General features: G+C 41.5%; 4 protein-coding genes across 12 annotated transcripts in view; all 4 read right to left on the reverse strand.

Annotated features, from left to right (window-relative positions):
* slc25a37 (solute carrier family 25 member 37) overlaps nt 1–7,574 on the reverse strand; it is a 10,863-nt gene extending 3,289 nt beyond the window's left edge. Inside the window, exons 1-4 of one of the 2 annotated variants that reach the window (XM_020489928.2) lie at nt 7,013–7,574; nt 957–1,185; nt 666–722; nt 1–500 (exon numbers count right to left, since the gene is read on the reverse strand). The exon at nt 1–500 is cut by the window's left edge and continues 3,289 nt beyond it. In XM_020489928.2, coding sequence (XP_020345517.1) covers nt 1–500; nt 666–722; nt 957–1,185; nt 7,013–7,207 — 981 coding nt within the window. In that variant the 5' untranslated portion in view covers nt 7,208–7,574. The other variant, XM_031830106.1, reaches the window with a different exon arrangement.
* Nucleotides 7,575–19,659: 12,085 nt separating this feature from the next.
* entpd4 (ectonucleoside triphosphate diphosphohydrolase 4) lies at nt 19,660–28,828 on the reverse strand. Of its 6 annotated transcripts, none has more exons than XM_031830109.1 (13): nt 27,945–28,080; nt 27,588–27,701; nt 27,225–27,419; nt 26,874–26,919; nt 26,354–26,504; nt 26,141–26,244; nt 25,742–25,801; nt 25,453–25,583; nt 23,739–23,905; nt 23,297–23,621; nt 23,064–23,149; nt 22,798–22,959; nt 19,660–22,660 (listed from the first exon to the last, which is right to left on the reverse strand). In XM_031830109.1, exons 3-13 carry the CDS (start codon nt 27,405–27,407, stop codon nt 22,426–22,428), a joined length of 1,650 nt encoding a protein of 549 aa, XP_031685969.1. In that variant the 5' UTR covers nt 27,408–27,419; nt 27,588–27,701; nt 27,945–28,080; the 3' UTR covers nt 19,660–22,425. The 6 variants fall into 6 exon arrangements, with proteins under 6 accessions (XP_031685969.1, XP_031685968.1, XP_031685967.1 ...); XM_031830108.1 differs by lacking the exon at nt 27,945–28,080 and adding an exon at nt 28,088–28,828 and having other exon boundaries at nt 19,666–22,660; nt 25,429–25,583; nt 26,874–27,079; XM_031830107.1 differs by having other exon boundaries at nt 19,666–22,660; nt 25,429–25,583; nt 26,874–27,079; nt 27,945–28,093.
* A 4,891-nt stretch (nt 28,829–33,719) lies between these two features.
* chmp7 (charged multivesicular body protein 7) lies at nt 33,720–41,003 on the reverse strand. Of its 3 annotated transcripts, none has more exons than XM_031830111.1 (11): nt 37,008–41,003; nt 36,550–36,835; nt 36,268–36,439; nt 35,989–36,174; nt 35,710–35,843; nt 35,567–35,615; nt 35,354–35,473; nt 35,115–35,213; nt 34,957–35,014; nt 34,606–34,842; nt 33,720–34,518 (listed from the first exon to the last, which is right to left on the reverse strand). In XM_031830111.1, the coding sequence occupies exons 2-11, from the start codon at nt 36,831–36,833 to the stop codon at nt 34,463–34,465; spliced, it is 1,395 nt and encodes a 464-aa protein (XP_031685971.1). In that variant the 5' UTR covers nt 36,834–36,835; nt 37,008–41,003; the 3' UTR covers nt 33,720–34,462. The 3 variants fall into 3 exon arrangements, with proteins under 3 accessions (XP_031685971.1, XP_020345516.1, XP_031685972.1); XM_020489927.2 differs by having other exon boundaries at nt 37,004–37,068; XM_031830112.1 differs by lacking the exon at nt 37,008–41,003 and adding an exon at nt 36,970–36,987.
* A 2,566-nt stretch (nt 41,004–43,569) lies between these two features.
* lgi3 (leucine-rich repeat LGI family, member 3) lies at nt 43,570–54,156 on the reverse strand. The gene is made up of 9 exons (XM_020489922.2): nt 53,455–54,156; nt 52,138–52,209; nt 50,772–50,843; nt 48,919–48,990; nt 48,742–48,813; nt 48,337–48,506; nt 48,076–48,240; nt 47,793–47,883; nt 43,570–47,481 (listed from the first exon to the last, which is right to left on the reverse strand). The coding sequence occupies exons 1-9, from the start codon at nt 53,661–53,663 to the stop codon at nt 46,752–46,754; spliced, it is 1,653 nt and encodes a 550-aa protein (XP_020345511.1). The 5' UTR covers nt 53,664–54,156; the 3' UTR covers nt 43,570–46,751.
* Between the last annotated feature and the right edge of the window lie 17,411 nt (nt 54,157–71,567).

Genomic DNA, 71,567 nt, shown 5'->3' on the forward strand with positions numbered 1-71,567 from the left:
CATCTGCTGCTTGGTCAGGACATACTTAAAGAACTCATAGACTGACCAGGCGATGGCAGTGGAGGGCATCTGGTATATGACCCGGGCCTGGATCCCTTTGAAGAAGGCAGCCGTGCCACCGAGGCGATACACTGTCCTGAAGGCGTTGGCCATGCCTGTGAGGTGACCACTGATGTGTATGGAGCTGAGCGCTACATTCTCCTGTGTGTTGAGCAGGGTCTTACACACGTCCAGCGGGGTGGTTATGGCTGCAGATACGGCCCCTGCCGCAGCCCCAGACAACACGTGGCTGCCGGGGTGGTACTGTCTGTGGGGGTTGAGCCGCTCCTGCATCAGCTCATATGTCATGAAGTGGACAGCCTGGAAGGGAATGTTCATGGCCAGCTGTGTGCTGTAGCTGCGGTAGAAGGCTGCGAGCCCCTCAGTGCGCTGTATAGTCCCAACGCAGTCCAACAGGTTCCGGTAGGGAGAGTTGTACATCTGCATCCGCTGTTTCACCACTAAGACACCATGAAGGACAGCACCACCACACAGACAGGGGAACAAAGAGAAGGGGGTTAATATACTGTATAACCCTCCCCCCTCCAGCTAGAACGGTTTGTTACCATCTTGATTTCTAATTGAAAAAGTCACAAAAAACCCAAAGCCCCCTTTCAAAGCCTTACCTTCAGCTGGGTTCATGACTGCGTCATGCAGCACAGTGGCCACACAGCCTGCCAGTCCTAGATGGAACAAAGACAGTCAAAGTCAGGCATGTTACCACCCATCAACATACAATACCTCACGTAATAATACATCAGTTCTCACCAAGCCAATTGTTTATAATGTTAGTTTATCAAAACTGCCAGCACAACTACCAAAACAATTAACTTCTTCCTGTGCCATGTTCCCTGACCTTCCAGTGGTCAGTATGTAATGAGAGTTAGAATTCCAAGGGAAACAGAACTGTACTGCACCATTGGCTATGTGGCTGTTTCCTCCATTCTGAATGACCTCGCTGAGTGTGCGCTTGACATGTTCGTAGCAGGCAAAGTAGAGGGCGTGGGCAGGGCCGGCCCCCAGCATTGTGATGTTGAGGCCCCTCAGGGGTCTGAGGAGACCCTCCGTCCGGACGATCCTTCTTAGGGCCTCATACACGCTGCTGTACTGAGCCTTAGGGTCTGGCTGCAAACTTTGCATCCTGGTCTAGAGAAAGAAGAGGGATATTTTAAGTGAGAGACCCTAGCTTCTCATGAAGTAGTCTGTACAACCTGCTAAACTACAGACTGTAGTCAAACCTACACACTCACCTGGGCTGTCTGTTTCTGAGGTAATTGTTTCTCCTGTGATGTGATGTCTCACCATGTTTTTGATATCTGTTCTTGGCAGAACTCATGTCCTTTCTGAGTGATGTGTGTCTGTCCCAGGCCTAGGGTGGGGGGCTGTGTCAGTTCTTTGTTAAACCCTGACACGCCAAGTTATTTGGAAAGCACAAACAATGTTTTTATTTAGCCCAAAATGTAGTGCAGACCAAAAGACATGCCATTTTTATCTTTCTTAGCTTATTTCCTTGTTTCCTTCCACCCCCCCAACAATAAAATATCAATTACATTTCCTTCAGATACATCTGGAGGCTTGAGGGATTCATAAAACTTTGAGTTTAAGTTTGTCAAACTGAACAAAAACTCTACACTTATCACATACATTGTTGAGCTCTACCTCAAGGAGACAATGATTTCTGTATGTGCCTTCAAGACTGCTTCTGTAGTCATCTTTTACTTATAGGTGACATTACTCATTTCTCTCAACGCATCTTTGAAAGGGTGAATCCAATGTCTTATCTGTAGTCTATACAAAACATTAACACCTGCTCGTTCAATGAAAGACTGACCAGGTGAATCCAGATGAAAGCTATGATCCCTTATTGATGTCACTTGTTAAGTCCACTTCAATCTGTGTAGATGAAGGGGAGGAGACTAGTTGAAGAAGGATTTTTAAGCCTTGAAACATGGATTGTGCATGTTTGCCATTCAGAGGGCGAATGGGCAAGACAAAATATTTAAGTGCCTTTGAACAGAGTATGGTAGTAGGTGTCAAGCACACCAGTTTGTGTCAAGAACTGCAATGCTGCTGGGTTTTTCCACGCTCAACAGTTTCCCGTTTGAATCAAGAATGGTCCATCACCCAAAGGACATCCAGCCAACTTGACAACTGTGGGAAGCATTGGAGTCAACATGGGCCAGCATCCCTGTGGAACGCTTTCGACACCTTGTAGAGTCATGCCCCGACAAATTGAGGCTGTTCAGAGGGCAAAGGGGGCGCAACTCAATATTAGGAAGGTGTTATATATATATAGTACTGTTATTACTTAGGCAAAATGTATGGAATAATGTATACCCACCATAATAAGGCACACCAACTAGCCAGAGACAAGATTAGACAATTTAATTGGAAACAACGACCTTCCTTCATTTATCAAACACGCGTACGTGCAGATTTGCTCAAACAATTCCGAACTAGGACTTTGATCCTACTCCAACTCCAAGCAGCTTTGGTCCTCAACTGTTCAGGTTTTTGTATTAACTTTTTTTCCACATCTGATCGACGCCTGGGAGAACAGAGAGATATTGTCACAAGGGGACAAATGAGTTAGCCTAGTGAGAGTACTTTTGTAAACAAAAAAGGCTCTACTCGGGAAAAACTGGATCACAATTTAACAATGTAGGCCTAATCCTTGAGTGAGTTAGGATTCAGCCTTTAGTTACCAGCAGCAAGCCTACTGCATGTCTGTAGCTTACCTCCCCATTATGTTATTATCTCAGCCTCCACAGCCAAGTAATTCCATCTACTTAGCAGCTTTGCTCTAGAGAAACCACCACACAGGACAGCTTCACAGGATTATCTCTGCATGATATCAGTTAGGGTGCATGATGTACTGTATTACAGACAAATATACCATTTTGAAGGTCTATACATTTATATTTAATACTATTTACTTTAATAATATAATCACATTCCTGCAGTAGTGCTACAGTAGTTGAGCTCTAAAGGGGAGAAGAAAAAAACAATACACAAGCAGTTGATGTGTGGAGAATGAGATACACCTGCAGACGGAAGGTGGGAAGGGGGCTCAAAGCTGTAATACTGATACATGTTGGACCTCTGCCCAGGTTCTGGCCACCCCCTGTCAGATCCTACTTTAAGTGATAAGAGTCCCCCTTAAGCACCACTGAAGCAAAATGTTTCTAAAAATAAATTGAGCAAAGAGGTGAAGAAAGAGTACAGAATGAGACTGCTGTCAAACATCTTACTATTTTTTTTATACTCTATGCTCATTAAGTACTTCTGGCCTCAGCCTTACAGAGAGAGCGACTGCCTGCCTCAGTCTGTAATCATTAGGCAACTTGACAAAACAGAGCTAGCTTTATCCCAGTGACGATACAATGCCTCTGGCCATTCAAATGGCTACTCTTTCTGGCTGTGCCATGCCGTGCCAAAGAACCAGGAAACAAACCTATTGATTGAATATTAGACAAACTTGTAGACCTTACTTCATTTGGTTTATTTCCTCACCTTGTCCGACAATTAAGTAATGTAAAATCTCCAACAACGTAATAATTAGGAGAAATAAATCTGCTGCATGGCACACAATGAGTCATTTGTTTGCATTCTACTGCCACTGATCTCAGTTTACTACCAGGAAATGCATTCCTGATGGGCTTAAAGGCACAGAGCATTCAAAGATGTGATTTTCCTGTGTTTTATATACATTTCCACACTGAGGTTGGAATAATACTGAAATTGTGAAAATGACAACGGCCTTTTAGTGTAAGAGCGGTTTGAAAAGGCTACTGGAAATTTCAACCTGCTTTGGTGGGATGGTGTTTTGGTCTGCCTGACAATATAAGTTAATAGACCAATAAAAAAGTGGGTTCCAAGCCTCTCTGCCAATAACAGCTACTTCAGGTTACATATCCCTCCCATTAGTCTCGTCCAATGAGGCACCTCACTCAGTCCTAGATCAATTTCTCAAGCAAGAATTTCTCTTCACCAAGAAGCGATGTGGTTTTAACATTTTAATTGAAAACAAATCGCAGTAAGGTACTTTTGTTTTTACTAGAAATGATTTGATATTGAGATTTAAAACAGCTACATTGGACCTTTAAGAACTACTTCATGAGAGGAAGCAGTACATTTCTCAAAATAAGACGTTTTGGTGATGACACAGTAATAAAACTATTAGTAAATGTATGCTACCAGGATCTAGGGCTAGGCTAACTCTGTGAAGCCATTATAACACAAGTATACCCCAACTCCCATACAGCCACCTGATCAACTCAAATAGTTTCAGTAACTGTATTTCTTACAGAAGATTTTGGTTCAAAAACTATTTCAGTTTTAACATTAATGGCACCCTTCCAACTGGCGAGGAGGAAGGGGACCCATTGGGTACTGGAGTGGAAAAATCGCACCAGCTCATCCTGCTTGTTTTGGGCTGGAGAGAAAAGCAGGGCTGGCAACAGCAAAATTCATTAAGGTTCTATGGCCAGCATAAGAAGTACTGTTTTCCACCCCACTCTTCCATGACAATGAATGGAGGTTGTAGTGTAGACATGGGGCAGGGAATCTCTGTTTCTGTGTGCCACCACTGCTTTAACTCTTCAGCGGGGAGGGGCTCAGCAGTAGCAAGCTAACTTCAGAAGCCTGAGAAACCTCACACACTGTAGGGGTTAAAGTCACCCTACTGTGATAGAACTGGGAGACCAGATCCTACTGGTGGCTGTGGACGTCAGTGTGTTCTGTGTTTCTTTTAAACGAAAAGTAATGATTAAATCTGTGTGCATGGCATGAGTGTAAATGCATTTCAGGAGTTAATCCCATGGCTTCCAGAGGCTGTAAGGCAGTTTGCTAATCAGCTGTATAAGAGAAAGACGGTGCACACACCCTTTTTCTGACTGATTCCAAATGCTTACGCCCATTGGGACATGAAGATAACACTTCTAGTAGTAGCACAGAGGGACATATAGTTAATAGAAGTAGGCCTATAGTATATCTACTTAACTCTAAACCATTCCTCCATAAAAAAAATAAGTTCATAGCAGGGTCATCCACAAAATGAGTGCCTTTTGCATCCATTTCATACGTTAAGTATAAATTGTGCACCAATATTTAATTTTAAGGGGAATAAGACTTGCTAAAGTGCCAAAATGCAGCATTTTGACATGTCCCTCCGTGCATCCTCTGACTTCTAGGAAGATTAACGCACTTCAACATTATTGTAAAGCCCTCGTTAATATTGTTGCTTTGACAGTGATTTCTGAATATTACTTTTAAGGTAAAAAAAACAACAACCTGTACTCTATTTGAAGGTCAATCCTGTTATGTGAACTGAACACATTTTAACATGGTGAAACTATTCCTTTTGAAAAATGAAATTCTAAAAGAAACATTGAATAGCCAAATAATATTGTAAAAGCAGGTGAGCTGCTTCTACTCTTTTACTATATTTTCTGGTGTTTTGTGGTGGAACACTGAGCGGGTCGAGCATAACACATCAACCCTATTACCCATAGACAGGCTACAAATGTTTTAACCGTGTAAAATGTTTTGTGAAGCTTGCATTCAATTGCCCCTCCCTGTTTCACACAAGCTTCCATTCCCCCGTCACAAGGGGATTTTCTACCCTATCACGGTCAACCCTGTCACTTTATTTTGCACTTAAGTCTTATTTTTTTGTCTCGAGGGAAAAACATTTTTTTAATTGAACATGTGCTCTTCATGACAGAATGTTAAAATTAGGTGAAATATAACTTTTTCTCACCAAGTTAGTGCTCAAAGGCACCTAATTGGTGGAACAACCCAGCAGCGGAGTTAATGAAACACTGTGGCTAGGTTTGGCTGTGTTGACTAGATGTGTAAAGTCTGGCTCTAAAACCTTACGTTGTAAGATGGGCAGCATGAAAGGTCCAACTACAGATTCTTGCAGTTACAGAGGAGGAAGTGGCAACAATGGCTTGTGTAACCCTGTTGAAGAGACACAGGCTAATTTGGCTCCATATCCGATCATCTCATTCTGATGGTCTGACTGATTAAAAATGTTAGACCATGTAGCCTATGCCTTTTTTTGCCACAAGCTTTATTCTCTGTAGGTAGTCAGTGTTCTCTACTGATTTGTCAAGTCAAACATGTTTCAAATGTACATGCAATGTACTTAAATAAAAATGTATGAATGAACTTCATGAAATTATCTGGGAAATAACTACTGGTATGCAATGAGGGGGCATAGCGGGGTACAGAGTTCAAAGCCAATTACTCATTACTTGTATGTCCTCTTATACTATAGGTTACCTAGAAGCCTATAAACTTTGACTAGTCCAGAAATTAATTATTTGGTTTAGTATATTTTACAATAACCACTAGCTACAGTTGACCACAATGTCACCTAAATTTGAGCACCGTTGACAGCTCTAACCTGGCACACAGCCATGTGACCTTCACCTGTTTGCCTCAATTGTCTGACAACCAGTTCAATAAGTTCAGATGTGGGTAAGATAAAGAATTGTATAGAACAAATGGGCACTGAGTGTGTAATGTCAGATAGCTATGTCTACATGTCCATGCTTCACTCTGAACTTGAAGGTTGTTGGATTTAAAAGTTTTAGCAAACAAGCTAGCTAACTTAGCTGGTTAGCAGCTGTAACTAAGTGTGCGGTTAAATACTGGAAACGTTCAATTGCATGATGTTTCATTAACAGGGTGAGTACTTTCAGGAAGACAGGGAGAATTTCACATATGCGAGCGAGTGTCTTGCTATGCTAAGGCATGTCTCATAACGCGTAAGTTGGCTGGCTAGTAGCTGGCTAATTAGCGCTAGCGTCTAGCTAGCTAGCCAACTACCTAGCGTTCACACATTTAAACTGGTAAGGTTATTTCCTCCCCTGCGTGCTGATGAGTTGGAAAGCAGAAATGCATAATGATACGAATGAAAAGTGTTACTGAGCCCATCACTTGGTTGATGGGCTAGCAAGCCTACCTTGACAGAGTCCACGGGGTACATCACCGTGTGCTCCAGGATTCCAGCCACGGCTCCTGCTGTCATGTGGATTGTCAATGAGGCATGCGCTGGCAAACTCTCGTAGTCACCGTCGCCTTCCGAAGGCTCCCCATCTTTACCCTTAATCTCCGACATGTCCAAGTTTGCCACCACCGGGTCAGCGCGCAACTCCATGCGGGGGAGACTGATCAAAAGGAGATCTTTACAAACAAGCACTGACTCGGCGGCATGGACAACCACAACATTATCAACCAGTTCCAGCGCCTAGATGACGTCAGAAGAATACACGATAGCTATCTAGTTTGAGCAATGAACATCCAGAAAATCGAAAATGAGGCGGAACCAACAGCCGGAATTGTCCAATGAAAAGTAGCCCACGAGTGCTAGCCTGTTTGCAGAATTGACAGCGCTTTTCAATGAGGGGGTTCGATTAATCTCGTCCGGGCGCTCGTGTTGCACCGGCAGAAATTTGTTCGCATTCGATTTGGAACCGGGCTACCTCCCAGACGTGAGTCAGGTACCACGCTCTGTCAAACAGAGAAGTCTGCTCAAAACAAAAATGACGTAGTTGAACACGTGGGATTAGTAGGATTCTGGGTTTTCCCATGCAAATGTGATTGCTTTATAAAAAAACGATTTATCTGCCTTCCCAGTGAAACTTATTACAATTGTTTTATGGAAAAGTTGTATGTTTCTGAAAGATGCATCATGCTGCTGCTTTGTTGACAACATGACCGAGCCCTGCCAATTACTGTTCATTTTGAGAAAGGTGCTCCTCCCTCCTTTCACCCAATGAAGTGATGGGCCATTGACCGGTTCAACCCTGGGCAGCTTAAATAACTCCCTCATTAGCCATAATATGGACAAAGGGGTCACAAAGGTAATTGATTCCTGTCTATTTCAAAAGTAATACATGTTTACCCTTATTAAAACAACCTAAATTGCCAATATAATACAGCATGTGGCATGAGGAATCACTCAAAATATCATCAACATGAGCTGAGTGCTGCTAGCATGGAGAAGCCTACAAGGAGTGGAAACAGGCTAGGCTGATGCACATTAAAACTCCTACTATGTATGTCATGATGATAGTGATGTAGCCTTTTTCCAAGCCTTTTTTTTCTATGAGCTTTATTTGTCAATGGTAGTCCTACTTATGATGTTAAATGCATATGGAACTGCATACTGTGTGCCATATTGCATAAGGTAAACTGAATTAAGAAAGTAAAACAGATTTATCCCGCTCTGGTTTGTTCGATTTTTTTGAAATAATTTGTTTTGGTTGTTTGTGGTGCTATTCAATACCAGTGTTTGGTAGTAAAGGTATATTTTGACTGGGCTGGGCCATAGTGCTGTTATCCCATCAAATAGTGAAGTAGGGTGTATTCCTCACCGAGGGTGGGTGCCTAGGGGTGGGTGTGTAGATTAGCAGGGTTGTGGTCCCCTTATCACACACCATCTGTTCAGTACATGGTAGTAGAGCAATCTGAAACAGACAATGTTCAACCTCACCCTTTTTAGTAGAAGTGTGTCTACCCCAAATGTGGTTTTCCCAGACCAACAAGCCTGTATGATTGAAACTTGAGACTTGTTGCTTGGAAGTCACAGATATAGGAATTTATTTTGAGCCAGTTTGCTACGGAAGGAAAATAATCCTGCAGGCTGCAGCAACAGAAAATATGAATTATTATGTGGATTATAATTTATGTAAATTTTGGTGGGGGTTGATACATTTTTCGAAAGGGAAAATCAAGCCTTTTTAAACCTCAAATTAAAATAAAATAAAATACATGTGCATTTGTCACGTGCCAAATACAACAAGTGTAGACTTTTATGTTAAATGCTTACTTACGAGCCCTTAACTAACAATGCAGAGTTTTTAAAAAGTTAGTAAGAAAAATTTGCTAAACTAATGGAGAAATAGTATCACATTAAAATAACAATAATTAGGTTATATACTAGGGGTACCAGTACCGAGTCAATGTGCAGTGGTAGTGGTGATTAGGACTACCACTGTTGTGTCTTCGGCAAACTTAATGATGGTGTTGAAGTCATGCATGACCACGCAGTCATTGGTGAACAGGGAGCACAGGAGGGGACTAAGCATGCACCCCTGATGGGCCCCTGTGTTGAGGATCACCGTGGAGGATGCGTTGTTGCCTACCCTCACCACTTGGGGGCGGCCCATGTTCAGGATCAAATTCACTACAAGTTTTAAATGTCCTGCATTGCATGAAAGTTAAATTAAAATTAAAATCCTACAGCTTTACTTAACTATAAGTAAATGCACAGTTATGGCAGACATGAAGGCCATGAAGAACAGTAATGCAAGTTTATACAGGTCAGTGCCAGTACCTTATTCAATGTGCAGGGGTACTGGAGTGGTTGAGGTGTGTTTATATGGGGGTGGTAGGTAGCCTAGTGGTTAGAGCATTGGGCCAGTAACCAAAAGGTTAGATCAAGTAGATCAAGCTGACAAGGTAAAAATCTGTTGTTCTGCCCCTGAACAAGGCAGTTAACCCACTGTTCCTAGGCTGTCATTGTAAATAAGAATTTGTTCTTAACTGACTTGCCTAGTTAAAATAAATCAATACTTAAAAAGTGACTGGAAGTAGGATGTGCATGTAAACAGGGCTGAAAAGTGACTGGTAACCAGAATATATAAATAGTTATGGTAATAATCTCAGCAAAAAAAGAAATGTCCCTTTTTCAGGACCCTGTCATTCAAAGATAATCCAAATAACTTCACAGATCTTCATTGTAAACAGTTTAAATGGTTCAATGAACCATTAATGATCATGCACCTGTGAAACAGTTGTTAAGACACTAACAGTTTACAGACAGTAGGCAATTAAGGTCACAGTTATGAAAACTTAGGACACTAAAGAGGCCTTTCTACTGACTCTGAAAAACACTAAAAGAAAGATGCCCAGGGTCCCTGCTCATCTGCGTGAATCTGCCTTAGGCATGCTGTAAGGAGGCATGGGGACTGCAGATGTGGCCAGGGCAATAAATTGCAAAGTCTGTACTGTGAGACACCTAAGACAGCGAGACAGGATAGACAGCTGATTGTCCTTGCAGTGGTAGACCACGTGTAACAACATCTGCACAGGATCGGTACATCCAAACATTACACCTGCGGAACAGGTGCAGGATGGCAACAACAACTGCCCGAGTTACACCAGGAATGCACAATCCCTCCATCAGTACTCAGACTGTCCACAATAGGCTGAGAGAGGCTGGACTGAGGGCTTGTAGGCCTGTTGTAAGGCAGGTCCTCACCAGACATCACCGGCAACAACGTTGCGTATGTGCACACACCCACCATCGCTGGATCAGACAGGACTGGCAAAAAGTGCTCTTCATTGACGAATCGCGTTTTTGTCTCACCAGGGGTGATGGTCGGATTTGCGTTTATCGTCGAAGGAATGAGCGTTACACCGAGGCCTGTACTCTGGAGCGGGATCGATTTGGAGGTAGAGGGTCCGTCAGGCCCATCATGGTCTGGGACGGTGTGTAACAGCATCATCGGACTGAGCTTGTTGTCATTGCAGGCAATCTCAATGCTGTGTGTTACAGGGAAGACATCCTCCTCCCTCATGTGGTACCCTTCCTGCAGGCTCATCCTGACATGACCCTCCAGCAAGACAATTCCACCAGCCATAATGCTCGTTTTGTGTGTGATTTCCTGCAAGACAGGGATGTCAGTGTTCTTTCATGGCCAGCGAAGAGCCCAGATCTCAATCCCACTGTGCACGTCTGGGACCTGTTGGATCGGAGGGTGAGGGCTATGGCCATTCCCCCCAGAAATTTCTGGGAACTTGCAGGTGCCTTGGTGGAAAAGTGGGGTAACATCTCACAGCAGGAACTGGCAAATCTGGTGCAGTCCATGAGGAGGAGATGCACTGCAGTACTTAATGCAGCTGGTGGCCACACCAGATACTGACTGTTACTTTTGATTTTGACCCCCCCTTTGTTCAGGGACACATTATTCAATTTCTGTTAGGCACATGTCTGTGGAACTTGTTCAGTTTATCTCTCAGTTGTTGAATCTTATGTTCATACAAATATTTACACATGTTAAGTTCGCTGAATATAAATGCAGTTGACAGTGAGAGGACGATTCTTTTTTTGCTGAGTTTATATACATGTAAACAGGAGTAATAGTGACTAGTAGCAGGATAAATAGATAAATATGAATGGTAATGGCAATCAATAATCAATGAACAGCAGTGTAATAGAGTAATACTTCTAACCAATAATCATTTTAGCAGCGTAGGTTGTATCTGAGTGGGTAGAGACCTATGGATAGGCATAGAGTCAGTGTGGATAGTCTGCGGGAGAGCAGTGCTTGTTAGCCATTTAACAGTCTTATAGAAGCTGTTTAGGAGTCTGTTTGTCTGAGCCTTGATGCACAGGTACCGCCTGTCGGATGGGAGCATGGAGAACAGTCCATGTATCGGGTGGCTGGAGTTTTTGGAAATGTTTTGGTCCTTTCTCAGTTGCCATACCAGACTATGATACAACCAGTCTGAATGGTGCCAATGTAAAAGTTCCTGAGTATAATCAACCCCATCTCACTCCCCTGACCGAGAGACGTTCAGCCCCACTGCTGGCCATGTGAGTGGTAGTAATATGAATTAGCCTCAGGTGAATACAAGCCCTTAACAATGTACAATGTACAGCATTTTTACAAGGAGGAGCAGCATATCAATCCTTTAGTTTCTCTAAAATACCATAATAGGAAATGATCAGTCGCAGTTGGTCTGGGAACTTTCAATGGGAGGTTTATTGCTCCCAAACTGTAACTTCGGAAATAGTCTATTTGTGATGTGTGTTCAAGAACCACTCACATTTTTTACGTAACATCTCTCAACAATTCATAATCTGGCATTCTGCTATCCACTGACTCTTGTTGCAGACCATAAGACCATGTACTGTGTATATACAATACATATATACAGTGCGTTCTGAAAGCATTCATAGCTCTTGACTTATTCCACATTTTGTTGTGTTACAGCCTGATTTCAAAATGGAAAAAAATAAAAATAAATCTAAACCATCTACACACAATACCCCATAATGAAAAAGTGAAAAGATTTGCAAATATATTGAAAATTAAATACAGAAATATATAACTCATACCCCTGAGTAAATACGTAAATACGTGTTAGAATCACCTTTGTCAGTGATTACAGCTGTGAGTCTTTCTGGGTAACTCTCTAAGAGCTTTGCAGACCTGGATTGTTAAATATTTGCACATTATTAGTTTAATAATTCTTCAAGCTCTGTGAAGTTGGTTGTTGATCATTGCTAGACAGGCATTTTCAAGTCTTGGCATTGATTTTTATGCCGATTTAAGTCAAAACTGTAACTAGGCCCTCCAAAAAATGCACAAATAAAAAGCAACTCCAGTGTATATTTAGCCTTGTGTTTTAGGTTATTGTACTGCTGAAAGGTGAATTTGTCTCCCAGTGTCTGTTGGAAAGCAGATTGAACCAGGTTTTCCTTTAGGATTTTGCCTGTGCTTAGCTATTATGTTTCTTTTAATCTCACCCAAAAACTCCCTAGTCCTTGCCGATGACAAGCATACCCATAACATGATGCAGCCATCACCATGTTTGAAAATATGAAGAGTGGTACTCAATGATGTGTTGTGTTGGATTTGCCCCAAACATAAAGTTTGTATTCAGGACATGAAGTGAATTTCTTTACCACATTTTTTGCAGTTTTACCTTAGTGCCTTATTGTAAACATGTTTTGCAATAGTTTTTTTCTGTACAGCCTTCCTTCTCTTCACTCTGTCATTTAAGTTCGTATTGTGGAGTAACTACAATGCTGTTGATCCATCCTCAGTTTTCTTATTACAACCATTAAACGCTGTAACTGTTTTAAAGTCGCCATTGGCTTCATGGTGAAATCCCTGAGCGGTTTCCTTTCACTCCGGCAACTGAGTTAGGAAGGACGCTTGTTTCTTTGTAGTGACTGGGTGTATTGATACAACATCCAAAGTGTAATAAATAACTTCACCATGTTCAAAGGGATATTCAATGTCTGCTTTATTTTTATTTTTACCCATCTACCAAAAATACTGTAGGTGCCCTTCTTTGCGAGGCATTGGAAAACCTTGGTCTTTGTGGTTGAATCTGTGTTTGAAATTCCCTGCTTGACTGAGGGACTTTACAGATTATTGTATGTGTGGGGTACAGAGATGAAGTAATCATTCAACAGTCATGTTAAACACTATTTGTTAAGCACATTTTAGACCTGAATTTATTTAGGTTTGCCATAATTATTGACTGAAGCTTTTCATTTTTTATTAATTTGTAAAACTCTCGAAAAACATAATTCCACTTTGACATTAAACTCAGGCTGTAACACAACAAAATGTGGAAAAACGTCAAAAGATGTGAATACTTCCTGAAGGCACTTGAAAAGAATGCCACAGTCTCAAAAAAAAATACAAAATAATCCACTCATTATCAATCAGAAAACATTTAAGATTAGGTTACTTGAATGATCAGCAGTTCACCCTAGTCTAGAGTCACCTGTCCAAATACAAGATACTTGTAACTGTATGTCTCATGTGTAAATTAAAATGTAATATTCTGTCACTACAAATGTTTCCCAATCTTATCCAAGTGGTAAAGCTTTGGAAATAATGAATTACCTCATTAGTTTATGGTTTTTTAGGCATACTCTTGTTTTCAAAACAGTGAATGAAGAGAAGCAGAGAAGAATCAGACGGGTATCCCCCCTCACACTACTACCATCACCACCTTACAGTTTGTAACATAAGCTCCTCAAACATCCCCTTCCAACTTCATCACGTTTAACAGACTGCAGTGCCACTCAGAGGCAAGCACAGAAGCTGAAGTGTTGACTCAGCAGATGGAGAGCAGTCTCTGAAAGTATGCCTTCGTTTCAACATTGATCAGATAGGGATTTTTTTAAAGCAAAGATTGGACTATATTCCATCTCATTCACAAACACTTTGGCTATTAAATGACTATTACTGATTTGTACAATTTATACTTGTTTTTATACATACATCTGGATTATATATGACATACAGTAATTTATGAATGGTAACTGTTTAATAGGCATCCAAAACTTTTTTACTTTTTTGTAATATGTGAGACAAAAATTGTGTGAGCATTTGGGCAGTAACACAATGCCACCTACTGGAATTAACATATTTGGCTGCTGAGAACTTGCTGTTTTCAGGGGTTTAAAAGGCTCTATGGGGTTACACTATATTTAAACTGTACATAATAAACCATTTATAAAGGCATTTACAAGAAGATTGCACACCGGTTAGGGTGAGGTAAGGGATAGGATCAGGATCAGGGGGGAAAGTAGATTTAATTTCTTATTGTATTTTTGTCCCCTATGATGAAGTCGGGGAGGAGACTGGGGATCTGTCTCCGTCATTATGTTCATTTGCACGTGTATTTGTTTGTTCGGTGATCACATGCAATATCTCAGACAGCACTGGTGTCTTGCCATAGAGATACGGGATTTACAAAATTATACTGGTTAGCCAGATGGTGGCGCCATAACAACAGATTGAAAATGCTAACTTTAAAAGGTCACGCCCATCACCCCGTTTGACCTAAAGTCATGAAATTTAGTACATAGGTCCCTCTCCTCACAAGGAACAAATTTGCCCCAGGGACCCATAAGGTCTGCCATGATATATTTGGAATTTTGTGAAAAATTCTTAACGCTTCTCTTCTGGCACCGAATGACCGATCTGCATGAAACTCAATATGTGGCATCTATGGACAAAACTCTCAACACAAAACTTTCCAGACTAGTACCTAAAACAACATTGTCCAAAAAACATTCACATGAACGTGGTCTGGCACATAAATGCAAATAAATCAGTCAAGGATATTCATATTGGAACACAATTTGGTACACATGTTGAAAACACAGTCAAGACTCAACATATGCAAGAACATACATGTCGCCCACACGGTGGGCACATGTTTATATCTCTTGATCTGATTGAATTGTAGTGATGAAATTTTGCACACATGCTCAAGGATATGAGTCTCACTAACCCACATGATATCGCAGACACCACTGGCCTGATTTTGACTACTGGCGTCTTGCCATAGATATCCGGTATATACTTAATTACACTGATTAGCACAAGCAATAGTGAATTAGATAGAGGCTGCTAGCTAAATATGCTGACAAGCACAAATGAAAATAAACAAATTGCAATCACAGGCAATCCTGCTCATAAAGTTTTATATACAGTGGGGCAAAAAAGTATTTAGTCAGCCACCAATTGTGCAAGTTCTCCCACTTAAAAAGATGAGGCCTGTAATTTTCATCATAGGTACACTTCAACTATGACAGACAAAATGAGAAAAGAAAATCCAGAAAATCACATTGTAGGATTTTTAATTAATTAATTTGCAAATTATGGTGGAAAAGAAGTATTTGGTCAATAACAAAAGTTTCAATTCTTTGTTATATACCCTTTGTTGGCAATGACAGAGGTCAAACGTTTTCTGTAAGTCTTCACAAGGTTTTCACACACTGTTGCTGGTATTTTGGCCCATTCCTCCATGGCAATCAACACTTCACTAACTTCAAAATGTACAAATACCCTAACTCGTAAGTAAAGATTTGACATTTTAGTCTAAACAACATTATAATATGGGTGGTTCGAGTCCTGAATGCTGATTGGCTGACAGTCGTGGTATATCAGACTGTATACCACAGGTATGACAAAACTTTTATTTTTAATGCTCCAATTACGTTGGTAACCAGTTTATAATAGAAATAAGGCACCTTGGGGGTTTGTGGTACATGGCCAATATACCACGGCTAAGTGCTGTATTCAGGCACTCTGCATTGTGCCGTGCTTAAGAACAGCCCTTAGACGTGGTATACTGGCCATATACTACATCCCCTCGTGCCTTATTTCTTTAATAGATAATTGAGTAGTAACAAGTAGTCTATTATTACTAAAGTATCATTTCAGGCAAACAAAAAAACTCTACCTTGATCCACTCATCCCTGATCTATCTACTGGGTGAGCAGATATCTATTCCAGCCCAGCAACCGCACACTTGATTGAAATCACAAGACGATAACAAAGGTCAAGTGACCAAAGAGATACAAGGACAATTCAATGGTAAAATCTGTCAAATGTATTGCATATAATCTGTTCAATCCAGTGTTTACATTACCCATCCTAAATGGCCAACCTGGTTTAACCTAACTCCTCCTCTTCAGACTCATCCATCACCAGCTGGGGCAGACCTGAAATGTAACACAGGGGAGAGGAGCAAAAACAAACCCCCACAGTGCAGTGTCTCAAATTAGGCCACCCAGAGATTCAGACAGGCCGGCTACAACAACATGGCCTCTAATGGGCAACTTGTGCTTGGGTGAGGGGGTCATTAGTAGCTGTCTGCAGTTTAGTAGTCTTGACTGATATCCTTGTGCTACACTCCTGCTCTTCCCATGCTATTGGGGACTTGTAAACCACGACTATGACTGTATATTTGTTTACTCAAATCCTTGTGTCACCTAGTGGGACTCTGGGGGCACACAATATACTCCACATGACAATACAAGAGAATCATCAACAGATTGCATTTGATTGTATATTTTTATTATTCAACAAATGGATTGTTGATAACATTATTTCCCCACGCAAACCGTACATTGATCTCTGTACACCCATACATATATATACACTGCTCAAAAAAATTAAGGGAACACTTAAACAACACAATGTAACTCCAAGTCAATCACACTTCTGTGAAATCAAACTGTCCACTTAGGAAGCAACACTGATTGACAATACATTTCACATGCTGTTGTGCAAATGGAATAGACAACAGGTGGAAATTATAGGCAATTAGCAAGACACCCCCAATAAAGGAGTGGTTCTGCAGGTGGTAACCACAGACCACTTCTCAGTTCCTATGCTTCCTGGCTGATGTTTTGGTCACTTTTGAATGCTGGCAGGGCTTTCACTCTAGTGGTAGCATGAGATGGAGTCTACAACCCACACAAGTGGCTCAGGTAGTGCAGCTCATCCAGGATGGGACATCAATGCGAGTGGCAAGAAGGTTTGCTGTGTCTGTCAGCGTAGTGTCCAGAGCATGGAGGCACTACCAGGAGACAGGCCAGTACATCTGGAGACGTGGAGGAGGCCGTAGGAGGGCAACAACCCAGCAGCAGGACCGCTACCTCCGCCTTTGTGCAAGGAGGAGCAGGAGGAGCACTGCCAGAGCCCTGCAAAATGACCTCCAGCAGGCCACAAATGTGCATGTGTCTGCTCAAACGGTCAGAAACAGACTCCATGAGGGTGGTATGAGGGCCCGACGTCCACAGGTGGGGGTTGTGCTTACAGCCCAACACCGTGCAGGACGTTTGGCATTTGCCAGAGAACACCAAGATTGGCAAATTCGCCACTGGCGCCCTGTGCTATTCACAGATGAAAGCAGGTTCACACTGAGCACATGTGACAGACGTGACAGAGTCTGGAGACGCCGTGGAGAACGTTCTGCTGCCTGCAACATCCTCCAGCATGACCGGTTTGGCGGTGGGTCAGTCATGGTGTGGGGTGGCATTTCTTTGGGGGGCCGCACAGCCCTCCATGTGCTCGCCAGAGGTAGCCTGACTGCCATAAGGTACCGAGATGAGATCCTCAGACCCCTTGTGAGACCATATTCTGGTGCGGTTGGCCCTGGGTCCCTCCTAATGCAAGGCAATGCTAGACCTCATGTGGCTGGAGTGTGTCAGCAGTTCCTGCAAGAGGAAGGCATTGATGCTATGGACTGGCCCGCCTGTTCCCCAGAACTGAATCCAATTGAGCACATCTGGGACATCATGTCTCGCTCCATCCACCAACACCACGCTGCACCACAGACTGTCCAGGAGTTGGCAGATGCTTTAGTCCAGGTCTGGGAGGAGATCCCTCAGGAGACCACACACACTACTGAGGCTCATTTTGACTTGTTTTAAGGACATTACATCAAAGTTGGATCAGCCTGTAGTGTGGTTTTCCACTTTAATTTTGAGTGTCACACCAAATCCAGACCTCCATGGGTTGATAAATTTGATTTCCATTGATCATTTTTGTGTGATTTTGTTGTCAGCATATTCAACTATGTAAAGAAAAAAGTATTTAATAAGAATATTTCATTCATTCAGATCTAGGATGTGTTATTTTAGTGTTCCCTTTATTTTTTTGAGCAGTAATATATATATATACATACACACACATACACACACATACACACACACACACACACACACATACTACCAGTCAAAAGTTGACACACCTACTCAAAGGTTCTTTATTTTTACTATTTTCTCCATTGAAAATAACACAACTATGAAATAACACATATGGAATCATGTAGTAACCAAAAAAGTGTTAAGCAAATCAAAATAAATGGTATATTTGAGATTATTCAAAGTAGCCACCCCTTGCCTTGATGACAGCTTTGCACACTCTTGGTATTCTCTACCAGCTTCATGAGGTAGTCACCTAGAATGCATTTAACAGGTTTGTGAATTTCTTTCCTTCTTCATGCATTTGAGCCAATCAGTTGTGTTGTGACAAGGTAGGGGTGGTATACAGAAAATAGCCATATTTGGTAAAAGACCAAGTCCATATTATGGCAAGAACAGCTCAAATAAGCAAAGAGAAACGCCAGTCCATCATTACTTAAAGACATGAAGGTCAGTCAATACACAACATTTCAAGAACTTTGAAAGTTTCTTCAAGTGCAGTCACAAAAACCACCAAGTGCTACGATGAAACTGGCTTTCAGGAGGACTGCCATAAGAAAGGAAGACCTAGAGTTACCTCTGCTGCAGAGGATACATTCATTAGGTACCAGCCTCAGAAATTGCAGCCCAAATAAATGCTTCACAGAGTTCAAGTAACAGACATCTCAATATCAACTGCTCAGAGGAGACTGCGAGAATCAGGCCTTCATGGTTGAATTGATGCAAGAAATCACTACTGAAGGACACCAATAAGAAGAAGAGACTTGCTTTGGCCAAGAAACACGAGCAAGTGACATTAGACCGGTGGAAATCTGTCCTTTAGTCTGATGAGTCCAAATTTTAGATATCTGGTTCCAACTGCTGTGTCTTTATGAGATGCACAGTAGGTGAATGGATGATCTCTGCATGTGTGGTTCCCACCGTGAAGCATGGAGGAGGTGTGATGGTGCTTTGCTGGTCACAATGTCAGTGATTTATTTAGAATTCAATGCACACTTCGGCAACATGGCTACCACAGCATTCTGCAGCGATACACCACATCTGGTTTGCGCTTAGTGGCACTATCATTTGTTTTTCAACTGGACAATGACCCAACACACCTCCAGGCTGTGTAAGGGCTATTTGACCAAGACGGAGAGTGATGGAGTATTGCATCAGATGACCTGGCCTCCACATTCACCCAACCTCAACCCAATTGAGATGGTTTGGGATAAATTGGACAGCAGAGTGAAGGAAAAACAGCCAACAAGTGCTCAGCATGTGGGAACTCCTTCAAGACTGTTGGAAAAGCATTCCAGTTGAAGCTGGTTGAGAGAATGCAGAGTGTGCAAAGCTGTCATCAAGGCAGAGGGTGGCTATTTGAAGAATTTGTTTATTACTTTTTTGGTTACATGATTATTTCATACAATGTAGAAAATAGTAAAACAAAGAAACCCTGGAATGAGTAGTTGTGTCCAAACTTTTGGATCACTTAGCTTTTCTTTCAAAAACAAGGACATTTCTATTTTTTTCTCCATTAAAATAAACATGAAATTGATCAGAAATAGTGTACAGTCATTTACAACATTGACAATTGTAGCTGGAAGCGGCTATGTAGATATTTTGTATGGAATATCTACATAGGCTTAGAGGCCCATTATCAGCAACCATCACTCCTGTATTCCAGTGGCACATTGTGTTAGCTAATCCAAGTTTAGAATTTTAAAAGGCTAACTGATCATTAGAAAACCCCTTTGCAATTATGTTAGCACAGCTGAAAACTGTTGTTCTCATTAAAGAAGCAATAAAACTGGCCTTCTTTAGACTAGTTGAGTATCTGGAGCATCGGCATTTGTGGGTTCGATTACAGGCTCGAAATGGCCAGAAACAAAGCCATTTCTTCTGAAACTCGTCAGTCTATTATTGTTCTGAGAAATGAAGGCTATTCCATGGGAGAAATGGCCAAAAAACAGAAGATTTCATACAGCGCTGTTTAATACTCTCTTCACAGAACAACGCAAACTGGCTGTAACCAGAATAGAAAGAGGAGTGGGAGACCCCGGTGTACAACTGAGCAAGGAGACAAGTACATTAGAGTGTGTAGTTTGAGAAGCAGACGCCTCACAAGTCCTCAACTGGCAGCTTCATTAAATAGTACCCGCAAAACACCAATCTCAACATCAACAATGAAGAGGCAACTCCGGAATGCTGGCCTTCTAAGCAGAGTTGCAAATATTAAGATGGTCAAAAGGACACAGACACTGGACAGAGGAATATTGGGGAAAAAACGTGTTTGAGGTGTTCGGATCACAAAGAACATTTGTGAGACGCAGACAACAAAAAAATAGATGCTGGAGGAGTGCTTGACACCATCTTTCAATCATGGTGGAGGCAATGTGATGGTCTGGGGGTGCTTTTGTGGTGGTAAAGTGGGAGATTTGTACAGAGTAAAAGGGATCTTGAAGAAGGAAGGCTATCACTCCATTTTGCAACAACGGTGCCATACCCTGTGGACGGCGCTTAATTGGAGCCAATTTCCTCCTACAACAGGACAATGACCCAAAGCACAGCTCCAAACTATGCAAGAACCATTTAGGGAAGAATCAATCAGCTGGTATTCTGTCTATAATGGAGTGGCCAGCACAGTCACCGGATCTCAACCCTATTGAGCCGTTGTGGGAGCAGCTTGACAGTATGGCACGTAAGAAGTGCTCATCAAGCCGATCCAACTTGTGGGAGATGCTTCAGGAAGCATGGGGTGAAATGTGTTATGTGCTTTGATAAACTATACCCTTTACAGCAGTGAAATAACAGCTTCTAAAAACAAAGCCCAGTGAGTTTGACAGTATATTAAATTATCTTCACCCTGTCACTTCATTGAACTGAGGAGACAGCAAAGTTTTACTCTACTGTAGCTCTGAACCCTCGATGTGAATTCATCTGATGTGGACTGGAGCATCTCTCCAGTGATAATACATTAATAAATATTGCGCCATTGCAGCTTTGATAAACACTACCTGTTCGGAAATAGGGTTGGGGGGGAAGTGAGGAAAAAAAGGACCTAGTGTAACAAAAGCCTACTACAATAGATCAAAACAAACTTAAAACAGTGTTTTCTGAAGAGCTGTAAGTAGTTAACTGCATATTTTTATTTAACTAGGCAAGTCAGTTAAGAAAAAAAATCTTATTTACCATGATGGCCTACTCAGGCCAAACCCGGACATCGCTGGGCCAATTGTGTGCCGCCCTATGGGACTCCCAATCACAGCCGGATTTGATACAGCCTGAATTTGAACCAGGTACTATTGTGACGCCTCTTGCACTGAAATGCATAACCTTAGACTTCTGCGCCACAGAAGAAAACTAAGTAAAAAATAAGCTGTAAATCAAAGTATGACAGGTGCCAAGCAGAGCAGTAAACTTTGAAGGTGAACAGAGGTGCACAACATTCCTCCCCACAACCAATAAACATTCACTGATCATGCACCCAAAATGCAAACAGAGACACTGAAATTAAATTGCATCAGGATAATGTGACAGATAAGTGAAACTCTACTCAAGAACAGTGAATCTATAAATATGTACTGTAAAACAGCAACTGTTTCATCATCCTCCTCATAAACCTACTATTGTCTTGTCACATTCATTCAATGATGTGCTCCCTTCATTGGAAAAAACAGCAGTTTAGGGGCATTCTTTCACAATATGCCATTTTAGGAATGACTAATTAGGGTAAGTTGTGAGGCAGCTGCCATTTGAACCTTACAGGAAGCTTGAACAAGCCTGCCTAACTGGACCATGTACGGATGGGACCTCACAAACTTCAGGCAAGGATAGTTACGCTTTTTGTACCTTGTTCACATTTCCAGAAAAATAAAAAAAGGCAGATATTTTGATATCATAAAAAAATACATTAACAAAGAATTTCATGGATGGTGCAAACTCAACATGCAATCTCCCTCACACCAGTTCATTCCAATGCTGTCTGACGTCTCTGTTCATTGGACTCATTCAAAATCCAACTAAGTTCTAGTCTTTGTCATTTCCAGCTAAGAAATGAAGACCTTAACATAAAGGTGCAGGCAAATGGATTCCAGCTGGGGAAGAAAAGGCTGATTTTGGAGTGACAGATGTGAAGTCTAAAGGGTGATAGGGAGTGGGTGGGAGCTGAGACCCTCCTCTAGCCACTTAACAGTAGAGGGGGTGCAGCGTTGCGTGGTACAGCTGTGGATACGTCGGAGGCGCAGCAAGTAGAGCAGGATGGATAGGAGGACAACCAGGAAGCAGGCCAAGAACAAGTAGTGGTTGTTGACAAAGGAGAAGCTGTGACGCCAGTGGGAGTGGACTCCTTTCAGACTCTCCTGCTGAATATCCCTTGGAGGAGGAAGGTAAAAGTGTGAGTGAAGAACATTAACTATTTTTCAACGTCTCTATAACCTAATCAGCTAAAATATATTGGCCATCACAACGTACAAGCATAATAAAGTGTGACAGAGCAAGAGTTCTCTTACCTCAAAGGCAAAAAACGGGTTCTGTAAAGGATGGCTCCAAGAGTCCATTGTACCTCTTTATCATAGACCAAAAGGGCAGTCCTCAGGTTTTTGTAGTCCATAGGGAAGGAGAAGCCTGTGTGAAATACCTCATACATCCAGGCTGATTTAAAACACTGGTACCTGCACACAATGCATAAATGTTAACATGAAATCTCCTTGACAACCCTTTATCATTACTGGACTCAAGTCTTACTAAAATAGCCAGGGCCAGTGGTGGGACTTACTTGAGCCTGTGAACATCAGCGTGAGAGCCATACAAGCCTGAGTCAAATCGCTCTTTCAGAGTTCTCCACTGGGTGGCGCAGTAACTCTGTAGATGAAGCGCAAAGTAATTGGTAAACACAGCCACACTAACTGCAATTAGCCTAATCTTTGGTGAAATACAAGCATTTTACATGCAGTTAGGGGACTGCCATTTACACTGAAGAGATGCTGCTTTGCTGTGGTAAGGGCACACCTTGGCAGCACTGGCATACTTTGAGGAGTTAAAATCCCCGCCCATGCGCAACACATCCTCTGTGCAGTAATAGAACTCAGAGAACCCATAGAACTGGCTGTTGGGGTAGTCAATGGGAGGCTGGTAGATGCCATTGAGGGAGGAGTGAGTCTCATTGGTGTGGTTGAGGAAGGGCTGAAGCAGCTGTCTACAGTGATCAAAATCCCCCGTGCCAAGCAGGTGGAGTTTCTGTGTGGCTGGCCCCACCTCATCCTGCAGGTCTGAGGGTAGGCATGGGTCCAGGAGGGGGGACTCTCCTGTCTCACCTACATGTTGACCCAGGAGCCTGGACAAACCAACTCACATGAGCTCTCCATAAAGGCAAGCAACAGCAGCACTGAATAATGTCAAACTAGTACACTCTTTATCAGTATCATAATTAGCAAGTGTTGAAGGGTCTTACTTGTTTTTAGTGAGAGTGTTCATGACAATACTCTCCTCGTATCTTTGTCGAGCAGCATTTCCTCCAAATCCCAGGAAGGTAGACACATACACCCGGTAGACATGCTCTGTCCGGTGGGCATCGCAACCCAGGTTGAACTCTGCAAGCAAATTTTTGGCCACTTCCTCCTACAAAAAATAATAACATTCAATATCAGACAGAAAATGGTTCTCTATTATCTAAGACTAAGTCTACACTAATATCAAACATTGATTAATGCTACATATATACAGTGCAATCGAAAAAGTATTCAGACCCCTTGACTTTTCCACATTTTGTTACGTTACAGCCTTATTCTAAAATGGATTAAGTAAAATGTTGCCCTCAATCTACACACAATTCCCCATAAATGACAAAGCAAAAACATGACCAAGAACTGATGGTTACTCTGACAGAGATCTAGAGTTCCTCTGTGGAGATGGGAGAAACTTCCAGAAGGACAACCATCTCTGCAGCACTCTACCAATCAGACCTTTATGGTAGAGTGGCCAGACAGAAGCCACTCCTCAGTTAAAGGCACATGACAGGTGGTGGCAGCATCATGCTTGGGGATATTTTTCAGCAGCAGGGACTGGGAGATTAGTCAGGATCAAGTGAAATATGAACAGAGTAAAGTACAAAGAGATCCTGGATAAAAACCTGTCCCAGATCACTCAGGACCTCAGAATGGGATGAAGGTTCACCTCCAACAGGACAACAATCCTAAGCACACAGCCAAGACAATGCAGGAGTGGATTCAGGACAAGTCTCTGACTGTCCTTGAATGGCCCAGCCAGAGCCAGGACTTGAAGCCGATCGAACATCTCTGGAGAGACCCGAAAATAGCTGTGCAGCAACACTCCCCATCCAACCTGACTGAGCTTGAGAGAATCTGCAGAGAAGAATTGGAGAAACTCCCCAAATACAGGTGTGCCAAGCATGTAGCGTCATACCCAAGAAGACTCAAGGCTGTAATCACTGCCAAAGGTGCTTCAACAAAGTACTGAGTAAAGTGTCTGAATTACTTAGGTAAATGTGATATTTCAGTTTATTTAATACATTTGCTAAAATGTCTAAACCTGTTTTTGCTTTGTCATTATGGGGTATTGTGTGTAGATTGATGAGGGAAAAAAGAATGTAATCAATTTTAGAATAATACTAACATAAAATGTGGGAAAATGTAAGGGGTCTGAACACTTTCAGAATGCACTTTAAAAACCATTTACTTAAAGAAACTTGGACCAAGACAGTTCCACATGCAAAAGCTCCAGGTGAATTACGTTCAGTGGAGAGCAAAAACAATGAAAAAGAGAAGGTAAGCATGCAAATTGTCAGAGTAAATTAAAAACCATAGACATAAACCGGTCATGGATGTTTTGCATGATGGCTCTCATGCATTATCTTTGATCTTCATTCAAGTTTCAAAGTAACACATTGTGGCTAGTACTCTAATTCTAAAGCCCAAATCCTGTTATGAAGCCATGCAGCAGGCTTATTTTTACAGCAGACCTCCAATAGTCCACTCTGAATGGAGAGGACTTAATCTCCAGAGGACAAACATGATGTTTACAGGTTTAACCAGGGAATGAGTGGTGGGGCTGAAGAGAAAATAGGTGAGTGACAAAACCCAAAAAAGATAGCACAAAAAAGTGAAATTGTTGTTTATAATAACCTGTTGTGGAGAAGCAAAGCTTACAGTTTTGGGCACTTCGTATGCTATCTGTGTGGAGACGCCACCCATGTCCAGAACACCGGCGGTCCGTGTCCTCACCAGCGCCTCCTGCTGGTCACCTCCTGGTACCTGCACCTCTACTACTGCATCCCTCTCTATAGGAAGGATTGAAGAGCAGAAGGTCCCATTGAAGAAGGGAAAGGGAGACAGAGGAGTGTCAGAGGTAAGTAAAACAAGGGAAAGAGGAAATTAAAGTCTTCAACGTGAATATAAGCCGGTCTCTTAAGGACAGTTCTTTAGTTAGTATACTTACCACTATCCACATGATTAAACTTTCCAAGGACAAAGTTGATTCCAATCCATGCATACACACCTGTCCAAACAAGAAAGGACAATTCATACAGGGCTCTATGCTGACATAAAAATAAATAAATAAATAAAATAATAATAATAATAATAATAATAATATTTGAGCTAATAAAGCTAGAATTCTTACATTTTTCTAAACGCACTGGTGCTCCTAAATTACAATTCTACGTCACACAGCAAAATATTTAGCCGCATATGTAAAATGGTCACACTGTAGAGCCCGGTCACATATTCCAGAATTTCTACTGTTATGTTACAAATTTTCAACACTGGGCATGATGACATTCTCCATCAGAATGGTCAGTGTTTAGCTTGCCAGCTTCTATAAAACGGGTTAGCTCACCTTCCTGCTTGCCAGAAATGACCTCCACATGGGAATCAGAGAAGAGGAAGTTGAAACGGACAGGGATGTCAGTCCGTAGATCCTCAAGCAGTGCCTCCTGTTGACTGAAAAAAGTATACAAGCCAATTTCAGCATCATCATAGTGGCGTAAAAAAACATGACAACTTACATCTCAAGATGAGAAATACTCTCAGGTGTGGTGGGTAATTGTACCTGTCAGGCAGCACCCTCATTCCAGCTGTGCACAAGATGTACAGAGGGGTCTCCTGGTGCTTGTGTTTAGGAATGTGCCGGGCAGCAAAGCTCAGCAGGGGGTGGATGTAATCACTGGCCTTCTCTGGTGTTTTTGCTAGTGCCGAGATACCTTTTTTTTTTAAAGAACACCAGAAAGTCATGACCATGGCTCAGTCTTTCTAGGATGGAACAGATGAGTTCATTTAACTATTTTTTAAAAGCATGTTTTTTTAATTGAATTTAACTAAGCAAGTCAGTTAAGAACAAATTCTTATTTACAATGACAGCCTACCCGGCCAAACCAGGATGACGCTGGGCTAATTGTGCACTGCCCTATGGGACTTTGCAGTAAGATGCACTGCCTTAGACCGCTGCTCCACTTAGGAGCCCAATGTCAACTAGAAGCCAATGTCTTCTACATTATGAAAGAACAGTGAGAATGTGTGCATGTGGCTATTCCCAGCTGCACACCAGTCATCAGCAACCTGGTATGCCTCACCTGGTTTGATCTTCATGACCACTGGCTTCCTGTGCTGATCTCTCATCTGTCGGATGTCAAGCAGGTCATGGGGATTACCATTGTGCCTGGGCCAACAGTACACAAACACCCTGGAGCCACTGCTGCCGCAGTCCACCACCAGACCATAGTTTAGGTTGTGATTGCTAGTGTCTGTGGCCTCCACATCTGTGACCCTCGCCAAGTGTCTTGGTGAAAAGTTGAACATTTTAGGCCAAATTCAGGCAAAAATTTACTTTGTATCAAGATAAATAAAAGGCATACACTGCATGTGTCCTCTACAAACAACTGGGGGACAAATGTATATCTTCTAATGTGGTACAAGTGTCTCACCTGTGGAAATAGTTGTCCTTTCTGTTCCAGCTGTCCTGGCCCTTTCCTGTTACCAGCAATAGGTAAATCAGTCCTAGCAGTCCCACCAGCAGACCAAAGAAGAGCAGCTGCCTGAATGAAGGTAGTGGGACACTGGGTAGAACCAGGGGAGACAGGCTGAAGTGCCAGGAGGCTGGGAAGCATGATAAGCTGATTCTGTAAGAAGAGAAACCTCAGTATGGTTAAATACACAGACTAATCTATATAATAGCGATATTACATGACTGACGACCACCGCATAGTAATTAAAAGGTTGAGGAAGATGTGAGTTGCTACATTTTGCCAAAACATGTATTGGTCTTCTACTCAGTCGGCAGAGCCTACCTTCCCATGACGTGAACTGTCGTACTAGTTCACTGGATAAAAATCTAATGGGCCACTGAAGACCGGACGTGTTGGCTTCGGAACCTCACCAACATTGTCCCACCTGCACATGGTCTTGGTAAAAGAAAATCAACACTTGAGCTACAAGATATACTGTCATTATTACTGAAACCAACCAATACTAAATGGTGACATTTGGCCACCAGCGCATGCACCACGTTTGCCACGTAGCTATCAACGTTAGTGTTTTGCATAGGATGTAACCGGGCTAATGTTTGATCTGTAGCTAGCGGAACACAGAACACTAAATTAGCCTAGGCAAGTAACGTTAACATTACAGTACGCAATTGTACCCACCTACGGTGCATCTAAAACCATTGAGTTTCAAACGACTTCGTTACATAAAACATTAGCTACTTTGCTAAGGACTATTATTACTAATACTAACTTAGCTAGTAGGAGGAATTGGTGAAAGCACACTGGCTAGGCTAGATAGCTACCTATCCAATACGCAGGTCAGGCAGATGTGACGTCAATTTTTCACTGGTGTAGCCCGCTTGCAGTAAGTAAGTAGCAAGTCAGTCAGTATGTCATTCTTCAAGAACGTGTGCTTTTCCCCATGCATATTTGGGGTTTGAGCAAATTATTTTTTGGAGACATAATTTCAATGTCTCAAGAGGCTGATTGGTTCCTGAGTATTCTGATAGCTTTCACGGGTCCAAGGCAACTGTGATAGTACAACTCCCAAATTGCCACAATTGAAGAAACATTTGCAAGTTCATTGGAAACAGAAACAAAACTGAACAGTGTGGATATGACTGCAATACAATACATTTAATACATATTTGGTATATAAACTGACATTGTTATCAAAACACCCAAACCATTAGTGGATCTGAAAGTAGCATTTTATCATCTATAAATGCACTTGTCAAACTTATTTTGCCGAGAGTCTGCGGGTTTTCGCTCCTCCTTTGTACTTGATTGATTGAACTAAGGTCACTAATTAGTTTGGAACGCCCCTCACCTGGTTGTCTAGGTCTTAATTGAAAGGAAATAAACAAAACCAGCGGACACTAGGCCCTCCATGGAATACATTTGACGCCCCTGTAAAAATGCATTTAAAAAGGAAGTCCCTTTTAATCCAGGGTTTTAAAAAAAAGGTGTCACTGTACACTGATGATTCATGTTTTCTTTTAAATCCACAGCCTCATAGAGGATCTAGATTACAACCAAATTATGATAAATGTACTATATTACGTATTGGATCACAAAAAAAGACAACTTTTACATTACTGTGTAGTTTACCAATAAAATGGTCTGATGGTGGAGTGGATATACTCCGTATTCATATCCCGAAATAAATGATCTCACTCCAATGAATTTGAATAGAAAGTCAGCAAAAATAGATAAAAGATCTTGCTACCATGGAAAGGTAGATACCTGTCTATTTGTGGAAAAATCACCCTGATTAATTATTTAGTCACATTGCAGTTTACCCATTTGCTTATGGTCTTGCCTACACCTAGCGAACAGTTTTGAAATGAGAAAAAATATACAATTTTATTTGGAACAGCAAGCCAGACAAAAATAAACAGGCCTATCTATATAATTAATATGAATTCGGAGGGCAGAAATTATTACATATTAAGGCATTAGACCTCTCACTAAAGGCTTCAGTCATACAAAAGTTATACTTAAATCCAAACTCGTTCTCTAGAAAATTTGTAAGAATGGCTCACTCTATGTTCAAGAATGACCCTTTTCCTTTTATTCAGATTACAACCTCTCTCTTTCCGTTATTTGAAAGGGAAATCATATCCCAAATATCGCTATTTTTAAAACAAGCCATAGAAAGTTGGTTGCAATTTCAATTTAATCCACCAGAAAAGACAGAACAAATAATACAACAAATATTGTGGTTAAACTCAAATATACCAATTGATAAACATTTATTATTTTTAGATTTTCATCAATAGGACTGGTAGAGTTGTCAAACAGGCAACTAACAAAAACATAAGGAATGTTCAGCTCCACCCTAAATTACAACAACTAATTGCAGAATTACCACAAAAATGGAAGGGGGAAAAAGTAAGGAACTTGTCTGTCGGCCCTGCATTAAAATACCATAATTGGTTAAAGAAAATTGTGATAAATAAAAAGTACACCAGTTTCATTTAAGGATCAACAAAAATAACAGCCGTGACATCAGGGTCGGGATAGGTTACTTTCTAAATGTAATCCGTTAGTTACAAATTACCAGCCCAAAATTGTAATCAGTAACGGGATTTTGTGATTACCTCAAACTCAGTAACGTAATCCGATTACATTTATTTACTTTTAGATTACTTTCCCTTTAAGAGGCATTAGAAGAAGACAAAAATGTATGTTACCAATTAAAATACATTTATTGCATGATAAATCAATGCTAAAGTTTACATAGCTGGCCATATATAGATGTTAAATTTTACTTTCTGGGTTGGTTATGTAGGCTTCTTCTAAACCATCGCTTACTACTACATATAATAATAATAATATATTTACATTAAAAACCAAAGACTATCAGAATTCCAGTCATCCAATAAATGTTAAACCACTTGATCTTCAAGATTAGGACTTTGAAATATGGAAATATAGATTAGCCAAATTGTTTTAACTGAGCATAACCACAAAACTAAGGATTTATTAGCCTGCCCTACTCTGTTGTTTATGATTGTTGTCATGGAGGACTGATTGGGCCCATTGATTCGAGTTGAGCGCAGCATTTATTTTTCATGGAATGGCATGCTTAGAGCACTAATGAAAAGTGCTATTTACATGTGAAAAATGAATGCCATATGCTGCATTTGCTATAGGCCTATTATTTACCTTTTTGTTGGTGACACTTTGATATCTTGTTAAAGGGCAAATATTAAAGGGCAAATCCACAGATGAAACAATGACAAAATGCCACCCCGCCTGTTTTGGTATTCTTCAATAATCAATGGATATATATATATATATAAAATGTATAAATACAATAATGGATGTTGCAAGTACAGAGTGGCCCTTTAAGTCTATCAAAAGTGTGCGAGTTTGAGCATGTGTCCGTTAGGCCTATATATTTATTTTATCAACATGAATTAGATTGAGCAATAAAAAGCCCCACTTTTATTCCATAGGCTGGGATCCGGACTATGAAACTGTTGCAAGAGAGCATTTTTCGCTGGCTGCCACTGGTTTCAAAAACAATGATTGATAGGCAGTTTAAATGTCTAGAATTGAACCATTATGGGTTCAAATACATAGCTTTGTGAACAGTCATCCACAATCCGTAAGGCTCAAATAGCTACATGAGAGAGCAGCAATATGATTCACATCAATGCGCTATGTAGATAGCAATAATAAGTAATATCCGTATCGCCGTAGACTACACCAGTGCGGTCATCCTTACCTCCAAGCGTTTATTCAAATTGTACAATATTTGGATGCCGACAGCAGTCGCACTATTGGAAGACATAGCTTGGACTGTAGCCTACAAAAGCCTATTCTTGCTTTTTTCCCGCAATTGATCAAACACATGTGATCAGACTCGCTCAGGTGGAAAAAACGTAACAACGTACGCATTTTTTCAATGCTGATTTTAATGTCATTGAGAAAACAGAGAAGTGTCAAATAATTTTTATCCGCAAACATTCTTTCTGAATTTACAAGTAATCCTCGAAGTAATTTAGATTACATATACTTTTGAAAAACTGAGTACAATATATTTTGCTTGTAATGTAACGGATTTACTTACCGGGCTTTGTAATCCGTTACCCCAACCCTGCGTGCCATATAGATTGCTAAATAGTTGGGAAAATATTTTTGACGTACCGATTCCATGGCACATGGTTTATGAACTGATACGCAAAACTCCTTTTTCAATTTAAATTATACTAAATTCTTGCAACAAATATAATGTATTTATATGGGGGGATACAACCTTTCCAGCTCTGCAGATTTAGCTTCAAATGGACAATCATTAGATCATATGTTTTGCTACTGTCCATTTTTAGCTTGTTTTTGGCCACAGGTCCAGGAATGGCTAAAGAATTGCAATATTTACCTAGGGCTAACTCTTCAGATAGCACTACTGGGTGATCTGAAATATCAGTCAATAATATATTTTTTGCAAAAATGTTTATTTTCAATCTGTAGAAACAATGAGTTTAAAAGGTTCGGAACTTTTGTGAAACAGTTCAGTTGAAAAATGCATGGCAAATAGAAATCCAATGTAGTGGTGTTAATTAAGAGATAGATGGGAGGGGTTGAATGGAGATAACTAATGTAAAACATACTTTGTCCGTAAGACGTACATAGGTTCAGAACTTTTGTGAAAGAGCACAGTTTGAAAGACATGGCAAGTAGAAATCAAACCGGATGGACATCAGAAATAGATGGGTTAGGTTGAGGAAGGCCATGAGTAAAATATATATATACACACAGTGGGGCAAAAAAGTATTTAGTCAGCCACCAATTGTGCAAGTTCTCGGACTTAAAGATGAGAGGCCTGTAATTTTCATCACAGGTACACTTCAACTATGACAGACAAAATGAGAAAAGAAAATCCAGAAAATCACATTGTAGGATTTTTAATGAATTTATTTGCAAATTACGGTGGAAAATAAGTATTTGGTCACCTACAAACAAGCAAGATTTCTGGCTCTCACAGACCTGTAACTTCTTCTTTAAGAGGCTCCTCTGTTCTCCACTCGTTACCTGTATTAATGGCACCTGTTTGAACTTGTTATCAGTATAAAATATACCTGTCCACAACCTCAAACAGTCACACTCCAAACTCCACTATGGCCAAGACCAAAGAGCTGTCAAAGGACACCAGAAACAAAATTGTAGACCTGTACCAGGCTGGGAAGACTGAATCTGCAATAGGTAAGCAGCTTGGTTTGAAGAAATCAACTGTGGGAGCAATTATTAGGAAATGGAAGACATACAAGAACACTGATAATCTCCCTCGATCTGGGACTCCACACAAGATCTCACCCCGTGGGGTCAAAATGATCACAAGAACGGTGAGCAAAAATCCCAGAACCACACGAGGGGACCTAGTGAATGACCTGCAGAGAGCTGGGACCAAAGTAACAAAGCCTACCATCAGTAACACACTACGCCGCCAGGGACTCAAATCCTGCAGTGCCAGACGTGTCCCCCTGCTTAAGAAAGTACATGTCCAGGCCCGTCTGAAGTTTGCTAGAGAGCATTTGGATGATCCAGAAGAAGATTGGGAGAATGTCATATGGTCAGATGAAACCAAAATATAACTTTTTGGTAAAAACTCAACTTGTCATGTTTGGAGGACAAGGAATGCTGAGTTGCATCCAAAGAACACCATACCTACTGTGAAGCATGGGGGTGGAAACATCATGCTTTGGGGCTGTTTTTCTGCAAAGGGACCAGGATGACTGATCCGTATAAAGGAAAGAATGAATGGGGCCATGTATCGTGAGATTTTGAGTGAAAACCTCCTTCCATCAGCAATGGCATTGAAGATGAAACGTGGCTGGGTCTTTCAGCATGACAATGATCCCAAACACACCGCCCGGGCAACGAAGGAGTGGCTTCCTAAGAAGCATTTCAAGGTCCTGGAGTGGCCTAGCCAGTCTCCAGATCTCAACCCCATAGAAAATCTTTGGAGGGAGTTGAAAGTCGGTGTTGCCCAGCAGCAGCCCCAAAACATCACTGCTCTAGAGATCTGCATGGAGGAATGGGCCAAAAATACCAGCAACGGTGTGTGAAAACCTTGTGAAGACTTACAGAAAACGTTTGACCTCTGTCATTGCCAACAAAGGGTATATAACAAAGAATTGAGATTAACAAAAGTTTTAGACCAAATACTTATTTTTCACCATAATTTGCAAATAAATTCATTAAGAATCCTACAATATGATTTTCTGGATTTTTTTCCTTCTCATTTTGTCTTTCATAGTTGAAGTGTACCTATGATGTAAATTACAGGCCTCATATTTTTAAGTGGGAGAATTTGCACAATTGGTGGCTGACTAAATACTTTTTTGCCCCACTGTATAACTATTGTAAAATAGACTGTTCATAAAATGTATATAGTATGTATAAGCTGGAAGTAGAAGCCTAAGCGTTGTTGTTCACTAGTTTATTTCAATTAGGGGAGGGGTGATAGGGTAGAAAGCAATAAAGGAAAATATTTTTTAGAAGATAGAGATATATATCTATCTCTATCTACATATACACACACAGTTTGGGGTCACTTAGAAATGTCCTTGTTTTTGAAAGAAAATGACATTTTTGTCCATTAAAATAACTAAATTGATCAGAAATACAGTGTAGACATTGTTAATGTTGTAAATGACTATTGTAGCTGGAAACAGCAGATTTTTCAGCTGTGCTAACAATTGCAAAAGGGTTTTCTAATGATCAATTATCCTTTTAAAAATGATAAACCTGGATTAGCTAACGCAACGTGCCATTGGAACACAGGAGTGATGGTTGCTGATAATGGGCTCTAGATATTCCATTTAAAAAAAGAAGAAATCTGCCGTTTCCAGCTTCAATAGTCATTTAGACCATTAACAATGTCTACACTATATTTCGGATCAATTTGATGTTATTTTATAGGGACAATTATTTATTTTTTGCTTTCAAAAACACAAAACAATATATGGCGGATTGGAAGGGATGCTGACAATTACGTTGATGGAAGCTACAATCTGCAATATTAAAGCTGATCTACCCCCTTTAAAAAAAAGTGATCACAGACCTGTTACAAAAGACATATCATGCAATTATTTTTGATCACCATGCCCAGACACATTTTGAGGGTCAGGGATGGTTAGTGCAGTTAACATATTTTATTACTGTTGTCACTGTGCAGGCTCAGCCCTCTTCACTGGAGAGGTACGATATTTTTGTTGAAGACCTATAGGGAGTGATGAGTAGACAAAGGTTACTTCAGTAGCCTCTTTTGTGGTAGCATTTGAAAGATAAAGAAACAAGATAGACATACCTGTATCTGCAAGCGTTATGCAACTACGCGCTTTGTCCAGTTCATCACCTGTTATATTGAAGTGGTTTTGAGGGACTGAGGGCAAAGCGCTCAGCAGATCATCACAAAGAGAACCAGATTCCCTGACAGGTGAAAGAGGGTGTGATGGTACTTCAGGTAGCGTAGAAGGCTCATCCAGACTAGAGTTCTCCAATAAAAATCTTAGCTCATCCTCCAGCCCGTCTGTGTCTGCATCCGCTAAACGAATAGGATCATTGATCATTTGCCAGACTCTCTGGACATTGGCCATTTGATTATGAAATTGTTTCAACACTACAACTAAATAGCTGTATAATATGGAATAGGACATACTTGAGTTGAGTGCTCCACCAGCCAGAATTTGGTTCACTTCATCCTGAGTGTCACACAACTGTAATATCAAACAGTGAGAAAATAAATTTAGACTGGTGTGGACATGCAAAAGTTCAATAATAGCATCTAAATGCAGTCCCGGTGAAGAAGAGTCTGACCTCTTGGATTTGATCCACAAGGCTCTCAGCTCTTTCTACTGTCACATCCTTCAAAGAGAGTCGCAGGGCTGACACTCCAGCCTGATACACCTGTATCACCTAGAGGCATGCAGAACGATTTATAAAGAGATCACAAGACCTTAGTTCCTGTATGTGGGACATTGCCCACAAATTACCCACATAAGCTTGCTCTATTTTGGTTAGATTTTTGAATGTTAATGTATCAAGTGCATATTCACTAGTTTGTCGGTCTGTGAGTTTGCTATCTTGTCTAGGATTCCCTTCACATTTTCCAGCTGGGCATATAAGTGGTCTGCTTTCTTCTCGACTCTCTTTCGGCTTCTTAAACACCTTAGAGCCTGGGGGAGAGAAATTCATTGAGGTTTCCCCGACAGCATTTGAGTTGGTGAAAGACAAATAGTCAACACAGGATCTGAGGATTGTAAATCGACCTGAGATTTCTTCCCTTCCCGCAGCAACACCCTAGCTTCTTCTTTGTACCTACAGACATAACACAGCACAAATCACACACAATCTTGTAACATCACATATTTGACAACATTAAATGATGGGTCACACTGCACGAGGGACGCACTTCTCTGCCTCTAGTCCCAATGCCTCCACCCTCTCTTCAAGCAGTCCCTCACTGCGCTGGAGCTGGTAGATGCCTAGGTCTACATCACTGACAGGAGACACATGATTCTGTCCTGGCTGAGAAAACTTCACAATCTGCACAGACAAAAAATATATACATGGGCTCAATGCTACACTGAGACAGTGACATTAAGAAATCTGTGTGAAAGCTAGATAATGGTATGAGTTACCGTACATGTAATCATATGCTCACTTAAATGAATGATTATATTATCCTCACCTTCTCGCCTCCATGCAGTGATACTGTCACCTGCTTCTCCCTCTGCAGCTGTAGCAGAGCCATACACAAGGTACTCTCGTCAACACAGACATGGGACGACAGTGTACGGAGCTCCTGGAAGGACAGGAGAGAGTGGTTGGCCACTGGGGAGCTCCGGTAGACACCAAGCAATTCTGCTGCCTTCTCCTGGAGGAAAACATACAGAACATAAGTAAGAGGTTAGTGTTACATATTAGTTGCCCCTTAACAAGTTTTAAATTAACTAATTATAATACACACCTTTACCAGTTCGATGACAACAAACAACTCCTTCAAAGTAACCACACTGCTACCAAGAAGAGTTGAAAAGGTCCATTTTAAAGGCTTTACCAACAACAGGCCAACACCCCAAGACACCCACCCACAGTCTACATTTGTGGCAAACTCTGACTCCCTTTGTATCTTGCCACACCTGCCAGAAATACAAACAAGTAGTCAGGTAAGGAAAGTGGGACTATGGCACTTTTAGGTAGGCAAAATTTTGTTCACACATTAGCAGATTGAATTTCATTGATACCATACCTGGCCATGCACTGAATGACAGTAGCCAAACCCAAAGGCATAATTCCCTTTCTTTGAAAAATCTTGTTCAGCTCCTGCAAATGAACACAGACGGTTCCGCGACTCCTGCAGATCTTAAGAATGAGTGATGTCCAGAAATCCATTTTACTGTCCCAATCTGTTGTGCTGACATCTCGGTTTTCTTTAAAGTCAGAGAACAGGAAATTCATCCGTTCATCGTCCTCCCATTCAGGTGGTAACGCTAGTTCAGTAGACATTTCTTCCCCAAGATTTGATGGAACCATTTCTGTACAGCAAAAGACATAATGAGAGTGAAATGCTAACGTTAGCTAAGCTAGCAGGCAGAATAAAAAACAATAAGTGACCAAGGCTATATCAAATTGAGCTGTTTCACTAAAATATTCTATAATATAATTTCACCCAGATGATCAGCAAGCAACCATCTAACCAATACCTACTGTGTGCTCCACAACGTATTGTTTTGAAGTTAGCTTCTTCGTCTTCTTCTTCTTCTTCTTCTTCGTCAATAAGGTTTAACGGCGGTTGGCATCCAATAAATGTTACATTACCGCCACCTACTAGACTGGAGTATAACTCCCTTATACTTTGCTTGAAAATAAAACATAAAATCTACAAATACCCTACACTCACTAAAAACCCACCACCCTACTCCACTATTTCAATCTACCTAGTCCTACCTCAGGCCAACAGCCTGAAAGGACAAGACACCACCACTCAACACACCCTGTAACTCTTCTGACGTCAAGTCTCGTACACCAAAATACCCCACTGCAGCTGCCACCACAACCTCAATTTTCTGTGACTTATGTTCCATCCCTGCAGTACAGTTGATAACCATTGCATAAATTGCTAAAAATGCAATCTTACTGAAGCATATATCACTTGTTGGTTTATCCCTCTGTACTGGTACAGATCTACTACTCACACCACTTCTCTCAGGATCCCTCCCGCTTGACCCATCTTCCTCTACTTTCTTCACTGCCTCAGCATATGACAACTTCTGCTCTACTCTAACCCTGGAAACCTCAACCTGCCTCTCTCGCACCGGACATTTCTGAACCCCAGGCCCATGGGCACCCCTGCAATTGACACATACCACTACTTTCCCCAATGCAACACATTCCTTTGTCTCATGCCTTTCTCCACACCTCTCACACCTAGTAACCTCCTTCCTACATACTGCTGCCACATGCCCAGAAACTTGACACCTGTAACAATGTAATGTATTCAGCACAAATGCTTGTATGGGATAATTTATATATCCTAACATCACTTTGTCAGGCAAAGACTCAACATCAAAACTAAAAGAGAACAGACAACTGGTACGGCAATTGCTCGGCCTCTGACTGCAAGGCACTACAGAGGGCAGTGCGTATGGCCCAGTACATCACTGGGGCTAAGCTGCCTGCCATCCAGGACCTCTACACGAGGCGGTGCCGTCATAGACTGTTCTCTCTACTACTGCATGGCAAGAGGTACCAGAGTGCCAAGTCTAGGACAAAAATGCTTCTCAACAGTTTTTTACCCCCAAGCCAAGACTCCTGAACAGGTAAACAAGTGGCTACCCAGACTATTTGCATATTTGCTACTCTCTTTTTACACTGCTGCAACTCTCTGTTTATTATATATTCATAGTCACTTTAACTATACATTCATGTACATACTACCTCAATTGGGCCGACCAACCAGTGCTCCCGCACATTGGCTAACCGGGCTATCTGCATTGTGTCCCGCCACCCACCACCCGCCAACCCCTCTTTATGCTACTGCTACTCTCTGTTCATCATATATGCATAGTCACTTTAACCATATCTACATGTAAATACTACCTCAATCAGCCTGACTAACTGGTGTCTGTACGTAGCCTCGCTACTTTTATAGCCTCGCTACTGTATATAGCCTGTCTTTTTACTGTTGTTTTATTTCTTTACTTACCTATTGTTCACCTAACACCTTTTTTGCACTATTGGTTAGAGCCTGGAAGTAAGCATTTCACTGTAAGGTCCACACCTGTTGTATTCGGCTCATGTGACAAGTAAACTTTGATTTGATTTGACAACTCTTATTCCACAAGTCACGCCGCCCTGTCTGTATCGCACCAAACAACGAGCATCACAAACACCGGGAATCTTCCCCTTCAGTTGGTCAATTTTTCCATTTACCCCTACCCCAGTAATCACTCCTTTGAATGGCGCCATTTTCTTGAGAGCAAAACAATTTGCATCTCTTGTCCTTGAAGTTAGCTTGCTAGCAGCTTCTTCTTGTTATTCTTCTTCTTCGGTATATTGACAATCACAGAATTTATTCTACGTTTTATGTTGGATGGAAACAGGATTCCCCCCAAAAACTGAACAAACTACCAAATACAAAAAAAAGAAGAAAATAAATAAGATAAAACTATATCAAACAACCTTTCTGTAAAAACAATAAAACAGATCTGATCCCTACACAGGCTCAAGGGAAACCGGGGAGGGTGGGTCTTTCGGTGCCAGTACCCCTTGCAAGTCTTCAGATGTAAAATCCTTAAGTCCCAAAAACATTTCTGCCGCAGCCACAATAATGTCCAGTTTCTTAGACTTCTTTGAGATTTGCCCTGTACAGTTTATAACGGTGGCAATGAATGCAACAAAATCCACCTTTTTAACATACATGGTATCTTTTGTCTGGCAGAAAACATTTACTACAGGCTGTGGTGTATCCACTACTATACAGTATCTTCACTAGCATCACATGTTTTCTCCAGGAACTCAGGATCATGATCCCCACCACAATTGCAATACCTCGTTGTCCTTCTACACACCGTTCCTCAGTGTACGCTGTTCGTCTGCACACAATTGAAACATGGTCAAATCCTTTACAATCCTTACACTGCAGTGGTTTGGGGATGAAAGCTTTTATGGCGTATCTTACATAACCAAGCTTCACATGTGTAGGTATTTGCTCTTTATCATAAAAACAATAGGACCGACTTTCTCCTTTTTCCCCATTCACCCAGCAGGTCAGACGCCGGGCACTAATCACACCAGGAATTCTCTTCAGGTATTCAACCTGAACATCCGTCGTCACCCCTAAGATTACTCCTTTGACAGGTGCTCTACTCCGAAGTTCAAAACACAAAACTTATGTTGTCTGGATTCCTTTGAGGCCCACTGCAATCTTCCTCTGCTCTTAAGAAATACAATGAATCAAAATAAGACCACTCCTGGTCACTCTGACAGACTCCACTTTTCCCAGCGTATACTTCCCCATTTCCGACACGTCAAACGGGTTTCCCACATATGCATCCTTACTCAACAAACGCATCCCAACAAGAAGCGATTCATTATCATTCACACAGGTATCCTCCACTCCAATTTTAGACCATTCCCGTTTTGTTCCAGTTTCGATACTACTGTTGTCTATTCAGAGCATTCGTCTTCACCAAATTAGCTTGACGCGCTGCTTGATTTGAACTCAGCATCCACTTCCGCCATCTTCCCACTTACAGTCACCTTGCGGAATGCAACCAACCCTCGCTAGCAGCTGCCAGCTCACTTCCTCAACGTCAGATTTGTGCTGTTTCTGTGCATGTTCACGATGGTTGGAATCAGAAGGCGTGTTCGAGCGGATCACTTTTGTCAAGTCGGTGACAAAAAGGTGGGTTTCATTACCATTATGGTTATAAAAATTGTCCGACTTCAGACTCATGTGATCAAAGGTCATGCAGTTTTTGATTTAGTCGCCTTCAAGTCAATGCAGTTGCTTCTCACCACCTGCACCATACAGCCATCACCTGCCTTATAAAAAAAGATTGCGGTTTTGAAACTGCAGTAAAAGTGTAGTAACTGCAGTCGACTGTGGAATTTTGAATGCAGTTATTGCAGAATAACTGCAGCGTACTGCAGTTATACTGCACTCTAACTGCAGTTACATTGCAAAATTACTGCTGTAAAAAAAACAAATGTATTTTGGACACAGTATTTGCAGCATACTGCCGTTATTCTGCACTCTGACTGCAATCTTTTTTTCGTAAAGGCTGCATTGTGGAAGGCACTATTTGTCAACCTATCATTAGGGTGTTTTTGTTTGATCCATGCTAACCTCATCCCCAGGCTAGTATTGCTGGCACATATGCCACGATCACGTCCTATCGGAGTTATCAAAAGCTCCTAGTTCTGAAATTTCACTTGAACAATGCTTCCCATTCAAGAATCACATTGACGTTCCATTCTGAGGCGGGACTGAAACAGGAACCAACTTTGCCTTGATTCTAAAGCTACAGAGCAAGGCCGGAATTATGGGCGGGGCTTATGGGGCCTGGCCCGCCCTACTATACCTCCTTGCCCATCCAAATCAAATATTGAAATGTTGATCATTTATTTGACCGAGACACAGCCGACAGAAAGACGCATCATTCTAAGATAAAGCATCCGAGCGAGCAACACAGCGCCCCTCTGTTTCTGTATGTGTAGACCATGTATCTGATTCTGTCTGGACCAATAGAGTATGGCATGTCATACTATATCTGACCATACAGCATCAGCTACATCGGCTCCATTTAGTAAGAAAGAGGGGCGCTGTTTCGCTCACTCATTGGCCTCTGCAGGCTCCAGTGACACACACGTATGATGAACACACGTATGATTTCAGTTTGTGAGTCAGTGATATGGGAGTTGGAGCCATGTTCATTTCGATATTATAAAGAAACACTTTTATAAACAATTGCAACACTGCCATGTTGATCCTATTAATTAAGCCTTGCTGTTGGAAAACAACTAGAGTGTCCAACTTTTTGCGGTTGCAGATGCACCTCTCCGACTTCACCCACCGATTTTCATCTAAAGTCGGCTTCATTACATGCTGACCAGACCACTCGCGCGCATGTTGATTTTGTCCTTCCACACCAGACGTGAAAAGGATACGCAGGTTGAAATATCAAAAATAACTCTGAACCAACTATAGTAATTTGGGGATAGGTCGAAAAGCATTAAACATTTATGGCAATTTAGCTAGTTAGCTTGCTGTTGCTAGCTAATTTGCCCTGGGATATAAACATTGGGTTGTTATAGTCCGACAATTAATCCAGGGCTCCTTAGTGGCGCAGCGGTCTAAGGCACTGCATCGCAGTGCTAGAGCTGTCACTACAGACCTGGTTTGATTCCAGACTGTATCAAAACTGGCCGTGATAGGGAGTCCCATAGGGTGGCGCACAATTGGCCCAGCATTGTCTGTGTTAGGGTTTGGCTGCGGAAGGCTGTCAATGAAAATAAAAATGAGTTTTTAACTGACTTGCCTAGTTAAATAAAGGAAAAATAAAAGGGAAACAGTTTGTTTTCTAGTAATCTCTCCTCCTTCAGGCTTCTTCTTCTTTGGACTTCATATGGAGGTTGGCAACCAAGTTTAAGGTGCATTACCACTTCCGACTGGAGTGTGGACTTCAGTTCATCTTTCAACCACCCACGTGGGTATATGCTCCTAAAAACCAATGAGGAGATGGGAGAGGCGGGACTTGCAGCACGTTAAGTGCCACAAATAGAACCAAGTTTTATTTTAGCACCTGGCTACACAGACACTTGTTGACGCGGCGCGAGCAATGATCGAATAACATGTGTGTCAATTTATTTTGCAACGCTCACGCACACAACACAAGCGCTGACCATACCGCTCGAGTCGCGTGCACGAGCTTTGCAAAATAAATTTACATTTACATACTATTGCAAAATAAATGTATACATACATGCCTGGTGTGGGTGGACATGGGGCGTGTTTGAGTGGTAAGGCGAAAGCAACCAACTATAGATGAAAGTCAAGGAGTGAAGTAGGGGGGGGGAAGTGCATCTGTGACAGCCGAAAGTCAGACACTAATATGGTTTTCCAACAGCAAGGTTCAATAAGATCAACATGGCAGTGTTGCCATTGTTTATAAAAAAAATCTTTATAATGTCGAAATAAACATGGCTCCAACTCCCATATTACTGACTCACAAACTGAAATCATACTTGTGTACTCTCGATCAGTGAGAGAGAGCATCAAATATCACATTCCTTTGTACACATCCACTGTATACGTGAATCATAGTTGGTTCCTGTTTTAGTTATACCTTTGGACACATTCGTGTGTGTCAAACAAAAACAACCTAATGATTGGTTGGCAATAGAGCCTACCATGATGCAGGTGATGGCTGCAGTTGGTAAAGAGCAACTGCAGAAACTTGCAGTCAAAACTTCATGACTTTTGATCACATTTTTTTTTTACCTTTATTTTACTAGGCAAGTCACAAATTCTTATTTTCAATGACAGCCTAGTGCAGAATGACAGATTTGTACCTTGTCAGCTTAGGGATATGAACTTGCAACCTTTCGGTTACTAGTCCAATGCTCTAACCACTAGGCTACCCTGCCGCCCCAGCACACGATTGTTGTAAAGTTCATGCAGTCGAAATGTACTTTTACCCCATAATGCAACGAACTTTGAAAGGTGGTAACCAATGATGGTCACTGGCAACTCACAAAACTGAGTTTTATTTCAATGTGGTCCTTGCTATCCGGGCTCCTTGGGATGTCCAAACTCGGACGTTACCCCATTGAAGTTAAACATTTTAAAAGGTTAAGGTTAGGGTATGGGTAGGGGTTAAGATTTAGGGTTTAGGATAGGGACGTCCCAAGGATACCAAATAGGAATAACAATTTCACTGGTCGTCTTAGAAAAAAAATTATGTTTGAAAACGTATTATTCTTAATTTTTTTATAAAAAGTACTAATGATGGTTGTACTGTTGCTTCATTAGTTGTATGCATGTGCTTACTGTGACTGTCACCCATATTGACTAGATAGCTGTAGTAGGAAGTACCCATAGAAAATGACAGTGGCCTCTAGTGGCCAAAAGCCTGTATTAGCATGGGAAGCGCCATTGAGAGCTTCCACCATTTTAATGTAGTCAACTGGGTGGGACTTCATTGGCTGATCAAGGAAAACTAAAGTCCAGAATAATAAAGTTCAGAATAGTAAAGCTTAGATGCAGCATTTTTAAAAGGACATTTATTACTTCAGATACGTACAAGTGGCAACAATTTTCAGGGCAAATATTTAGCTCTCACACTATATCCACTTCCATGGTGGTAAGGGTGATTTAGGCTACACTTTAGTGCACCATACAATCGCTATACTAATAATAACCCACATAAAATGTGTAGACATGGTAGACTATATAAAGAATAATGTTGAACCTAGTTATTTTATATTTGACATAGAGAGTGTAACTTTTCTCCATACAAATGCAGTAAAGGCCAATCACAGAAAAATGTGTAAATGTCAACTGTGTAAATGAGGATGTTTAAATTGAGTATTTATTGCAAGTTTTTTAGTTAATATGGGTGCACTATTACAGTAGATGCATGGATACATTACATTACATACAGTGTAAAGCTACATAAAATGCACAGAGGGGAATAACATAAAATGTCTGAAGACAAGCTATAAGTTATGTAGAATCAAAGTGCACAGAGATTTGGCCAGAATTTGGATGTTGACACATTCTCTAGGCAAAATTTTGAACGTTTAGCAAATACAGACATGAGGAGTCAAGCCTGGATTTGAACTGATTCTCAATTGTTAGGCATTCAAATTGGGAATAAAAATGTTTGGGCAATTGACTGCCCGTGTAGTTCAGCCACAACATACAAAGTGTACATATTCATGCATATGTTCACATATATGACAGGAGCTTGACATAATCTTCCAGTACTATTCAGTTCACATTAATTTAGAGAAATCTGTGTAGCCTAGCTACATTCTAGATTAATGAAAATATATTGGTATCAATCATGATCAACAACATAGAGAGATACATGTTATTTATGACAAAAACATTGATAGCTCTTATTACCTGTGAAACATTATAAAACTTATACAGAATAAGCATTATTTTATAAAATATAATTTACTGTAAAGATACCATTATGGCATGCAGATTACAGTTTATATTGCTTTGAAAATATATTAACTAGCATTTCATAGAATGTCCATATCAAACTCTATTTGATGTGAACAGTTATTTTCCTATTGCATGAATGAGATGAGGGCAGGCCCCTAATGGCAGGTAATTCAAGAAAGAAGATGAGTAGGCAGCCAGTAAATTGCAATAAACTTTAGTGAATTATTAACAGAATGTTAATGTTAATAGTTAATAGTTCACTAAAGTTTATTGCAACGTACTGGCCGCCTACTCGTCTTCGCCCTATTGCATGAATAAAATGATTTTATAACAGTCAATAGAAAACCGTTCAGTAGATGCACATGCTTTTCACATAATCTGATGTTACTTATATGTTTTTATTTGTACTATATCTGCACTTTCCATTATATTTTCCATGTAGCATGAATTCATGGTAAATAGAGTAAGTAGTGATGTTGCAAAGTGATTTGACACGTATTAATCATGGTGATATGTTTTGTCATTACACATTAATTGATTCAATCAGAGACATCAGAAGATATCATGCATTTCCTGTTTGTTAGTACTCACTCTTCAAAAGTGGTTAACTAACCTAACAGGCATTTAGTCACATAGCTTAGATGTTTTGCTTTTCTCCATGGGCCCGATTCCGACCCGAGTTAACCTTGCTTAAATTGAACATAATTCCCTTATTATGCACTTTTCCCTCTAAGCATATTCTGACAAACTTAAGCATGAGAATAGCATGCTATTCACCTGCAATTGGTTGGGGGTGGAGATCTAAGAAATGAAGGTGTGGCAGAGGTGTGTCTACAGATATGCCATATTCTGATCTTGACTTAATTCCTTCATAATTCCACCACCTTTACGCACGAGGAAACCATGAATAAGGTCGAGCGAACCTTCCAATTCCAAGAGGAAAAAGCATCTACTTAATTTTTTTCTGATAGAAATAACAGCATTCACCATGCACTGTAATTTACAACTTGATAAGAGCTATTGATAACAGCTAGGTAAATGAGTAATCCGTTTTTGATAAGGGAATTGTAAATATAAATAACACTTGTGTTAGGTCTATTTTACCTTACAATCTGTGGAGACGTGAAACCAGTCATATGGCAGCAAACTGAAGCATATGAACATATCAACTTTCCCACAGTAAAGGTTATGAAGTACTGTGCCATTATACAGAATTTAAATTGTACAGTCTTTTTTAACTTGCAGGGATGGGCACTCTCGAATGTCTTGAATACCATGACTTTCTCTGTTTCCTATTTCTATCATGTGAAATATTAGCCACTATCAGTATCGACCGTCAGTACTGTAGGCCTAATAACAACACATATTCAACTGACAATTTACTTTTAGTTCCCTTTAGTTGGTATAACCTTCATTATCATTCCATTTACTTACATTGTTGTGTTTACCTTCATTTGTTTCCTCTGTAAACGCCGTCACGGCTGTGTGGTTGTTGCTGAGAATCATTAGTAACAGTTGATAATATAAAAAGACATAATTCAATCATTACGGAGTGGAGCGCAGACCAAGCTGTAATAGTTTGAACCCCATGCATGGCGCAGTACTTGGCCGTGTCATCACACAGTTCCATGGTTAGTGCAGGCGAGAGGATAGAACACTGTTGTACACTATTCTCCCTGTTATAATTCTATGTACACTAATCTTCCAACATTATCATGTGTTGAAGAACTGAATGTGGCAATTTTCAGAATGAATTAAATCAACATTTTCTTTCTTTCGTGCGTAAAGTTTCTCTAAACCTGTTTTTTATGATTCATAAATACTTTCCTAAAACCAAATAATCTGCAAGATCAGAGTATTTTTTGTATCTACCATCTACCAATTGGTGTTTTCTTTCATTGATCCCTAATATTTTGAACCCGTTCTCTTGAGTCTGTCGACAAAATTCAAACTAAAAGGTGCACTGTATTTAAAGGGATGGCTTAAGATAAGTGCACTGAAAAAAATATTGAATGAAGATTCCATGAGAAAATCTGTTGGCTAGCAAGTGGGAGGGTTTTCAGGGTTGAATGAAATTTATTCAGAGTGTGCAAGGTAGCCACACCTGCAGAGCGCGTTATGCGACTAAATAAGGTAAGTCTGAATACAAAATACTAAGAAATGCGTCGGAAAGACGTGTGTAGGAAATTTGTAAATTCCTAAGTTGGAATCGGGCCTCATAAGAACAGAACAGACTCATGAATGGTCTCAGAGATTCTGACTGGATTGGTCTATTTGGCACTAAGATCCACTATTAGGTGCTGGTAGGCCAGGGTGTTGCCTTTGAAGCTGGCTGCCAGCAGGATGTCTTTGTTGTCCACTGACACCAAGCTGAAGGCCCGGGGTGCTCTCATGTTGAGCTCCTGGAAGAGCTGGAAGCGCTGGGTAAGGTCGTCCCACAAGTAAACTCGAGAGAAGGAGAAATCACTCCCTAAGAGGAGATACTGGCGGGGGCCCACGATGAATGGATACACAGCCATGGAACCACGTGAGGGCAGGGTCTGAATCTCAACATAGCGCTGCCCCTCCCAGCGGAGAATCTTGGAGTCGCCAATGAAGCGTGTAAGGCAGAGGTAGAGAACTTTGCGCACCCAGAAATGCTTGACCATCTGCACGTCAGCAGTCTCAGTGATCTGGGAATGAAAGGCAAACTGGCGCAGGCTGCGATTCCACTGGTAAACCACTGGGGGCTGGGAGGCACTGGAGAGAATGAGACGCTGCTTCCCCTCCACATCTAGGAACTCCACATGGGTGTCACGATGCCAGGGATGAAGGGATTGGTGGGAGTAGAAACCGTTGCTGTTCCAGCGGTATATGCTCGTAGAGCCTGCCTTGGAACTGTCTGCTACTGCAAAGTACCACTCATCATCCAGCTGGAAGGTCTCAACAAAGTTGGGTTTCCTCACACGTGTGGTGTCAATGTCCTGAATCTTCACAAATCGCTGTGGGTCCTCTTCCCACCTGTAAAGGTATCAATCAGGTCAGCCATCCCTAAATCATCATTGTAAACATCTAACCTTAAGTAGATATCCACAGACTTCCAGTCATTGAGCTAATGCTAGTTAGCATTGGCCCACGAAACTACCTCTAACTTCCTTCATACTGGACACAGAAACATAAAAATGGTATCCACGAGTTCATATGACTCTGAGAAAGTAGATAAAGGGCCTCATTGCCAAAATCTCGAAGTATGCATTTAACACAGTTTGTGGCTAAGAAAATGAACAAGTCAATGACACTGTATTGCTTATAGGAATTGGAATAAGTCTCACTTGTAGATGTGGGATCCTCCAAAAAGTTGAGCCACAACCATGTAAAGAGTGTTGTTTATTACCACAGGCTTGCAGTAGACAGCGGAGCGAGCTAGGAGAAACACAGAAGCAGAAAGTAGCAAGTTTAGTTGACTTCAGTATCCTCTGTGTACTTAAAGAAGTAGTTTGCTCCCAGATACAATGTAAATTCCCTTGGTCTATAATTAAATGATAATAGTTGAATGCATTGATTGTCTTCTGGCATGAATACTTATTTTTAGAAGGCGTCTTGGAAGAAACGTACATGTTATATTATGGTACATCCGGAAGACCATTTCCACATGATCCCATACAAACAGTGTACAGAACCCAGTATCAGGCTGGGCGAAGGCCACAAACTGATCGTCGTTGAATTCATAGGACTCCACTGACACAGACTGGAAGGGGAAAGTTTCATAAACTGCAAAGTCTACAGGGGAAGAGAGAGATGAAGATTATCAACCTGTAAATGAAGTGCCTTGATGTCCTGTGAAATGAATAATTGTTTTAATAATTGGGGACAAACCTGCGCTGATACAGTTGAAGTCTCGTGGGGTTAGATCATGGATTCTGCGGCCTTGGAACTCAAATGGGCTGGCACAGTAGATGGCAGGGACAGAGGTGTTGGACTTCTCCATCCAGTCCACAAGCCACTTGATTTTACAGTCACAGCGGAATGAGTTACCCCGCAGGTCTCTGGGTAACACATAGAACAATAATTGCCCACCTATGACACAGTTCTTAGAAAACTATCTGTAGTAAGGATTCTCTGTAGCACTTTAAATTACAGCACTTCATAAAGTGGGTAATAACATGGTAATAATATGTTAATACTAATAAGTTAGTTACTTGTTTTAAAAACATAAAATCACAAGATGAATCCAATGATGATAAGGATACCATGTTCCCTTTTAAAAATATATGTACTTACAAGTCTGTCAGAATGTCAAAATATTTGAAGAGTTCTCTTGGAAGGAGCTGCAGGTTATTATTTGACAGAGAACTACAAAAAAACAGAAAATGAATAATGTCAAAACATGTCCATACAATTCAAAACTAGTATTCTTCCATTGATATTTACAGAGAAATAGGCAGAAGATGTACTCACAGGTGAGTCAAGGATTTAAGCCCTCTGAAGGTGTGCTTTGACAGGGCTTGGATGTCATTGTTCTCTATAAATCTGATGGGCATACAGAGAGAGAGGATCACTCATTATACTGTGTCACACATACATGGAGTATACCAAACATTAAGAACACTCCTCCCTTTATTCCTCAGAACAGCCTCGATTTGTCTGGTCATGGACTCTACAAGGTGTCGAATGCGTTCCACAGGGATGCGGGCCGATGTTGACTCCAATGCTTCCCACAGTTGTCAAGTTGGTTGGATGTCATTTGGGTGGTGGACCATTTTTGATACACATGGAAAACTGTTGAACGTGGAAAAAACAGCTGCGTTGCAGTTCTTGACAAAGCCGGTGTGCCTGGGACCTTCTACCGGTTTCAAATGCATTTATATATTGTGTTTTTCCCTCTGAATGGCACACACACACAATTCATGTCTCAATTGTCTCAAGGCATAAAAATCCTTCTTTAACCTGTCTCATCCCCTTCATATACACTTATTGAAGTGGATTTAACAAGTGACATCAATACCTGGATTCACCTGGTCGGTCTATGTCATGGAAAGAGCAGGTGTTCTTAATGTTTTGTATACTCAGTGTAGATAGTAGACTTCTGAAAAAATGCAAGCAATCATGACAATCAAGATCAACCCAGTGAATGAATGACTCAGACAGACAGCTTTGTATTAATAGTGGCATCTCAATGAATGTGTATTCTTATGATAAAAACATGCTTTCTGGTAGAACTCGGGGTCATTTGCCAATATAATACAATCAAGATAATTTGAATACATTGCCATTTCAATCATGCATAGTACACAGCCTTCTTCTCCATATTCAGAGTATAACATTGGTCTTACTGAACCTTTTATCATAATTGTGTCTCTGTCTGTCCCTCATTTATTTATTTAATTAAAAAGCTTGTTACCAAGGGGATCATGTCCTGCTTCTTGAATCTTAAGCAGCTATAATGGGAATGGACCTGGGCCTGGCTGTTGGCTGGAATGTCTGCAGTAAGAGCAGCACTGACCTTGAGTATAAGCCAAGTGTTGAAGAAGAGGGGGGAGGGGATCTAGGAACAGTCACCTACTGGCTGCGGTGAAACTTGTTCAAAACAAACAAGCCATCATCCCCCCACTCACATTTTTCTAATGAAGTTAACATAGCAGGTGTATGTTTTGGATATACTTAAAATTGAGAATTGACAGTTGGCAAAAGAGCCCCATCATCAGATACTTAGTAGGGTGCCTCTACATGGGTTCAGTAATGAATATAAATATTGCCTGAGCCCTGTATCAAAGTTCAGGTGACAATTGACTACAAGTGTATTCTCTGTATTCATTCTGGATCTGTGAAGCATCCCAGGGCTACACCGTGTGAGCTCAGCCAGCCTGCATTCTGTCTCCTATATTGAGCAGCACTGAATATGAAGATATGAGTTCATTAGCATTCACAGTGAGGAGCCACCTTGGGTAGAGCTGGCAGGGCGATGCAGAGCCCTAGGGCTGAGCTGCAGCCAGAGCCACACAATCATTTTATGGAGCCTAATGCATTGCTTCCGTGAAAAGCAGCAAATGTGATGGTATCAGCAACCTCACATTTCCTGGGGCCCAACTTCCCATCAATTAACAAAATGGTATGCTCAGCTTCATCAGGCCCCACAAAGGCAGTAAAGGCTCTGTGGTAGGAGGAGGATCAATATCCAATGCTATTTACGCAATCCTTGTCTGGCTGAGAACTGGATCTTTCATTGTAACACCACTACCTCATCCTCTCAGATAGAATGGTTGTTGGGGGTATATCTGTGGTTGAATAAGGGCACAAAGTATGACACTTACAAGTACTGCAGGTGTGACAGACCTGCGAAGGCATCATCAGCCACAACAGTGAAGGTGTTGGAGTTCAGCAGACTGCAGAGAGGGAGAGAAAGAGAGAGGTTTATAACACACTGGAAGGAAATCTGTTTCACTTTCCTTTTCAAATGCTTAATTTAACAAAATCTCCAGAAAAATACTGCTGGAGAGGTTAAAAAAAACATGCTAATCAATACTGGCTACTGTAAATGTGTATTTATTTACACAGGATTACACATGGACACAAGTAGTGTACAAAACACCTCCCCAGTAACAAATAAATCACCTGAATGGTTGTGGAGTGGAAATAGGAAGAGCTATTCAATTTCAAGGAACAGATCAACTGTTCAATATAGTATAGGTCAGCTTTAAAGGCCCAGTGCAGTCAAAAAACAAATTTTCCTTTGTTTTATATATATTTAAACGCTATGTGGTTGGAATAATACTGTGACATTTTTTAAATGATAATGCCATTTTACAGTAAGAGCTATTTGAAAATACCTCCTGAAATTTCAGCCTGTTTTTGTGGGATGGAGTTTTGTCCTGCCTGGTGACATCACCAGGTGATTCATTAGTTAAAAGACCAATAAGAAAGAGAGTTCCAAACCTCTCTGCCAAAAAGCTAGTTTTCAGTTTTCCCCTCCCCACTCAGACCACTCCCAGACAGTTCTAGCGAAATTCTTTCTTGAGAAAATTGCTCTTTGCTAAGAAGCTTTGCTAAGAAGCTCCTTATTTACCATTTTAATTGAAAACAATCACAGTAAGGTACTTAATTGTTACTCAGAAATGATTTGATATTGAGATAAAAACAGCTGCATTGGGCCTTTTAATATGAGCTCAAAACCACAAAATGTGAAAACACACACACGCAAACACACAAACACACACACTCCATTGAATCTGCTTAGACAGATAAGCCATTGTTTAAACAGAAGAGAACTGAAGGGAGTCAGTCATTGGCGATGACACTGATACAGAGCCACTTTACTTTCACTACTGCCATGTCACCACTGTTTTCAATAACAGTTTATTTCAAGAGATTTATAGTGCTTGTATTGTCTAACAAATGTTACTTCACGACTTGTGCGTTTTATCTAGTTATCTGTATGTGTATGTTTAGCCCTCAATCTTACTACATGTATTATCTTGATTTTGGTCTCCAAAACAACAGGCGAGATTGGTCTAGCTGATTTTTTGTTGTTGTATAGAAGATGGTGTCTTGGAGAGAACATGTTAAGCCTTTTCATTTTAACCCAAACCACAGAAGTAAAGTTGAGACTGTTTGCTCTAGTTCCTCTAACTCAGACAGGAAGGGAGAGAATGGGATGATGGGATATGCATGAATACTCACAGAAACTGCAGAAGGTGCAGGTGGGAGAAGGCTCCCTCTGGGATTGTAGTGAAGGCTGCATTCACCATCGTCCTGAGGAGTACAGACAATCAACTTATCATCATTCAGACTCCATCAATTAACATTGAGTCAATTTCATAATCCTTATCCAACCCCTGTTGTGCGAAAGGGCTTGTTGCTCCATGCTTAAAGTGGATGTATGTTGCCAGTCAGCCACAGAGGTTAGTGAATTTTGTATGTTTATTAGCATAACTTTTGGTTAAAAGTTGAAAGGGAAAAATAAGAATTGTTAGATCCTGATGGATGGTGGTACTGCATCACACCTAATCAATATAAGGGGATGGGGCCTGCATGGGAATGTTCTCCTCAGTCCCCAGGCACAGTCAATCTATTGACAGAACTGAACATGCAGCATGGGATGTTTTACCAAGAGCTCCTGTGGATAAATCTGTCTTACTATTTGAATTTCAAGAAGGGCAAAATCTTTTAAAACTAGGACACAGTTTCCTTATTCACAGGTCCATGTCTTCATCACTTTAAAATGAGGCCACCTCCACCTTGCAGTGCTTGTGCACTTCAATTCCCCAAACTCTTTAAATGCTCAATTACAGAAAGATAATAAATTCAGTCAATAGAGACAAAATTATTGTATAAGTAAAATGTATGCAGATAGAGTATGCTATCTACTACATTATTGGCTTCCATTAATTGAGTGTGCACTATCTATCTAACCTTTGTAAGGTTACTATTCCTTGGAGGACACGCAGGTCTTTTGCTGTGAGATGTGAATCTATTGTAAGTGTCTCTCCCAGGAGGGCTATGGCACATCCCATTGCTCTACTCCAATCAATGTAGTCTCATTTCTGCCAGCTCCCCCTGACTTCTGTCCAAGAATGAGGAGAGACTGAGGCACAGTGCCCATTTGTTATCTTTTATTAGCATTTGTGAACGTCATCTTTTCTTTCTCATAATGTCTCTTTAAAATCTTTCAGACACACGTTCTTGAGGAGCACAAACACTGTGTTTCTCTCTTGAGAAACATAGTATAATATAATCTGAAACTGTTTAAAAATGTTGTAGACATGAAGTATAAGCTTTTGGTAACCAGAGTAGACTCTGCAGAATGTATTGTAAAAGTGTTGCCTATGTTTGCGTGATGTGATGTCATCCGTAAAAACCATGCATGACATCACAGTCTTCATGTACATTATCAACAGCTGGTTTTATCATTTTGGAATGAAATGTAAGGAATAGACCAAAAATCTGAAAGAGGTATACATGAACAGACACACACAGAGTGATCAGTGTTGTACTCACAGGGAGATGATCCCAGGGGGAAAGCTCTTGGGGATAGTCTTGGTATCCACACAGAAGGCACTGTCTTTGGTGCAGGAGCAGGTGGTAGGACAGCGGGGGATTTTGGGGACCCTCTTGGCCCCAGTCTCCCCCACCAGGCAGAGAAGCAGACATAGGTTGGACAACAGCTTCAGCCATCCCGGGACCCTTCTCGATCTGGCATTCAGCATATTTCCTCTACGGATGTAAAGAGGCAAAGGGACTGGTGACAAAGACTGCTGAGCCTCAAGAAGTTGTATTTTCTCTTCAAAGAAGAACAAGACAAAATCTCTGTTGCAGTAGAAGTGATGTTGCTGAGCTATCGAAAGACTGTGAAGAGTTGGGGAGAGAGAGAGAGAGAGAGAGAGAGAGAGAGAGAGAGAGAGAGAGAGAGAGAGAGAGAGAGAGAGAAAGAGGGCAGTCGGATGGTATCTTCACTGAATGTGTGTGTGTGCTCTGCAGCTTCCCTGGATGTGTGTGTTCTCCCTAGAGCTGCTGTCAGAGTGCAGACTGCGGGAGCGAGGCTACAATTCCCCGCACTAGGACCTGTACGCAGCGCCACTGACTCTGAATGATTTACTATCGTACACAGAAGACTTAAAAATATGACCAGGGAGGCAGCCAGGCAGGGGGAGGGGAGAGGAGGAACAAGGCAGTGTCAGGCCTGGCAGGCTGGGTGGGAATGGAAGGGTGAGGGGGTTCTGGGGTCTTTACACTGCCTCAGACTCTCTCTCTCTCTCTCTCTATCTCTCTCTCTCTCTCTGAGCCTGTTATCATCCTGTTATCGGGATTGGAATTATGGAGACAATAAGAAAAATACCACTTTTAACATTTAAATGAGAGGAGATAGGCAAGGAATAAAGCCTCACAGAAAAATAAAGGAAAGAGTCATAGGAAAGGATAATAGATATTAGGATAGAAGAGAAGAGAACAATCTCTTAGATAACATCCACAAGGGCGGCAGAGTACTGAGAATCACTGCAGTAGCTACCGCATATCAGAGCTAAGCTGCTGGCCTCATTTCAAACTTGTGTTCTGGTAGTCAACTAGTAATGGTAATACACTTTTTGGCAAGTTAGCAAGTTATATTTTTATATTAAACATTGTATTTGTATAAGTAATTTACTACATAACCCATGAATCAGTAATTGTCAGTAACAACATATATTACCTCTTCTTTTTAATTTACATGTAGGACAATGGTGCACACATATGCAGATTTGGAGGATGATTCAGAGCATGAACAACCCAGATTAGAACCTATAGAATTCCATTGAATCCTATATACAGTGCCTTCATAAAGTATTCAGACCCCTTGACTTTTTCCACATTTTGTTACGTTACAGCCTTATTCTAATATATATATATATATATATATCCTCAGCAATCTACACACTATACCCCATAATGTTAAAGTACGAACAGGTATTCAGACATTTTTGCAAAGTTATGAAAAAAAAAATGAAAAAAAAAAATACTTATTTACATTATGAGAATCGAAATTGAGCTTAGGTGGATCCTGTTTCCATTGATCATCCTTTAGATGTTTCTACAACTTGATTGGAGTCCACCTGTAGTAAATTCAATTGAAAGTATATGATTTGGAAAGGCACAAAACTGTCTATATAAGGTCCCACAGTTGACAGTACATGTCAGAACAAAAACCAAACCATGAGTTCGATGGAATTGTCAGTAGAGCTCCGAGACATGATTGTGTCGAGGCACAGATCTGGGGAAAGGTACCAAAACATTTCTGCAACATTGAAGGTCCCCAAGAACACAGTGGATTCCATCATTCTTAAATGGAAGAGGTTTGGAACTACCAAGACTCTTCCTATAGCTGGCCGCCCTGAGCAATCGGGGGAGAAGATGGGAAAACCTTCTAGAAGGACAACCAGCACTCTGCAGCACTCCACCAATAAGGCCTTTATGGTAGAGTGGCCAGACGGAAGCCACTCCTCAGTTAAAGGCACATGACAGCCCGCTTGGAGTTTGCCAAAAGGCACCTAAAGACTCTGAGACCATGAGAAACAATATTCTCTGGTCTGATGAAACCAAGATTGAACTCTTTGACCTGAATTCCAAGCGTCACGTCTGGAGGAAACCTGGCACCATCCCTACGGTGAAGCATGGTGGTGGCAGCATCATGCTGTCGGATGTTTTTCAGCGGCAAGGTCTGGGAGATTAGTCAGAATCGAGGCAAAGATGAACAGAGCAAAGTACAAAGAGATTCTTGATGAAAACCTACTCCAGAGCGCTCAGGACCTCAGATTTGGGGCAACGGTTCACCTTCCTACAGGACAAAGACCCTAAGCTTCGGGACAAGTCTCTGAATGTCCTTGAGTGCCCCAGCCAGAGCCCGGACTTGAACCCGATTCGAACATCTCTGGAGAGACCTTAAAATAGCTGTGCAGCAACGCTCCCCCACTCAACCTGACAGAGCTTGAGAAGATTTGCATAGAAGAATGGGAGAAACTCCCCAAATAGAGGTGTGGCAATTTTTTTCATACCCAAGAAGACTCAAGGCTGTAATTGCACCAAAGGTGCTTCAACGAAGTACTGAGTAAGGGTCTGAATACGTATGTAAATGGAATATATCTATAAACCTGTTTTTGCGTTTGTCATTATGGGGTATTGTGTGAAGGATGAGGGAAAAAAACGATTTTATCCATTTTAGAATAGTAAACAAAATGTGAAAAAGTCAAGGGGTCTGAATTCTTTCTGAAGGCACTGTAATCTATAGGATATGGAAATAAAAATATGGAAAACTGAGTCGAATCCCCACAAGGAGGAGCTGTTGGCCATATAGTGGAGCTGTGTGGATCCAGAAGACAGTAGTTTGATGGCAGCCAGAGGAGGGGACATGACAAGAGTAGAGCTGCAGTGCCAGGCACAGACAGCTTTCCCACACAACAACAATGTTGTCATGAGCAGATAGCAAGCACTTTCAGTCTGCTGCCTACTGTCTACCATTATCATGTAGCCTAGGACCCAACACTGTTTTCGTAAAAACAATGGTTTACCTTTGTCACCATTGAGTGCTGGGTCTATTTCACAAGAGAGCCTTGCATATACAATTCATGAGACAAAATCGAATCAAAATCAGAACAATTGTAAAACTAGAATACAGCACGACACAAATATTCAAGAAAAACAGTTACATTCCTCAGTACGAAGGTCCCCAATCAATATTTTAAATTGCTAGAGCGGCACCAGAAAATCCCACTCAAATGCATTTTGTAGTTGGTTCCAGCAATGAGGTGCATTAAAAGTAAAAGTGGATTTACCTAGTTCAGTGTAGACCCGAGGAACCTCAAGAGTTCGCCAACCCTTGTGAAAGGGTTTGTATCATGTTTTTATACCTGGAAGCTTGTGTAGTAAAGTTTTGTACACAATAAGGCAGTAATGAAGTGATCTACGAGACTTTAATGAGGACTAGCCAACCTTTTGATACAGAATGCAGTGTATTAAAACTGTCACCTGTGATAAAACGAATGGTGCTATGGTAGACAGCATCCAAAGATTTATGACTAGTGGCTGCCGCAATCTGGTCAATGGTGTCACCATAGTCAATAACTGGTAGGAAAGTTGACTGTACAATCTGCTTCCTGCTATTTAGGGAGAGGCAAGATCTATTTCTAAAAAAGAAGCCCACTTTATATCTTAGCTTTCTAACTAGCTCATCCATATATATATATTTTTTACATTGAATCCAAATGCCCAGATATTTATTGGCGGGAACCCGATAGACTGGGAGAACCATCCAATGAATAAATATGTAGTCCATCAGATTTTTTTTTTTTGCGATAATTAGAGAACAACATGTATTTAGTCTTGCCTACATTAAGTACAAGTTTTAAACCAACCAGAGCTTTCTGTAAGGCAACAAGGTCAGATTGCAGCTCTAAGATAGCTTGGTCAACAGTTGGGCAAGGGCATACATAACATGCATGCAGATTAATATTAAGTACAAATTAGACTATATTGATTGGAGTAGAGCAATGGGACATGCCATAGCCCTCCTGGGAGAAAAGTTTTAACAGATAGACTAATGTTATTTATATAAATAGCAAAGAGAACAGGTCCCAATACTGACCCCTGCGGTACACCTTTTGTAATATCCAGGAAACAAGGCTTAACCATGAGAAATCACACGTGTCCTGTCTGACAAATAATTCTCTAACTACTTGCAAGAAGCCTGATTAAATCATCTTAAACAAGTATAGCAGCTGAAACAGTCCTATATCCACTCCAAAACTGGAGTGATGCACATTAAGAACAGAGTGCGCAATGTTATTTTCTGAAAGTTGGTCAGAGATTCTAAAACTTTGGAAAGGCAAGATCATTTGGAAATTGAACAGTAGTTATCTAAATCAGAAGAATCTTCTACTTTATGTAGGGGGAAGACGTGCCACTTTCCAGATATTAGGGATAACACCAGAAATGATTGTCAAGTAAAACATATACAGTAGGTAAATGATTCTGCAATAAGTGGGGCAGTGAGCTGCAATAAGGAGGGATCAAATGAATCACCCCCTATGGATTTGTTTACATTATTCTTTAGCAAAGCACATCATAGACATCAAATGTTTGAAATGAAAATAAAATATGTTAGTCTGCTAATGCATCATTCTCTACAATCTGTTTGGAGGTGACTAAAGGACTCCCTCTAGTGGAATGAGATTAATTTTCAGAGACTATCCTTTCGAACAAGTGTCCACCTGAAGCCAAATGGTTATTATTTAAAAGCACTACAAATTTTAATTTTGTCACGCCCTGATCTGTTTCACCTGTCTTTGTGATTGTCTCCACCCCCTCAAGGTGTCGCTTATTACCCGGTGTATGTATCCCTGTGTTTCCAGTCTCTCTGTGCCAGTTCATCTTGTATGTTCAAGTCAACCAGCATGTTTTTCCCGTGCTTCTGCTTTTCTATTCTCTTTTACTAGTCCTCCTGGTTTTGACCTTTGCTTGTTTTTCTGTACTCCATTCCCGCCTGCCTGACCATTTTGCCTTCCCTGACCTCGACCGCCTGCCATTCTGTACCTCTGGAACTCTGAACTGGTTTTGACCTTTTGCCTGTCCACGACCATTCTCTTGCCTAGCCCTTTTGGATTGTTAATAAACATCTTGGACTAACCATTTGCTTCCTGTGTCTGCATCTGGGTCTCACCTTGTGCCTTATCAATTTAGCCTAATATGGAACCAGAGGCTGTGAAAACCTGCAGGGGCAACCTGGGGGTGGAGTTTTGTTTCAAAGATTCGACCACTTTCCAGAAGTTGGTTGGATTACCACACACTTCAAGAAATACAGTATGTTGATTTTGCTTTTATAACCAGGGATAGACATCTATTTCTCGAATGTCTGAAGGACTGCTAATCAGACATAGAATCAGTCAGGCTAGCCTTAGCCCAAGCTACATTTATTTCCTGTAATTTCTCAGAATTAATTCCAGGCAACAATAGAGGGAGGGACTCCATGTGGTGCTCAACAGTGCTCCATTCTATACCCTTCCTACTGCAGGGACAACATAACTAAAGGGCATCAATTTTCAGAATACATATCAGGTAACATTTACATTGGTAGAAAAAAGATGAGAACCACTGCCATGTCAACTAGCTACAACTGCAGCTAAAACGGCAACCATTATTAACAACTGATCTATATACAGTACATAAGATAGTATACTACCTTAGCTTTCAATGGTATTGTTTGTACATGTGTTCTCAATTATAGCATTACAACAACAACAAAAAATAGTTTTTTACCCTTTTAAAGTCTACCTGGAAGATTCATATACCTTAGAGTTGACAAAATGGCATTCTCTGTCAGGGTTTTCATTCACTACTACCTCCCTTGCCCTTTACCTCATACTTTCATTTATAACACAGTCTAAAGTCCCGTTTATACCTGGCACTAACATGCATCCTTTGTCCTGATCTTGTCCACATTCTGACTGTGCACACAATTTTAGACAGGACGGTAAAAAAATTAATTGTGATATGATTGAGATCAGATCTTCCTGACCACCTCAGGAGGTAGTCAGGTACGCACTGTATGTGGATCTGGAAAGTGAAACTATTTCAATCATAACTATCCCACCTTCTAAAATCATTGACAGCTGGCACTATGGACTTATGGCATCAATATGTGTGTTAAAATAAATAAATAATACTATTTTGAAAGAATATCATATTTTAATACATGTTTCAGACGCATGTCTGAACAAATGGGCACAATAAGAATGTGGACAAGATCAGGACAAAGGATCCATGTTAGCGCCAGGTATAAACAAGGCTTAAAAGAAAGAACTCTTTGAGAACTTTCTTTTCTAATAACATTTTGTTGGAGTCTTACTCTATAAGCAGTTATTACTTTTTCAACCAAGGAGGATGTGTTCTACTCATTTGACTGTAAATAGTGCAATACTTTAGACAAAACAAGGGGCTGCCTGCTGTAGAGGACAGCAACAGAAGTGAGGAGTAAACTTGGAGATAAGCACAGCAGCTTCCTCTGTCCAGTCAGCATGTCTCCCATAGGTATAGCATATACAGCTGTGCTTTTGGAAAGGACATTTCGCCTTTCCTGCAAATGAGATCCAAGCCAAAAAGTAGCAACCCCCTCCATCCATTTCAAAAACTTTGGATTAGGAGCAGTTGGCTGTGTAAAGCCCTCTTTTCTCCTCTACCAGCCTCCTCTGCTCCTCCCCCCACCATTCCCTCTCCTGTGTGTCACATGTGTATTCAGAACTAAAGCTAGTCACCTCTAAATTGGAGCGTTTTCAGTTACCTCATTGCCCCGGCCTGTTACCTGTGGCGATCCAACATGTTTGGATAACTGCTACTGTGCGTCACTGGCATGACTCTTACAGTGTTCACAACATTTACTTTTTAAATTATGATTTTAACCCACATCCCATATCCTGAGCCAGGGTCAAGCAGCCTGAAAAGGGAGCTCTCTGTTTGGCCTATGTGTTCTCAGAGCAATTCGTATTATTCTTTACGTAAATCTGTGACACTCCATTTAGTATGATATGCTACGTTATGTTAGGTTACATTATGAATGAAATAGAGGTCGTACAAATTCATACAAATTAGAGGACATATGGTATAAGACATATTACCTGGTCGTACAATAGCATAAGAATTGGATGAAGTACTTTCATGCTCGCTTCGAGGCAAGCAACACTGAAGCTTGCACGAGAGCACCAGCTGTTCTGGATGACTGTGTGATAACGCTCTCGGTAGCCGATGTGAACAAAACCTTTAAACAGGTCAACATTCACAAAGCCGCTGGGCCAGACGGATTACCAGGACGTGTACACAGCGCATGTGCAGACCAACTGTCAAGTGTCTTCACTGACATTTTCAACCTCTCTCTGACCGAGTCTGTAATACCTACATGTTTCAAGCAGACCACCATAGTCCCTGTGCCCAAGGAAGCGAAGGTAACCTGCCTAAATTATTAGCACCCCGTGGCACTCATGTCGGTAGCCATGAAGTGCTTTGAAAGGCTGGTCATGGCTCATATCAACAGCATCCTCCCGGACACCCTAGACTCACTCCAATTTGCATACCGCCCCAACATATCCACAGATGACGTAATCTCAATCGCACTCCACACTGCCCTTTGTCACCTGGACAAAAGCAACACCTATGTGAGAATACTGTTCATTGACTTCAGCTCAGCATTCAACACCACAGTGCCCACGAAGCTCATCACTAAGCCAAGGACTCTGTTTCAAAGCACCTCCCTCTGCAACTGGATCCTGGACTTCCTGACGGGCCGCCCCCAGGTGGGAAGAGTAGTCTGCCATGCTGATCCTTAACATTGGGGCCCCTAAGGGGTGTGTACTTAGTCCCCTCCTGTATTCCCTGTTCACCCACGACTGCGTGGCCAAACACAACTCCAACACCATCATTAAGTTCGCTGACGACACAACAATGGTAGGCCTGATCACCGACAACGACGAGACGGCCTACAGGGAAGAGGTCAGAGAACTGGCAGTGTTGTGCCAGGACAACAACCTCTCCCTCAATGTGAGCAAGACAAAGGAGCTGATCGTGGACTACAGGAAAAGTCAGGCTGTCAAGGATTTCCTCCTCTTCTTCCAAAGAGGAGAGGCGAAAAGGATCAGAGGACCAATATGCGGCGTGGTAAGTGTCCATGGTTCTTTTAATATGTAAACGTACACATGAACAACTGATTGAGAAAAAACAAGAAACGTGTGAAACCCTAAACAGCTCTATCTGGTGCAAAACACAGAGACAGGAACAATCACCCACAAACACAGTGAAACCCAGGCTACCTAAGTATGATTCTCAATCAGAGACAACTAATGACACCTGCCTCTGATTGAGAACCATACTAGGCCGAAACATAGAAATACCCAAATGATAGAAAAACAAACATAGACTGCCCACCCAACTCACGCCCTGACCATACTAAATAAATACAAAACAAAGGAAATAAAGGTCAGAACGTGACAGTACCCCCCCCCCCCCAAAGGTGCGGACTCCGGCCGCAAAACCTTGACCTATAGGGGAGGGTCTGGGTGGGCGTCTGTCCACGGTGGCGGCTCTGGCGCGGGACGTGGACCCCACTTAACCATTGTCTTAGTCCGCCTTATTGTCCGCCTCCGTGGCTTTCTAACCATGACCACCCCTCTCAATGACCCCACTGGACAAAGGGGCAGCTCGGGACAGAGGGGCAGCTCGGGACAGAGGGGCGGAAGCTCTGGACAGAGGGGCAGAAGCTCTGGACAGAGGGGCAGGGGCTCTGGCGCCTTTGGGCTGAGGGGCTCTGGCGCCTCTGGGCTGAGGGGCTCCGGCAGCAGCGCCGGACAGGCGGGAGACTCCGGCAGCAGCGCCGGACAGGCGGGAGACTCCGGCAGCGGCGCCGGACAGGCGGGAGGCTCCGGCAGCGGCCCCGGACAGGCGGGAGGCTCCGGCAGCGGCGCCGGACAGGCGGGAGGCTCCGGCAGCGGCGCCGGACAGGCTGGAGACTCCGGCAGCGGCGCCAGACAGGTGGGACCACCTGCAGGGAGGAGACAGAGAGACAGCCTCCTTCAGGAGGCTTGGTGTTAGGAGGCACCTGAAGGACCGGGCTGTGGGGGAGCACTGGAGCTCTGGTGCGCAACCTTGGCACCACTTCCCCAGGCTGGACAACTACTCTAGCCCGGACCCTCCAGAGTGCAGGCACAGGTTGAACCGGGCTGTGGGTAAGCACGGGAGATCTAGTGCTTACTACACGCACCTCTCCCTTAGGCTCCACTCCCACATTTGCCCGGCACGAGCGGAGCGCAGGCAGAGGACGCACTGCACCCTCCCAGCGCCCCGGAGACACAGTACGCAGAGCCGGCGCAGGATAACCTGGACCAAAACTGCGTACCGGCGACCAGACCCGCTGAGCAGGCACCATACGCCCTGGCTCAATGCCCACACTCGCATGGCACTTTCGGGGGGCTGCCCTATAGCGCACCGGGCTATGGGCACGCACTGGCGACACCGTGCACTTAACCGCATAACACGGTGCCTGACCAGTAATGCGCTGCTTATCATAAGCACGAGGAGTGAGCTCAGGTCTGCTACCTGGCTTAGTACCACACCTCGTCTGCCCCCCCCAAAAAAATTTGGGGGCTGCCTCTCGTACCTGTTGCACTGCCGTGCTGGCTTCGCCAACCTCATCCTCCTGTAACCCTCCTTGCACTGCTCCATTGAATCCCAGGCGGGCTCTGGCACTCTCCCTGGGTCGACCGCCCACCTGTCTATCTCCTCCCAAGTTGTGTAGTCCTGTAGTCCTGGCATCTGACCGTAAGGTGCTATAGAGGGTAGTGCGAACAGCCCAATATATAACTGGGGCCAAGCTTCCTGCCATCCAGGACATATATAATAGGCGGTGTCAGAGGTCCATAAAGTCCATAAAATTGTCAGAGACTCCAGTCACCCAAGTTATAGACTGTTTTCTCTGCTACCGCACGGCAAGCGGCACCGGAGCGCCAAGTCTGGGACCAAAAGGCTCCTCAACAGATTTTACCCCCAAGCCATAAGGATGCTGAACAATTCATAAAATCGCCACCGGACAATTTGCATTGACCCCCCCCCCCCCCCCCCCTTTTCTACACTCGCTGTTTGTTTGTTACCTATGCATAGTCACTTCGCCCCTACCTACATGTACAGATTACCTCAACTAGCCTGTACCCCCGCACACTGACTCGCTACTGGTGCCCCCTGTATATAGCCTCGTTATTGTTATTCTTATTGTGTTAATTTTGTTATTACTTTTTATTTTAGTCTACTTGGTAAACATGTTCTTCTTCTTAAACTGCACTGTTGGTTAAGTAAGCATTTCATGGTAAAGTCTACACTTGATGTATTCGGCGCATGTGACAAATACAATTTGATTTGGATTTGATTTGAAGTAAGTTATCATATGTCTTGAGGACTTATAGCCAGGCCGGTGTTATGGGCGGGCCAATCCTACCGTACCTCCATGCTCGTTCAAATAAAATATTGAAATACTGACCATTTATTTGACAGAGATGCACACCGACAGAAAGATGCAACAATCTCGACAGAAAGATGCAACAATCTCTGATAAAGCATCCGAGCTAGCGAAATTGCGCTCCTCTGTCTCAGTATGGGTATACCATGTATCTGTTTCTGTCTGGACAAAAAGAGTATGGCACGTCATACTCTTTTTGTCCAGACAGCATCGGATACATGGGCTACATTTTGTAAGAGAGAGGGGCACTGTTTCCTTTGCTGAGATGGTTTCTCCAGTAGAGTGGAAAAGATCAAACCAGAGTGTTCACTCTTGCCAAGATCTGCCCAGAATGAGCCCAATGTGTTTCTAGGGGCTTAATAAGCAGACCTTTGTTATTTTTTTATATATTTTTTTACTTCTGTTTATTTAGTAAACACTTATTTTTCTTAAAAATGCATTGTTGGTACGGGCTTGTAAGTAAGCATTTCAGTGCAAGGTTGTATTCGGCGCATGTGACAAATACAATTTCACTTGATTGAAGACAACAAATCTCATTGTTAGGTTCATTATATACAGATCTCAAGTGTCAGCCATTTCCGAATTGGAAAGGAAAGTTTGTGGGTGCACAGTACACTGTTCGGATGCTGGCTTCACCTAAAATGAATATACACAACCAGTCAAACATTTTAGAACACCTACTCATTGAAGGGTTTTTCTAAAAAAAAATGTAGTACTATTTTCGACATTATAGAATAATAGTGAAGACATCAAAACTATGAAATAACACATATGGAATCATGTAGCAACCCAAAAAGTGTCAAACAAATCAAAATATATTTTATATTTGAGATTCTTCAAATAGCAACCCTTTGCCTTGATGACAGCTTTCACACTCTTGGCATTCTCTCGATCAGCGTCATGAGGTAGTCACCTAGAATGCATTTCAATTAACAAGTGTGCCTTCTTAAAAGTTAATTTATGGAATTTCTTTCTTTAATGCATTTGAGCCAATCAGTTGTGTTGTGACAAGGTAGGGTGTGTATACAGAAGATAGCCCTATTTGGTAAAAGACCAAATCCATATTATGACAAGAACAGCTCAAATAAGCAAAGAGAAACGACAGTTCATCATTACTTCAAGAACTTTGAAAGTTTCTTCAAGTGCAATTGCAAAAATCATGAAGTGCTATGATGAAACTGGCTCTCATGAGGACCGCCACAGGAATGGAATTTACCTCTGCTTGTCACACCCTGACCTTTTAGCTTTTTATGTCTCTATTTTGGTTTGGTCAGGGTGTGATTTGGGTGGGCATTCTATGTTCCTTTTTCTATGTTTTTGTATTTCTTTGTTTTGGCCGGGTATGGTTCTCAATCAGGGACAGCTGTCTATCGTTGTCTTTGATTGGGAACCATACTTAGGTAGCTTTTTCCCACAGAGTTTGTGCGGGTAGTTAATTTCTGTTTAGTGTTTTGCACCTTTCAGGACTGTTTCGGTTATTCCCTTTGTTATTTTGTTATAGTGTTCAGTTTTAATAAAGAAAGCATGAACACTTACCACGCTGAGCTTTGTTCCGATGATTCCTCTTCTTCAGACGACGAATACCGTTACACTGCTGCAGTTGATAAGTTCATTACAGTTACCAGCCTCGGAAATTGCAGCTCAAGTAAACGCGTCACAGAGTTCAAGTAACAGACACATCATGACAACAACTGTTCTGAGGAGACTGTGTGAATCAGGCCTTCATGGTCGAATTGCTGCAAAGAAACCACTGCTAAAGGACACCAATAATAATAAGAGACTTGCTTGGGCCAAGAAACACGAGCAATGGACATTAGACCAGTGTCAATGTGTCCTTTGTTCTGGAGTTCAAATTGGAGATTTTTGGTTCCTACTGATGTGTCTTTGTGAGATGTGGTGTGGGTGAACGGATGATCTCTGCATGTGTATTTCCCACCGTAAAGCATGGAGGAGGAGGTGTTATTGTGTGGGGGTGCTTTGCTGGTGACACTGTCTGTGATTTATTAGAATTCAAGGCACACTTAACCACCATGGATACCACAGCATTCTGCAGCGATATGCCATCCCATCTGGTTTGGGCTTAGTGGGACTATCATTTGTTTTTTCAACAGGTCAATGACACAACACACTTCCATGCTGTGTAAGGGCTATTTCACCAAGAAGGAGAGTGATGGAGTGCTGCCTCAGATGACCTGGGCTCCACAATCCCCCGAACTCCACCAAATTGAGATGGTTTGGGATGAGTCGGACCGCAGAGCGAAGGAAAAGCAGCCAACAAGTGCTCAGCATATGTGGGAAATCGTTCAAGACTGTTCAAAAAGCATTTCAGGGGAAGCTGGTTTAGAGAATGCCAAGAGTGTTTAAAGCAGTCATCAACGCTATTTGAAGAATCTCAAATATAAAATATATTTATATATGACACTTTTCTTGGTTACAACATGATTCCATATGTATTATTTCATAGTTTTGATGCCTTCACTATTATTCTACAATGTAGAAAATGGTAAAAATAAAAACCCTTGAATGAGTAGGTGGTCTATAACTTTTGACCGGTTGTGTAATTACTTGTGTCTAAATAAAATGATTCAAAATACTTCACCAGAGAGCATAGGCCTATGCGTAGCTGATTAGAGTTGCAGCTGTCAGTGAAAAGCAACTCAAATAAGTGTGAAGATAATGTGTCTTGAGTATGATTTAAAATGTTGAGACAAGAAGGACGGATGTGTGGCTAAGATGGCACATCTCCCTCCAGAATGTATGTACTCACCTCTCCAGAATGGCTCAGCTGTTTCCCGACAATTCTTGCGCAGTCGTTGTTTCATTGTGTGAATTGTTTGCCCTTTGATTGTTTATTTTTTTTATCAATTCCTCATTACATACAGTTGAAGTCAGAAGTTTACATACACCTTAGCCAAATACATTTAAACTCAGTTTTCACAATTCCTGACATTTTATCCTAGTAAAAAATCCCTGTCTTAGGTCAGTTAGGATCACCACATTATTTTAGGAATGTGAAATGTCAGAATAATAGTAGAGATAATTATTTATTTCAGCTTTTATTTATTTAATCACATTCCCAGTGGGTCAGAAGTTTACAGTGCCTTGCGAAAGTATTCGGCCCCCTTGAACTTTGCGACCTTTTGCCACATTTCAGGCTTCAAACATAAAGATATAAAACTGTATTTTTTTGTGAAGAATCAACAACAAGTGGGACACAATCATGAAGTGGAATGACATTTATTGGATATTTCAAACTTTTTTAACAAATCAAAAACTGAAGAATTGGGCGTGCAAAATTATTCAGCCCCCTTAAGTTAATACTTTGTAGCGCCACCTTTTGCTGCGATTACAGCTGTAAGTCGCTTGGGGTATGTCTCTATCAGTTTTGCACATCGAGAGACTGACATTTTTTCCCATTCCTCCTTGCAAAACAGCTCGAGCTCAGTGAGGTTGGATGGAGAGCATTTGTGAACAGCAGTTTTCAGTTCTTTCCACAGATTCTCGATTGGATTCAGGTCTGGACTTTGACTTGGCCATTCTAACACCTGGATATGTTTATTTTTGAACCATTCCATTGTAGATTTTGCTTTATGTTTTGGATCATTGTCTTGTTGGAAGACAAATCTCCGTCCCAGTCTCAGGTCTTTTGCAGACTCCATCAGGTTTTCTTCCAGAATGGTCCTGTATTTGGCTCCATCCATCTTCCCATCAATTTTAACCATCTTCCCTGTCCCTGCTGAAGAAAAGCAGGCCCAAACCATGATGCTGCCACCACCATGTTTGACAGTGGGGATGGTGGGTTCAGGGTGATGAGCTGTGTTGCTTTTACGCCAAACATAACGTTTTGCATTGTTGCCAAAAAGTTCAATTTTGGTTTCATCTGACCAGAGCACCTTCTTCCACATGTTTGGTGTGTCTCCCAGGTGGCTTGTGACAAACTTTAAACAACACTTTTTATGGATATCTTTAAGAAATGGCTTTCTTCTTGCCACTCTTCCATAAAGGCCAGATTTGTGCAATATACGACTGATTGTTGTCCTATGGACAGAGTCTCCCACCTCAGCTGTAGATCTCTGCAGTTCATCCAGAGTGATCATGGGCCTCTTGGCTGCATCTCTGATCAGTCTTCTCCTTGTATGAGCTGAAAGTTTAGAGGGACGGCCAGGTCTTGGTAGATTTGCAGTGGTCTGATACTCCTTCCATTTCAATATTATCGCGTGCACAGTGCTCCTTGGGATGTTTAAAGCTTGGGAAATCTTTTTGTATCCAAATCCGGCTTTAAACTTCTTCACAACAGTATCTCGGACCTGCCTGGTGTGTTCCTTGTTCTTCATGATGCTCTCTGCGCTTTTAACGGACCTCTGAGACTATCACAGTGCAGGTGCATTTATACGGAGACTTGATTACACACAGGTGGATTGTATTTATCATCATTAGTCATTTAGGTCAACATTGGATCATTCAGAGATCCTCACTGAACTTCTGGAGAGAGTTTGCTGCACTGAAAGTAAAGGGCCTGAATAATTTTGCACGCCCAATTTTTCAGTTTTTGATTTGTTAAAAAAGTTTGAAATATCCAATAAATGTCGTTCCACTTCATGATTGTGTCCCACTTGTTGTTGATTCTTCACAAAAAAATAAAGTTTTATATCTTTATGTTTGAAGCCTGAAATGTGGCAAAAGGTCGCAAAGTTCAAGGGGGGCGAATACTTTCGCAAGGCACTGTACATACACTCAATTAGTATTTGGTAGTATTGCCTTTAAATTGTTTAACTTGGGTCAAATGTTTCAGGTAACCTTCCACAAGCTTCTCACAATAAGTTGGGTGAATTTTGGCCCATTCCTCTTGACAGAGCTGGTGTAACTGAGTCAGGTTTGTAGGCCTTCCTGCTCGCACACGCTTTTTCACACATTTTCTATAGGATTGAGGTCAGGGCTTTGTGATGGCCACTCCAGTACCTTGACTTTGTTGTCCTTAAGACCAAGCTTTAACTTCCTGACTGATGTCTTGAGATGTTGCTTCAATATATCCACATAATTTTCCTACCTCATGATGCCATCTATTTTGTGAAGTGCACCAGTCCCTCCTGCAGCAAAGCACCCCCACAGCATGATGCTGCCACCCCCGTTCTTCACGGTTGGGATGGTGTTCTTCGGCTTGCAAGCCTCCCCCTTTTCCCTCCAAACATAACGATGGTCATTATGGTCATCCAGCATCTTCACAAGGTCCCTTGCTGTTGTTCTGGGATTGATTTACACTTTTCACACCTAAGTACGTTCATCTCTAGGAGACAGAACACGTCTCCTTCCTGAGCGGTATGACGGCTGCGTGGTCCCATGGTGTTTATACTTGCATGCTATTGTTTGTACAGATGAATGTGGTACCTTCAGAGATTTAGAAATTGCTCCCAAGGATGAACCAGACTTGTGGAGGTCTACAATTTATTTTCTGAGGTCTTGGCTGATTTATTTTGATTGTCCCATGATGTCAAGCAAAGAGGCACTGAGTTTGAAGGTAGGCCTTGAAATACATCCACAGGTACACCTCAAATTCACTCAAATGATGTCAATTAGCCTATCAGAAGCTTCTAAAGCCATGACATCATTTTCTGGAATTTTCCAAGCTGTTTAAAGGCAGAGTCAATTTAGTGTATGTAATCTTCTGACCCACTGGAATTGTGATACAGTGAATTATAAGTGAAATAATCTGTCTGTAAACAATTGTTGGAAAAATGACTTGGTACATGTCCTAACCGACTTGCCAAAACGATAGTTTGTTAACAATACATTTGTGGAATGGTTGAAAAACAAGTTTTAATGACTCCAACCTAAGTTTATGTAAACTTCCCACTTCAACTGTACATTGTTTAGGTGAACTAAGGACAAAGGTGTGGATAATATTAATATTATTCTGTAGTTAAATCTGTGACACTCCATGTAATGTATGATATGTTACGTTACATTACGAGTTGGAATATGTATTTTTTCAAATTTACTTATTTAACCTTTATTTAACTAGGCAAGTCAGTTAAGAACACATTTTTATTTACAATGATTGCCTACCAAAAGGTAAAAGGCTGCCTACGGAGGCAGGGGGCTGGGATTAAAAATGTTAAATAAATTAAATAAAAATATAGGACAAAACACACGTCATGACAAGACAGACAACACAACCTACAACACACAAGACCTAAGACAACAACATAGCATGGCAGCAACACATGACAACACAGCATGGTAGCAACACAACATGATAGTAACACAACATGGCAGCAGCACAATATGGTAACAGCACAAAACAGGATAGAAACATTATTGGGCACAGACAACAGCACGAAGGGCAAGAATGTAGAGACAACAATACATCACGCAAAGCAGCCACAACTGTCAGTAAGAGTGTCCATGATTGAGTTTTTGAATGTAAGTTATCATAAGTCTTGGAGGACTAAAGGTATTATGCTTCTTTCTGAGACCAGTTTGCTTCTTGCTTCAAAACAACAAAGGAGAATTATTGGGTGAATTTATGTTGGTTTTTAGGTGAACTAAGTGTTAGTTAATATTAATATTATTCTGTAAGTAAATCTGTGACACTCAGTTATGTTAATATGTTACATTACATTTATATTATGAATGAAATAGCGGTCATACAATATCATAGGAATTAGAGGACTATAGTATAATTTGTCTTACCTCGTCATACAATAGCATACGAATTGGAAGAAGTAACTCGAAATGTATCTTGTGGAAGTATTTCATTATACCTCTTTCTCTGAGACCAGGTTGCTTGTTGCATAGTAACAACAAAGGAGAATTACGGGGAGAATTTACGTTGTTACAAAGGTTGGGATAATTTATGTGAAAGGTTAGGAGAACTAAAACTACAAAGGTTAAGTGAATTTACAAAGTAGGTGAATTGGGTTAAGTTTAGAATAAGGGGAAGGGTTAGCTAAAATGCTAAAGTTACCCCCGACGCAACTCGAACACATTGCAACCTTAGACGTCACTAAGAGCCAAAAGAGCTCAAAGGGACATGGTGACATCAAAGTCCTGGAGGAGCCAGCAGCATGCCCAGTGATTCAGGCTCAAACACATCCAACTATATCAATAAACCATTTGACCAAAATCCAATAAGGTAAGTGTTTTCACAACAGGTCCCATCCAACACAATTCTGTCACGTTTGATGACTGTCTTTTACAGGCAATCCAAATGTCACAAACATATCAATAAAGCTTCTGATTATTTCATATTAGTCAATAAAAAACGTTGGATAAAACCTTTTTACTTAGGCTACTTGCTGCAGAGCAGATTACATTTTAGGGGTGTAGCAGGTGGGCTGAAATGTTATCTGCTGCTCTGCAGAAAGGCGATATGATACAGTATGTTACTGTTTGTTTTGTGACCTACATCATCTAAAATACAAAACAACCATAAAAAACACAAGTATAATATATTGTATGTGTTCCCCATGTTGTCATGCTGGGGCTCAGAGTTACACATAGGATGGTATGTCAGTCAGGTAATCTCATCACAGACTCAATTTAATTAAAGAGAGTATGAAGAGATATGGCTCAGGGCAGGCCAAGTGATATGATT

The sequence above is a fragment of the Oncorhynchus kisutch genome, linkage group LG8 (genome assembly GCF_002021735.2).
Source record: "Oncorhynchus kisutch isolate 150728-3 linkage group LG8, Okis_V2, whole genome shotgun sequence".
Classification (NCBI taxonomy): domain Eukaryota; kingdom Metazoa; phylum Chordata; class Actinopteri; order Salmoniformes; family Salmonidae; genus Oncorhynchus; species Oncorhynchus kisutch.

What these genes read in the sequence shown, in the direction of transcription:
- entpd4 (XM_031830108.1), bottom strand. An exon ending in GGTCATGAAGATCAAACCAG is followed by an intron (nt 26,505 to 26,873) that starts GTGAGGCATACC and finishes TAAAAAAAAAAG; the next exon opens with GTATCTCGGCACTAGCAAAA. An exon ending in AGTATGCCAGTGCTGCCAAG is followed by an intron (nt 23,150 to 23,296) that starts GTGTGCCCTTAC and finishes CTTCATCTACAG; the next exon opens with AGTTACTGCGCCACCCAGTG.
- chmp7 (XM_031830111.1), bottom strand. Translation starts at nt 36,833, where the DNA reads ATGGTTCCATCAAATCTTGGGGAAGAAATGTCTACTGAACTAGCGTTA. An exon ending in CACTGCATGGAGGCGAGAAG is followed by an intron (nt 35,844 to 35,988) that starts GTGAGGATAATA and finishes TTGTCTGTGCAG; the next exon opens with ATTGTGAAGTTTTCTCAGCC. An exon ending in TGGTGGAGCACTCAACTCAA is followed by an intron (nt 34,843 to 34,956) that starts GTATGTCCTATT and finishes CTATTCGTTTAG; the next exon opens with CGGATGCAGACACAGACGGG.
- lgi3 (XM_020489922.2), bottom strand. Translation starts at nt 53,663, where the DNA reads ATGCTGAATGCCAGATCGAGAAGGGTCCCGGGATGGCTGAAGCTGTTG. An exon ending in CCCCCTGGGATCATCTCCCT is followed by an intron (nt 52,210 to 53,454) that starts GTGAGTACAACA and finishes TGTACTCCTCAG; the next exon opens with GACGATGGTGAATGCAGCCT. An exon ending in CTGCACCTTCTGCAGTTTCT is followed by an intron (nt 50,844 to 52,137) that starts GTGAGTATTCAT and finishes CCCTCTCTGCAG; the next exon opens with TCTGCTGAACTCCAACACCT.